This window comes from Lolium rigidum, chromosome 3 (genome assembly GCF_022539505.1).
Source record: "Lolium rigidum isolate FL_2022 chromosome 3, APGP_CSIRO_Lrig_0.1, whole genome shotgun sequence".
Taxonomy (NCBI): Eukaryota; Viridiplantae; Streptophyta; class Magnoliopsida; order Poales; family Poaceae; genus Lolium; species Lolium rigidum.
The window spans coordinates 381965619-382037478 of record NC_061510.1 but is presented as its reverse complement, the minus strand read 5'-3'; the positions used below and the strand labels follow the sequence as shown (position 1 = coordinate 382037478).

General features: G+C 44.8%; 5 protein-coding genes and 1 non-coding gene across 6 annotated transcripts; 3 read left to right on the top strand and 3 right to left on the bottom strand.

Moving 5' to 3' along the window:
• Positions 1-20459: 20459 nt before the first annotated feature.
• On the bottom strand, positions 20460-20912 carry LOC124697536. Its single transcript, XM_047230116.1, has one exon. It carries the CDS (start codon positions 20910-20912, stop codon positions 20460-20462), a length of 453 nt encoding a protein of 150 aa, XP_047086072.1.
• Positions 20913-23972: 3060 nt separating this feature from the next.
• On the bottom strand, positions 23973-29415 carry LOC124697535. Its single transcript, XM_047230115.1, has 2 exons — positions 29395-29415; positions 23973-24389 (listed from the first exon to the last, which is right to left on the bottom strand). The coding sequence occupies exons 1-2, from the start codon at positions 29413-29415 to the stop codon at positions 23973-23975; spliced, it is 438 nt and encodes a 145-aa protein (XP_047086071.1).
• Positions 29416-44101: 14686 nt separating this feature from the next.
• Positions 44102-46897, top strand: LOC124704417 (cytochrome c biogenesis protein CCS1, chloroplastic-like). Its single transcript, XM_047236673.1, has 8 exons — positions 44102-44550; positions 44674-44893; positions 44984-45095; positions 45190-45462; positions 45555-45826; positions 45918-46074; positions 46168-46251; positions 46342-46897. Exons 1-8 carry the CDS (start codon positions 44166-44168, stop codon positions 46498-46500), a joined length of 1662 nt encoding a protein of 553 aa, XP_047092629.1. The 5' UTR covers positions 44102-44165; the 3' UTR covers positions 46501-46897.
• Positions 46898-47931: 1034 nt separating this feature from the next.
• LOC124700686 (probable calcium-binding protein CML41) lies at positions 47932-48486 on the top strand. Its single transcript, XM_047232773.1, has one exon. The coding sequence runs from the start codon at positions 47932-47934 to the stop codon at positions 48484-48486; it is 555 nt and encodes a 184-aa protein (XP_047088729.1).
• Positions 48487-48971: 485 nt separating this feature from the next.
• Positions 48972-52169, bottom strand: LOC124704416 (BTB/POZ domain-containing protein At3g50780-like). The gene is made up of 2 exons (XM_047236672.1): positions 51502-52169; positions 48972-50468 (listed from the first exon to the last, which is right to left on the bottom strand). Exons 1-2 carry the CDS (start codon positions 52126-52128, stop codon positions 49524-49526), a joined length of 1572 nt encoding a protein of 523 aa, XP_047092628.1. The 5' UTR covers positions 52129-52169; the 3' UTR covers positions 48972-49523.
• A 15585-nt stretch (positions 52170-67754) lies between these two features.
• Positions 67755-67828, top strand: TRNAE-UUC. The gene has a single exon. It is a non-coding gene; the product is annotated as a tRNA-Glu (tRNA).
• The last annotated feature ends 4032 nt before the right edge of the window (positions 67829-71860 follow it).

Genomic DNA, 71860 nt, shown 5'->3' with positions numbered 1-71860 from the left:
AGTGTGCAGGTATCTCTATGGATGAAGTTAGGAAGAAACTATTCTCTATATCGCTGTCTGGTAAAGCGGCGCATTGGTATAAATTGCTGAAGAATGGGGATTCTCTAGATTGGAAGGATATTGTGCCTCTATTTTACTCTAAGTTCTATCCTCCAAGTGAAATTCACAAAGACCGGAACCGCATATATAATTTCTGGCCTCATGATGGAGAGAGTATTGCCCAAGCATGGGGGAGATTGAAGTCTTTAATGCTCAAATGCCCCATTCATGAGCTTCCTGGTAATATCATCATTGATAATTTCTATGCAAGACTTTCTTTTCAAGATAAAACCTTGCTGGATACTACTTGTTCTGGATCATTTACACGTAATGAAGAAGAATTTAAAAGGACCTTCTTGATCGGATTCAGGAGAATACTGAAGGATGGGAGAACAACAAAGGTAAAGAGTCAGGTATAAATTATGATTATGAATGCATTGAAACTTTTATGGATACTGATAAAATTCGAAATATGAGTGCTACTTATGGTCTTGACTCTCAAGTTGTTGCAAATCTTTATAAAGCTTTTGCCTCTCATTTTGAATTGCCTAAGAAGAATTTTGATAAGTATCATGAACCTTTTAAAGACGCTTGCATGAAGGATGAAATTGTTATTAATGATTGCAATAAACATGCCTAAACTTCTGAAAATACTATTTCTTATAAGCATGTTAATTTTTGTGGAATGCATAGACCTTGTGGAATTAATCAAATCGAAGATGAATATTGTATCCTTCATGGGAATGAAAAAACTAGAAAGTGGTCTAGGGCTCTAGATGATCTTGGTAAAAAAGTTTGTGCCCTCTATCCTTTTATTTGTGAACTTTGCCATAGAGTGGGTCATTTTAATTTTCAATGCTCCTCCAATAATAATTCGAACCCCATGAGTGCTGCAAATTTGTATTGTGATGATGAAATCCTTCCTAATCAGCACGACGAACTTACTTTATTTTTGTGGTGTGAAGAGTTATCAAGAAAAATCTCTTTGTTACATATGAGTGATCTTGATATTGATGATGTCCTGCATGGGTGTCTTTCTTATTGCATTGATAATTGCCATACAAATACTTACATACAAAATATTTTAGAAGATGACACTTTGCCAAAATATGATAGGACCGTCGTGTGTTTTGAACTTATTAATGAAAAGGAGGAATCCTCCAAGTTTCTTCTATTGTTTCGGAAATAAATCAGGTTATGTGGAGGAGCCCTCATCAAGCCTCTCCCCGCTAAAGAAGGGAACGAGGAGAAGGAAAAGAAGAAGAAGAAGGGAACGAAGAAGAAGAAGAGGGGAAATAAAAAGAAAGAGGTAACGGCATATCCCCGCGTGTATGAGATAACGATAGGTAACCGTAAGTATGTTGCTTCTAATGATTATTATGATAATGAATCTGAGTACAATGATCTTCCTATGCCCCTTTACCTATATTAGTGATTATGATTTAGAAGAGCACACTACTTTTGATATTGAAAATCTCTGGGAAACTAATTCTGAAAATGATGATGTTAATAATTGCCATAGTATTAGTATTATTCATGCTTCTTCCCATAATGATATAGAAAGCTCTAAGCTTGGGGATGAGGTGTTTTAAAATCCTTTCGCTACTGATGATTATATGTTTGATACATCTCCTTCTAGTAACAATGATGGTAAGGTTACAGATGAACATACTGTGGAAGATAACTATTCTATTTCTTATGATGACACTATGCCTCCAGTCTTTGACAATTATTATAAAGAATGCTATGACACATGTTATAATTATCCTTATGAAACTTGTCATAGTTATGGTGGGATCGCTAAAAATCATTCCCTTAGTATGCAACTTGTTTACCATGTTCAAATTCTTGATAATGATCCCGCTCCAATTACTATTAATGAGAAGAGTTTTTCTTATGCCAAAATTAATGATACCTTTATGCATATGAACCATGATAAGAATGTTTTAAGTGATGGTTATATTGTGGATTTCATCAATGATGCTACTGAAAGTTATCACGAGAGAGGGAAACATGCATGGTTATATGTGTCTTAATAATATTAAGTTTCCCCTCTCTATGTTGAGAATCTTGAAGTTACTCGTGTTTTATCTTCCTATGCTTGTCACTTTGCTCCTCATGAATTTATTTGTGTACAAGATTCCTTCCCATAGGAAGTGGGTTAGGCTTAAATTTTTTTCATACTTGCTTTTGATGCTCTCTTTTGCTTCAACTCTTGTTTCTTGCGAGTGCATCATTAAAATTACCGAGCCCATCTTCATGGCTATAAAGAAAGCACTTCTTGGGAGATAACCCATGTGTTTACTTTGCTACTGTTTTGTTGTGTCTTGGAAGTTGTTACTACTGTATCAACCTCTCCTTATCTTTATTTTATTGCATTGTTGTGCCAAGTAAAGTCTTTGATAGTAAGGTTGATACTAGATTTGGATTACTGCGCAGAAACAGATTTCTTACTGTCACGAAATTGAGCAGCCCCTTCTCTAGGTAATTTAGAAAAATCTGCCAATTTACGTGAGTGATCCTCAGATATGTATGCAACTTTCATTCAATTTGAGCTTTTTCATCTGAGCAAGTTAAGTGCCCCTGAAAAATTTGTCTTTACGGACTGTTCTGTTTTGACAGATTCTGCCTTTTATTTCGCATTGCCTGTTTTGCCATGGTTGATGGATTTCTTTGTTCCATTAACTTTCAGTAGCTTTGTGCAATGTCCAGAAGTGTTAAGAATGATTATGTCACCTCTGAATATGTGAATTTTCAATTATGCACTAACCCTCTAATGAGTTTGTTTTGAGTTTGGTGTGGAGGAAGTTTTCAAGGGTCAAGAGAGGAGGATGATACAATATGATCAAGAAGAGTGAAAGGTCTAAGCTTGGGGATGCCCCCGTGGTTCATCCCTGCATATTTTAAGAAGACTCAAGCATCTAAGCTTTGGGATGCCCAAGGCATCCCTTCTTCATCAACAACTTATCAGGTCACCTCTAGTGAAACTATATTTTTATTCCGTCACATCTTATGTGTTGTACTTGGAGCGTCTGTTTGTTTTTGTTTTTGTTTTTGTTTGAATAAAATCGGATCCTAGCATTCTTTGTTTGGGAGAGAGACACGCTCCGCTGTTTCGTATGAACACATATGTTCTTACCTTTACTTTTAATGTTCATGGCGAAGGGTGAAACTGCTTCGTTCATTGTTATATGGTTGGAAACATAAAATGCTGCATGTGGTAAATGGTATAATGTCTTGAATAATTTGATACTTGGCAATTGTTGTGCTCATATAGATCATGTTTAAGCTCTTGCATCATGTACTTTGTACCCATTAATGAAGAACTACATAGAGCTTGTTAAAATTTGGTTTGCATGATTGGTCTCTAGAGTCTAGATATTTTCTGGTTAAGGTGTTTGAACAACAAGGAGACGATGTAAAGTCTTATAATACTTACAATATGTTCATATGTGAGTTTTGCTGTACCGTTTTATACTTGAGTTTGCTTCAAACAACCTTGCTAGCCTAGCCTTGTATTGAGAGGGATTACTTCTCGTGCATCCAAATCCTTGAGCCAAAAACTATGCCATTTGTGTCCACCATACCTACCTACTACATGGTATTTCTCTGCCATTCCAAAGTAAATTACTTGAGTGCTACCTTTAAAAATTCTATCCTTTGTCTTTGCAATATATAGCTCATGGGAAAATAGCTTAAAAAACTATTGTGGTATTGAATATGTCGCTTACGTATCTTATTTCTTATAAGTTGCTTGTTGAGTGGTAACCATGTTTCTGGGGACGCCATCAACTATTACACCTTTGTTGAATATCATGTGAGTTGCTATGCATGTTCGTCTTGTCTGAAGTAAGGGTGATTTATCATGATCAAATGGTTTGAGTATGCATATTGTTAGAGAAGAACATTGGGCCGCTAACTAAAGCCATGAATCATGGTGGAAGTTTCAGTTTGGACAATTAATCCTCAATCTCTTATGAGAATATTATCTGTTGTTGAGTGCTTATGCATTAAAGAGGAGTCCATTATCTGTTATCTATGTTGTCTCGGTATGGATGTCTAAGTTGAGAATAATAAAAAACGAGAAATCGAATGCGATCTTTCTCCTTAGACCTTTGTACAGGCGGCATAGAGGTACCCCTTTGTGACACTTGGTTGAAACATATGTTATGCAATGATAATCCGTGTTAATCCAAGCTAATTAGGACAAGGTGCGGGCACTATTGGTAATCTATGCATGAGGCTTGCAACTTATAAGATGTCTTATACATAACACATATGATTTATTACTACCGTTGACAAAATTGTTTCTATGTTTTCAAAATGAAAAGCTCTAGCACAAAAATAGTAATCCATGCTTCCCTTTGTGAAGGGCCTTTCTTCTACTTTATTGTTGAGTCAGTTTACCTACTTCTTTCTATCTTAGAAGCAAACACTTGTATCAACTGTGTGCATTGATTCTTACATGTTTACCTATTGGCACTTGTTATATTACTTTGTGTTGACAATTATACATGAGATAAATATGTTGAAGTTGAAAGCAACTGCTGAAACTCATAACTTCCTTTGTGTTGCTTCAAAGCTCTTTACTAAGAATCTATTGCTTTATGAGTAACTCTTATGCAAGTCTTATTGATGCTTGTCTTGAAAGTATTATTCATGAAAAGTCTCTGCTATATGATTCATTTGTTTACTCATTGTCTTCACCATTGCTTCGAATCGCTGCATTCATCTCATATGCTTTACAATAGTATGATCAAGATTATGTAAGTAGCATGTCACTTAAGAAATTATCCTTGTTATCGTTTACCTACTCGAGGGCGAGTAGGAACTAAGCTTGGGGATGCTTGATACGTCTCCAACGTATCTATAATTTCTGATGTTCCATGCTAGTTTTATGACAATACCTACATGTTTTATTCATACTTTATATTGTTTTGATGCATTTTCCGGAACTAACCTATTAACGAGATGCCGAAGTGCCAGCTCCGTTTTGTGCTGTTTTTGGTTTCGGAAATCCTACAAAGGAAATATTCTCGAATTGGACGAAATCAACGCCCAGTATCTTATTTTTCCCGGAAGCTTCCAGAGCACCGAAGAGGGGCCAGAGGGGAGACAGGGGGGCCCCACCCCACAAGGCGGCGCGGCCAAGGGGGCGCCCCCCTATGGTGTGGTTCCACCAGGACTCTCCCGAGGCTGCCCTTCCGCCTATATAAAGCCTCCGTCGCGAAAACCCTAAAGGAATAAGCCACGATACGAGAAAAGTTCCAGAGCCGCCGCCATCGCGAAGCCAAGATTCGGGGGACAGAAGTCTCTGTTCCGGCACCCTGCCGGGACGGGGAAGTGCCCCCGGAAGGCATCTCCATCGACACCACCGCCATCTTCATCGCCGCTGCTGTCTCCTATGATGAGGAGGGAGTAGTTCTTCCTCGAGGCTAAGGGCTGTACCGTAGCTATGTGGTTCATCTCTCTCTTTGTGATCTAGTTGAATATCATCTATGTGCTACTCTAGTGATGTTATTAAAGTAGTCTATTCCTCCTCCATGATGTAATGTTGACAGTGTGTGCATCATGTAGTACTTAGTATAAGCTATGATTGTGATCTCTTGTAGATTATGAAGTTAACTATTACTATGATAGTATTGATGCGATCTATTCCCCTTTCATAGCCTCGACGGTGACAAGTGTGCATGCTATGTTAGTACTCGGTATAATTGCAATGGTCTATTATGCACTCTAAGGTTACATAAATATGAACACCGAATGTTGTGGAGCTTGTTAACTCCGGCTTGAGGGAGCTCTTGTAGCCCTACACAATGAATGGTGTTTGTCATCCAACAAGAGAGTGTAGAGAAAGTAGTATTTGTTTATTCAATTATGTGATCAATGTTGAGAGTGTCCACTAGTGAAAGTATGATCCCTAGGCCTTGTTTCTAAGCATTGAAACACCATTTCCAACAAGTTCTATTACATGTTTACTTGCTGCCATATTTTATTCAGATTGTTATTACCATTCATATTCATCCATATCACTTGCATCTCACTATCTCTTCGCCGAACTAGTGCACCTATACATCTGACAAGTGTATTAGGTGTGTTGGGGACACAAGAGACTTCTTGTATCGTAATTGCGGGGTTGCTTGAGAGGGATATCTTTGTCCTCTACCTCCCTGAGTTCTATAAACCTTGGGTGATTCACTTAAGGGAAACTTGCTGCTGTTCTACAAACCTCTGCTCTTGGAGGCCCAACACTGTCTACAGGAATAGAAGCGTGCGTAGACATCACCGTGTCAGCCTACAGGATTCCATCAACCCTAAGCCCCAATCGGAGGGCATTGCCGAGGAGTACCCTCGACAGCGGCACAATGATCGTAATAAGAGCAAGTAACAGTAAGGATTACCTCAGCCGGAAGATGTTTGAGATCGTATGGGGGGCGAGCCGAGGTCAGAACAATGTTGTCCTTCATGCTGAGGCACGTCAGACGCCGCACCTCGTCGCGAAGCTCATCAGCCGACAGGTCGGCAGAGCTGACTCTCGACTTGTCATCCTTGCCAAAATACAGCCACAACTGGTGGGGCCGGGACATCAGCGGTTGCACCCGATGTTGTAAGAACACTGAGAGTACCTCACTGCCGCACATCGTTAAGCCTCCTGTGTTCTTCAGATCTACGACTTGGTCGAACAGCTTGTCGGCTATCACCCTCTCTTCAGGAGAAAGGGCGTTTCGCCAGGACTTCTTCGGCTGAGCTACCAGGACGTCCTCGAACGGAGGGAGATTGGAGCGCCGCCCAGACACCGGGGTATCTCGCAGATAGAACCATTTGTTGCGCCAGCCCTGGACAGACTCTTCATCGGGTAATCGAAGTAATCAACTTCCTTTCTAACAACAAAGCCGACGCCACCGACGACGGGGGGGGGGGGCATTGCTGTCGTTATGACGCTTGACATAGAAGATTTTCCTCCAAAGACCCCAGTGGGGATCAATGCCGAGGAAAGCTTCGCAGACCGTGATGAAGATGGAAAGATGGAGAATTGAATTTGGGGTCAGCTGCCAGAGCTGGATCCCATAGAAGAAAAGAAGGGAACGGAGAAATTCGTGGGCAGGAAGAGAGAGCCCGCGAAATAGAAAGGCGACGAACATACCAGTAAAGCCCTTCGGGGGCTTTGGGCGAGAAACTGGACCTGGAAGATGAATATCGTCATCAGACGGGGAGATGAGACCGAGAGTGCGCAGCTTGTTCACCTCGCGGTTGGAAATGGCGGAGGCGCTCCAATCGCGGCTAACTTTGGTCGCGCCTGAGGCGCTGGCGCTCTTCTTCTTGCCCATGGCGCCTGGAGTTCTTGAGAGAAGGAACAGAGGTGAAAGGAAAAGTTGGGGGAGAAGATGAGCAGTGTGGAAACGTAAAAAGTGAAAACAACAGGAAGGCTCTCTATTTATGCCAATGGGATTGATGGGAAATCGTGGCCATAACTCCATAGACATCGTGGGAGGTGGACGAGATCTAGTCGTACACGTGTCGCTCCAAGAGGAGAACAAAACCGGCAGCCGATTATTCCCACGATGTGTGAAAATCGAGGAGGCGCCTCGGTCAGTACGCATGCACTGGTCATTTCCTAAAAACTGCCTACGCAGAACTAGGGTGGACCCATGAGGTCAAGTCTTGTCAATCAAACCACAACAGTGGTTGCGTCATCAGTGACGTCGTAAAGCCCGCTGGAAGCATCCGAAGAAAAACGAAAAGCATCGGATGGTTGGCTCGAGTCTGCACCCGGTCACAATCGCCCATGCCCAGACTCGGGGGCTACTCCCATCGGGAGCGCTGGACACGCACCCGATAAAACGTGAACTCGAAGATATTCCTGTGACAAAATATTTGAAGAAAAAGATGGGAATGCTCAGCTCGAGTCTGCACCCGGTCACAAGCGCCCATGCCCAGACTCGGGGGCTACTCCCATCAGGAGCGCTGGACGCGCACCCGATAAAACTTTTTTGCACTCCAGGATCATGCCCGTGGACTTGATTCTGTGTAGGATAACATTGTTTTGCCATCGGCAGTTAACCAGCAAAGCTGGGCACGTTACTCAATATCCTTTACGCGTTAAAACCTTACTGAAAAATACAAGCCCCAATACAAATGTATCGGGTGACCTATGAAGATCTGCAGAAAACTTCGGCAGAAGAAGACGTTTGAGTAGCACAACTTGAGTCTACATACGGATCGCAAGCATCCGCACATAGACTCGGGGGCTACTCCCGTCGGGAGCGCTGGACGCGCACCCGATAGAAAGAGATGATGCTATTACAAGATGGACAAGAACAATCAAGGGAGAAGAACATTCGATGGAAGAATGCTTTAGTCTCTACCCAAAATATCTTCGGCTAGACACTCGAGGACTAATGACGTGGGCATTACCCTTCGGGTATATGACATTGCCCTATCCTATACAGCCCAACTGGAGGCCCATGAAGACACCCGATGGCAAGGCGGGCCACTAGGACGGTGCTGGAGAAGATTCCTTGAAGAACAAGACAGAGAGGAGCCGAACGAGGAAAGTTTAGAGGCAGGTCTTTTGTAAACCTAGTCGTACCCGGACAGATCTCTTGAGACCTGGCATCTTATATAAAGGCCAGGAGAGGGGCTGCCGAGGGACGATCAATCAATCTTAGCATCTTTAGCCACCATAAGTCTAGAGCTAGGTAGCCGTAGCATTTAGCCTCTCGGCGAGATCACAGCAGAAACCTTCGGCACCCCATTGTAACCCCATATACTCATAATCAAGATCAGACAGGCAGGACGTAAGGGTTTTACCTCATCGAGGGCCCCGAACCTGGGTAAATCGCTCTCCCCGCTTGTCTGTTAACCGATGTCTCGTGTCAGCCTACAGGATTCCATCAACCCTAAGCCCCAATCGGAGGGCAATGCCGAGGAGTACCCTCGACACCTGCCCTCCCCTGCTGCGCTGCCTGGAGGGAGAGCTCTACGGCGCGACGAATCTGCGCGTCTTCGCAGGCACGTGCGTCGTCCTGGAGCTTCTTCTCCGACTCGAAGGACTCGATGAGCGCTCGTTGTTGATCCACCGCCTCGTCCGGGTGCGGCCCGTCATCATCGGATCACTCGAAATCATCGTCGTCATCCTCCTCCTCCGCTCCCGCCTCCTCCTCCTCCTCCATTTCGGCCTCCAGTTGCACCGCCAACGCGTCGGTCTCCCCCGCCAACGCATCCGCCCTCGCCCCCAGGCCGCCTCTGGTGCCGCCAGCGCCGCCTCCCGCTACTGACGCTTCTCTGCCGCCAGCCGTTGCTGTCGCTCCACCGCCTCCCGCCGCCGCTGCTCAATCGCCTCCCGCTGTTCACGGTACTGGAGCTCCCGCTCAATGCGCTAGCACTGCCGCTCTGCACACCACAGCTCGGCCATATCCTCTGTTCGGTGCCGCCGCACATCTTCCACCATGGCGGCGTCGAACGCCGCAATGATGTCCTCCAGCGCCGCCTCCTCCCACTTTGCATTCTCGTCAGCTTCGGGGTCTCCCACTGCTGACGCTCCCGCTGCCGCCTCCCGCTTCTGACGCTCCCGCTACTCCATTACAGCCAGCTGATGCCACTGCTCTGTACGAACCCGCTCCGACCGGCGCCGCCGCGACTCTTCCACCGCGGTGGCGTCGATGTCGAACTACGGTGCTTCCGGTGGTGGAGGTGGTGGTGGAGACGGTGGTGGAGCGAACTGGCCGGCGCCAGGGCAGTTCATCATTGGGCAGTGGTGTTCGAGCGACGAGGGTTGTGCTTGTTGGGGAGAAAGGGGTGACGGCGGCAGTGGTGGCTGCCATTGAGCCCGGGGGGGCTTTTGTAAACGCCGGCGGCAAGATAGCGCTGGAAGAGGCCAGAAGCGGCGGGAAGAAAGCGCGGGAACGCGTGGTGGCGTGCGAACACCGGCTACGCGTGGAGGCTGCGCAGCACCAACGAGACGTCTCGCCTGCCGCTCCATCGCCATTAAGGTAAACCTGTGACGCTTCGTTCGTGTGTCACTGCGCGCCAATAACTTCCGTCGCGAGGTAGGCGACGGTTAGGTTAAAAACTTGAATGTGTCGTTGACGTGTCGGTCCCGCCACGCCTCGCCTCGCTTTTCGCTGTGTCCGGCGTGCCCGAGCGTCCTCTATGTACTAGGGACGGGCTCGGGGCGCCGGACACCGTATTGGGCCGCGCCGGACTAAAAGAGGCTTTGGAGCACGCGGCGGGGAACATTTTTTTGTCCGGCGTGCCCCAAAATTCCTTTGGAGGATGCTTTGGGGGACGCGGCTGTAGATGCTCTAAGGGCATGTACAATGGTATAGATAGATGGTGTTTGTAATAGCACTTCATACCATATATCTCTACTATATATTAACTAGTTGAATGCTCGTGCGTTGCCACGGATGCAAAAAAGAATTACTTATAATAATATAAAATAATTTGTATGTACAGAAAAAATATATAGCATTCTTTCTGTTAGATAATATTGTGTACCTTCTTCTCTATCCTCATCATGCAGCACGAAATAACATATATTCCTCGTTTCTTCCATATACTTTTGGGCTCTTCTCCCTATAAAATTTACCTTTCATATGAAAGCATTATCACTCCTAACTTGCTGAATTTAGAATCCATTCATATCTTTTGTAATGCCATGAAGCAAGTACCAAAAAAAATCAAGGCAATATTAATTGTGCAAATAATCATATGATGGAGGCTATCAAAACACCTCAATTTGGACAGGTAATTTTAAAAGATTGTAAATGAAGTCTACAAGAAATATTTGCAGGATCATTATGTGTTAGTTATCAAATAGAAAAGTTGCAATAATTAATATAGGAAATGAAGCATAATATTAAAATATGTGATGTTATTGATTTTTTTGTCAAATACACCCAATGTTGGTTTCTAAGTCTGTTCTTAATTTTTCAAAAGAAATTACCATGCATAACGATACCGTACGCATAAGAAAATTTTACATATACACTACAACATGATCTGCCAAACAGCAAGCAGCATATCAAAATGCAGGTATAAGTGCCATGTGTTTTTCTGGCACTGCAAGGATATAATGCAGCGCATATTCATTCGTTTGTAACCAAGTAATAGAGTGTTGCAAATTAACAACAGTTCAGGCAACATGTGTAGGCGTCGGTAAAATCTGAGATAAATATTTGCAAGTTACTATATGGTTTGAGAGGCTATAAACTTGCATGTATTTTTTCTCTACAACAAAATATACTCTACAAAAGACGTACATGCATAATATCTAAAGAGTACACGTCATAATCTTGCTTGAAAATATGATGTTCTAGTGATCCTATTTATAATCCTAATATTCTCCCCTTATACACGCTCGGAAATGATATCCAAATAGAGTCATTGTTGATCTTTTGGTGACTATTTATTCTCTGGCCTACAAAAACGATCTTCAATTTCAGCATTGAAGTGAAAAAAGACACATAGAGCAAACACTTAATCTGAAGGGCACAAATAAAGATACACACATGGCTGGAGTGGCGTAATAGGAAAGCTCCATGTGAAGAACAATATAAAAACCATAGTAAACTGCTTGACCATACACCTTGCATCAAAAGAAATATATGCATATAGTAAGATATCCAGAAACAGAGTACTCAGCCAATTGATTCGATTGAGTCAAAGTACTTACTGGGTCCTTGAATTCAGTAAACCTTCTTATGAGAAACATCTCAACATAGATGATGCAAGTTAAGAGAAAAAAAATACTCAGTATGTAAATGATGGACATTGGTGTATCCATATGATTTTGTTCAAGCAACCTGATACTCTAAACATATGATTTCTTCCCTCCTTTCAGTTGCAGTGCTTGAACAAAACATATATGATGCCAAGTTAATAGAAAAAATATGTAAATGGTGGACATTGGTGTGTCCATATGAATTTTTCAAGGACCTGATACTCTAAACATATGTTTTGTTCCGCCTAGTGTCAAAATTGTCAGTGCAGTTTTAGACTGATACTCTAAACTAAGTATATGAGAGAAAATCATGAATATGCTGGTTTTGCACATGGTTCTGCCTTCTTTGTCAGGCATAATACAAATCGATATATTGTGACAGTAAGAGATACTTTACCAAAATTTCATGTACTTCCTCCATCCCACAAAAGATGTCTCACCTTTATCTAAATTTGGATGTATCTAGACAAATCTGAAACATCTTTTTGCGAGACAGAGGGAGTACTATGTCACATGTGTGGTTTGCCTGGTAGTTAGGGTGTTTACCTCCAAGTAACTTCATATTTTTCTCAATTGCAGTTTTCTCATGTATAGTTCACACACTGAAAGGGAATCAGATCATGGGTACATCATTTTCCCTTTTCTATTTTCCATAGGAACTTCACGAAAGAACTATCTCTACATGTTTATATAATGCTTTGTTGACCGTGTGACTATTATCAAAACATGGGAAGTGCTTTAACCAATTCAATGATATGGGGCACCTCAACAAATTAAAATGCCTACTGGCTATCTAGGGCCATTTTCTTGACGGCGGGAAATTGATATAAGAAATATTGATTGACATCCACCTCGAACAAGAAAAGATCAAAAGATATTTACGTGGCTAAGCTCATTATCTAGCTCCATTGATAATCTGACGGGTTTGTCACGCCTCTGAAGATATGTTGTAGTAATGATTCTGAACCTATGAAAAATCTTTGCTCATTTATGTATGGGAATACAAAATGTAAAATGGTATAGATTGACAGAAATTAGACAAGTCAGCAACCAACTATTATGAAGTGGAATCATACACAATCTAAAACCAGAACTATCTATTTTGCAGTAATTCTGGATTTAATGTTAAGAAGACACCAAAGTTCAACCAGATCATTCCATCAACACAAAATATAACCTGAAAGTTAACCTTCTTTTAACTCAAATAAATCTCGGAACAAGCAGCGAGTGTATACGCCAGTGGACTACGAGTTTACCACAGCTAATTAGCAGCCATGTCAGGCGATGCAGGGTACATATTTCATATGGGGAGGAAACAGGGTGTTCTTTATGAGGTGTTACAAAAGAAATATAGCCATTTGGATCAGGGATCACCTACCTGGATGTAGTACTTATGTACAGTAATAATAAACACCATCTTTTCCACGATGATGGTAGAATCAATATGTTCCCTATGCAGAAACAAATGACTAATGTGCAGAGTGATTTGGAGATAACTTTCAAGGACCATATAATGGGAAGTTGTACATAAATCTTCACTAAGGTTAATCATACTATTCCATAATGTCTTTTTCACTAAAGATCTGCACATAAACCTGAAAATAAAAAGGAGAAGTGAAAAAATGCAACTGTGCCTACCATGCTCGCAGGTGCTAGAAAACTTCCCAACTTAACAGCAAGCAAGGAAACCTCAGAAAATGAACAATGCCTCTTCTTGTGCAAGTAGTTGAGTTTCTTTGCTGTGTAACAGGATGCTTGCTTCGCCTTCACAATCAGCACTTAGCTTCCACTTTTATTCCAGGAGAAAATATACATCAGCAAACTCAAATCATGCTCAACCTTTTGGACAGTCCTCACTAAAAATTTCCTACCGATCATGCACGGACTGTCCAAAAGGTTGAGCATGATTTGAGTTTGCTGATGTATATTTTCTCCTGGAATGCAAGTGGAAGTGCTGATTGTGAAGGCGAAGCAAGCATCCTGTTACACAGCAAAGAAACTCAACTACTTGCACAAGAAGAGGCATTGTTCATTTTCTGAGGTTTCCTTGCTTGCTGTTAAGTTGGGAAGTTTTCTAGCACCTGCGAGCATGGTAGGCACAGTTGCATTTTTCACTTCTCCTTTTTCTTTTCAGGTTTATGTGCAGATCTTTAGTGAAAAGACATTATGGAATAGTATGATTAACCTTAGTGAAGATTTATGTACAACTTCCCATTATATGGTCCTTGAAAGTTATCTCCAAATCACTCTGCACATTAGTCATTTGTTTCTGCATAGGGAACATATTGATTCTACCATCATCGTGGAAAAGATGGTGTTTATTATTACTGTACATAAGTACTACATCCAGGTAGGTGATCCCTGATCCAAATGACTACATATATTTTTTGTAACATCATATAAACAACACCCTGTTTCCTCCCCATATGAAAATATGTACCCTGCATGGCCTCACATGGCCGCTCATTAACTGTGGTAAACTCGTAGTCCACTGACGTATACACTCGCTGCTTGTTCCGGGATTTATTTGAGTTAAAAGAAGGTTAACTTTCAGGTTATATTTTGTGTTGATGGAATGATCTGGTTGAACTTTGGTGTCTTCTTAACATTAAATCCAGAATTACTGCAAAATAGATAGTTCTGGTTTTAGATTGTGTATGATTCCACTTCATAATAGTTGGTTGCTGACTTGTCTAATTTCTGTCAATCTATACCATTTTACATTTTGTATTCCCATACATAAATGAGCAAAGATTTTTCATAGGTTCAGAATCATTACTACAACATATCTTCAGAGGCGTGACAAACCCGTCAGATTATCAATGGAGCTAGATAATGAGCTTAGCCACGTAAATATCTTTTGATCTTTTCTTGTTCGGGGTGGATGTCAATCAATATTTCTTATATCAATTTCCCGCCGTCAAGAAAATGGCCCTAGATAGCCAGTAGGCATTTTAATTTGTTGAGGTGCCCCATATCATTGAATTGGTTAAAGCACTTCCCATGTTTTGATAATAGTCACACGGTCAACAAAGCATTATATAAACATGTAGAGATAGTTCTTTCGTGAAGTTCCTATGGAAAATAGAAAAAGGGAAAATGATGTACCCATGATCTGATTCCCTTTCAGTGTGTGAACTATACATGAGAAAACTGCAATTGAGAAAAATATGAAGTTACTTGGAGGTAAACACCCTAACTACCAGGCAAACCACACATGTGACATAGTACTCCCTCTGTCTCGCAAAAAGATGTTTCAGATTTGTCTAGATACATCCAAATTTAGATAAAGGTGAGACATCTTTTGTGGGATGGAGGGAGTACATGAAATTTTGGTAAAGTATCTCTTACTGTCACAATATATCGATTTGTATTATGCCTGACAAAGAAGGCAGAACCATGTGCAAAACCAGCATATTCATGATTTTCTCTCATATACTTAGTTTAGAGTATCAGTCTAAAACTGCACTGACAATTTTGACACTAGGCGGAACAAAACATATGTTTAGAGTATCAGGTCCTTGAAAAATTCATATGGACACACCAATGTCCACCATTTACATATTTTTTCTATTAACTTGGCATCATATATGTTTTGTTCAAGCACTGCAACTGAAAGGAGGGAAGAAATCATATGTTTAGAGTATCAGGTTGCTTGAACAAAATCATATGGATACACCAATGTCCATCATTTACATACTGAGTATTTTTTTCTCTTAACTTGCATCATCTATGTTGAGATGTTTCTCATAAGAAGGTTTACTGAATTCAAGGACCCAGTAAGTACTTTGACTCAATCGAATCAATTGGCTGAGTACTCTGTTTCTGGATATCTTACTATATGCATATATTTCTTTTGATGCAAGGTGTATGGTCAAGCAGTTTACTATGGTTTTTATATTGTTCTTCACATGGAGCTTTCCTATTACGCCACTCCAGCCATGTGTGTATCTTTATTTGTGCCCTTCAGATTAAGTGTTTGCTCTATGTGTCTTTTTTCACTTCAATGCTGAAATTGAAGATCGTTTTTGTAGGCCAGAGAATAAATAGTCACCAAAAGATCAACAATGACTCTATTTGGATATCATTTCCGAGCGTGTATAAGGGGAGAATATATATTAGGATTATAAATAGGATCAGTAGAACATCATATTTTCAAGCAAGATTATGACGTGTACTCTTTAGATATTATGCATGTACGTCTTTTGTAGAGTATATTTTGTTGTAGAGAAAAAATACATGCAAGTTTATAGCCTCTCAAACCATATAGTAACTTGCAAATATTTATCTCAGATTTTACCGACGCCTACACATGTTGCCTGAACTGTTGTTAATTTGCAACACTCTATTACTTGGTTACAAACGAATGAATATGCGCTGCATTATACCCTTGCAGTGCCAGAAAAACACATGCCACTTATACCTGCATTTTGATATGCTGCTTGCTGTTTGGCAGATCATGTTGTAGTGTATATGTAAAATTTTCTTATGCGTACGGTATCGTTATGCATGGTAATTTCTTTTGAAAAATTAAGAACAGACTTAGAAACCAATATTGGGTGTATTTGACAAAAAAATCAATAACATCACATATTTTAATATTATGCTTCATTTCCTATATTAATTATTGCAACTTTTCTATTTGATAACTAACACATAATGATCCTGCAAATATTTCTTGTAGACTTCATTTACAATCTTTTAAAATTACCTGTCCAAATTGAGGTGTTTTGATAGCCTCCATCATATGATTATTTGCACAATTAATATTGCCTTGATTTTTTTTGGTACTTGCTTCTTGGCATTACAAAAGATATGAATGGATTCTAAATTCAGCTAGTTAGGAGTGATAATGCTTTCATATGAAAGGTAAATTGTATAGGGAGAAGAGCCCAAAAGTATATGGAAGAAACGAGGAATATATGTTATTTCGTGCTGCATGATGAGGATAAAGAAGAAGGTACACAATATTATCTAACAGAAAGAATGCTATATATTTTTTCTGTACATACAAATTATTTTGTATTATTATAAGTAATTCTTTTTTGCATCCGTGGCAACGCACGAGCATTCAACTAGTAGACAATAGTATAGACAGTGTCTATAGTGGTATATCTGTAAGCTATCTATTTTTAGCCATGTGTGAGTATAAGTTATAGACACTCTTTATACAGTAACAAAAAAATATTATTTATAAGCCGTCTGTAAGAAGCCTATAGACTATCTATAACTTTGCAGACAACCTCCCTTTCTATTTTCATTATTTTTTCCTCCACATCACCAAAATCACATATAATTACCTTTTATAGACAGCTAAATCATCACCATTATACGCCCTAACAACCCAATGTCTTATTTGGGTGGCCGCGTTAAGGAGGCCACATCTAGCCTAGTGTGTGCGGCTTAGCCGTTAATGTTTGACCCCAAGAAATAAAATAGATAAGGTCAAGGCAAGGAGATGTTCGCACATGGTCCACGATTCAGCGTGCGCAGTTTACAAAACGGTGCCGGCGGTGTTGCAAGCGCGCACCATACACTAGTGGAAAACGGACCTTTAACACCGATTGGTAAGGGGCTTATTTACCGGTTGCTCAACCGGTACTAAGCATCCAGTGCTAAAGGCCCCCCTTTAGCACTGAACCGGTGCTAAAGGGGTAGCATGTGGCGGCTGTCATAATACGAACCGGTGCTAAAGGGTCTGCCGTGGCAGGAAAACTCACCAAAACGCTGCCGCGACAGAACCCCGCTACCGGTGCCTTTTTTATATCCAATTTTTTCGAATTATTTTTCACTCCCTCTTTTTTCTATTTTTTCAGAATTTCTAATATTTTAGTTATTTGACAAGTTTAGTCTCTAACTACACTTATCTCTAGTCAAATTACTAACTCGTGGTCAAACTTCTCGCTCGGTCACCCATCCTCGCACTACTCCGACACTAGCATGCTTAGGGCATCTCCAATAGGGCGATGCGGATGCTGTGCGACCGTTTGCGTCCGCGCGGACCGGAAATGTGTCTACACCCTGCTCCAGCGGGGCGACGCATCGTGTCCGGGGGGACCGCCGCGACGCAAACGCGGCGCAAATATGCGGCACGTTTGCGTCTCCGCGGACGCTGCGCGGTCGCGCGGAGCGTCCGCTCGCTTCCCCCACGGGCCTGCCAAGCAGCGACCCTGGTTCGATCGGCCTCGAACTAAAGCACATCAAGCGCGCCAATGTCAACCGCCGGAGTGGCAACCGCGCGGATCAACCCGCCAATCGCCGGAATGGAGCGCCGAACCGCCGCGGAAGAGCAACGGCGGATCTCTTCGTTATACGTGCCGCCGTTAATCCCCGCAGAATATAACCCCTGCGTGTACTGTATTTCACGTCGAACCGCATGCTTCTTCTTCTTCTTCTTCTTCTTCTTCTTCTTCTTCTCCAACACCGGCTAGCCAGACACCATGAGCGACTACACCCTGCCGTCGGACTCGGAGAGCGAGGGAAAGTCGCCGGGATGGCTGCATTGGTGGGAAATCCCTACGACGCCAAGCGATCCGAGCTCCACGCCCAGCGACCCTTCCTCCACGCCGAGTGAGGAGGAGGAGGACGGAGGCACTGATGCCAGCGACGGCCAGGAGGAAGACGGAGGCACCGCTGGCAGCGACGGCGAGGACGAGGACGAGGAGGACTCCGACGCCAGGTTCGCCCCGCTGGAGGCGCAGGAGGCGGCGGATGACAAGGTGGCGGCAAGGAAGGAGGCCAGGGCCCGGGCAAGGGCGCAGGCGCGGGCGGCGTGTCATCGTACGTTCACCAACGACGACGACGAAGACGTCCCTTCGTCTGACTCGAAGTCCTCCACGGACGCGTCGTCCGACAGTTCCTCTTCCGACGAGGAGGTGACAAGGAAGAGGTGCAGGAGTGAGGACGACGAAGCAGGGCCTTCTAACAAGAAGGCCAAGAATTAGCTTATAGTTTCTTTGTTTTAAAATTTGTTCTATAGTTTGTATGTTAAATATGTTTGAACTTATTCAATTCGAGTAATCAGTACTAGTTGTTTTCGCGCTAGTTGTTTTCGAGTAATCATTCATACAAATTGGGTAGTTCTTCAACAAAAAGGAAAAGAATGCAAGGAAACATCACACTAGGATGTTCAAAATGCGTCGGACCGGCGGGGAGGCCCCGATGCAAACGGACAATTCGCACCTCGCGGTCATTTTCGCGTCCGCCAGGCGACGCAAACGGACGCTCGTGGACACCGATTTACGTCGGGCCGCTCGAGATGCCCTTAACTTCCAAGTTCCTTCCGGTCCCGCTTTCAAGTGCTTCGCGCGCATGTATCTGATAGTAGTGTCATATCAATCCTATTAACATGTTGGTCGATGTCATATTTCTAGAATATCATATCAATCCTATTAATTTTTGTAATAAATAAAAGTAATGATGTAGTACTAATCTAGAATTCATAAATAAACATTAACTTTTTAATTTGTATTATTTTTATTTTTTTTATTTTTCAATATTTATTTTTGCCAAACCTAAAACATGAAAATTTGAAAATCTTAAAATTTGCTAAAAGTAATAGTAATCCTTATGCAGGATGCAATTATTAATTTTAATTTTTTAAAAAATAAAAAATATAAAATCCTGAATTTCTAGCAAAAACTTAAATCTTCCTCCTTTCATATTTTCATTTGAAATTTTGAGAATCTAAAAATTGGCTAACCGGGTATCCCAGTTGAATTTAGATGTAACTTTTTCCCACGATCATTTTGATATATTATATGTTTTTTCCGACGTCGTACGCAAAAGTTAATGCCGTTTTAGCTTTTTATAACTTTTTATGCAAAAAAAAAGTCAAAATTCGAATTTGTTACTTTTCCCTAATAGTAGGTTGCGAATAGAGTTCCCGTTAGGGCGAGACGAGCGCAATCAAAAGTAAAAAAAAAAAACACGCCTTAAACAAAGATTCTATTACGTATCCGAAAGCGTTCAACCTTGAATTGCACACAGAAGGATCCTTTGCCCTCATTTAGTACAGCTACCCATAAACCTTTGACGCTTCGTCTCTGTCAATCGCGACTGATTAAATAGATCGGTCGAACAAACTGAAACTTCATTAGCAGAGCCCTTTTCACCCTTTAACATACAAGAATCTCAAAAGATTTTATTTTTTGAATTTTTATCACTTTTCTTTTGTATTTTACAGAGGTAAGAAAAGACGATCCAGGGGGTGGAGGTGGGTGGGGAGCAGAAAAACCTTTAACACCGGTTCGTGTTACTAATCGGTAACGGGTTCACGAATGAATCAGTGCTATAACTTTAGCCTTTCAAACCGATGCTAATATACCCTTTTAGTCTGGGTTCGTACCTGATTTGGTGCTAAAGTTTTAGATAGCTCTAAACCAAAGCCTCTTTTTCAACGCGGCCGGTAGTTGAAGCAACTTGCGGAAATTCATCCATATTGTAATCGAGCTTATCATTCCGAAATTCTATGTACGCAAGAACTGGACAACGACCAAGGAGCCGACAACAGTAGCAACATCGACTCATCGAGACTAAAACGAAACCAGAAATGCAGTCATGTATTTCTCTCTACAATACATCGCACTATTCACAAGCGCAAAGAAAATCCCAATTTTGAAGGGATCGGAGGAGCAAAGAAGAATGGTAACATGATCGCACAGTCTCTAGGAGGAGGACCCGACCGGCAGCTAGCTCAGCCCAAGACGGCTTCCTTCTTGTGGAACCGAGGCCTCCCGGCTGCGCCGCCGGCTGCGCCGCCGGCGTAGCTCTGGCTCCTGTAGTAGAGCTCGCCCACGCCGCCGCCACCGAACTCGCACGGCGCGTCCTCGTCGATCGGAGCCATGGACCGCCCCACCGCCGTGCTCTGGCTCCTGGCCACGGCCTGGACGACCTGCCGCCGCTGGTCGTCGCGTTCGCGTCGCCGCGAGGACGCGCGGATGAGGTCCCGGAGGTCGTCCTCGCCGGCGCCGCAGCTGCGGCTCCTGGGCAGCGCCACGGGCACGTGCACCGGGTAGGCGCCGAAGGCGGCGTCGGCCGGCACGTAGCGCGAGCAGCCCGTGATGCTCCGCACGTAGTAGTCCCGTGCGCGGCCCAGCGCCCGCACCGGCGCCCTCCACAGCCACCTTAACTTGTTCCCGCGGCTCATATTGCCACCCACCGGATCGAGCTAACAGCGAGAGCTTACACAGTGTCACGGACGCTGTAATGGCAGACAGCACTGGAGGATCAGGTGCGGAGTTGATTGGTTTATGAAGATGTCGATGGGTTTGGTTGGAGTTTAGCCTGCTTCTGGTAGGGGTGGGGTGGCCTCCTTGTATATCGGCGAGGACTGGGGAGTAGGAACCAGGGCTCACGCGCGGGTGATGGTTGGTGACTGGGAAGACGTCCGCGCCACCGCGTACGGTGCCCTGTATATTCATACGGCGACGTTGTCAAATCGGCAGTTCAGGCTGGTGGCGTCTCGGTCTCATGTTTTCTCTTGTTTTCAAACAGCTAAAGACATTAAATTTGGGGTTTAACAAAAAGAATTCTAAGTGTCTCTAGCGATTATACAAAATAAAGTCTAAAAAATTGCGATTCTCCAAAGTTGTTCAAACTATTTCTTCTTCCATGATTACAGTCTTGTAATAAGACAGTCGAATGTAGAAACAAACCGCATACCTGTAAATATCAATAAAAGTTTACGCATAATTGCAATTTGAGCCGCAATGCCAAGGCAACGAGCACGTGTGCAACTATTGAAGTAGTTAATCTACATCGTGAAGAGTACCAACACAATATGTCAAGGAAAAGCAATGGAAAAACCGGCTGACGTCGATGGGAGGCGAGAGTACAAATCACCATTGTCAAGGACGTAGCAACCGGGACAAATATTGTGAGAGCAAACCTCTTTGCGACAACCATGAGAAAAGATAGAAAAAAGATCTAACGAATCAAGATCTAAAATCCAATACCTATATAAATTGAATCTTTCAATACAAGCATTGACGTCGGAAAGGAGATCTCCTCGCCGAACAAAGAGCCGAAGATCACTTATTGTGAACGATGCCATATCCATTGATCGCGTAGACAAACAAGAAGACGACTACCAAAAAACCTTAACCTACTTAGTCTATTGAAAACACTACTTTTATTAAAAACGCTTCACATAGATCGGGTTTCCCACTCCTCCCGACGCCGACGAGGCTTGCCGGAGGAGGGGAAACCGATCTATGGAGGAGGCCGAGGTGGAGGCGGCTAGGGTTTTCTAGAGGCAGTGGTTTGTTATAAGGAAAAGAAAAGAATTGCTGCCTTTTTGTATTCCTTTTGAGGAAACTATGATTCTGTTTGGCGTTTGGTGGACATCGATCATTGTCGTTGCTGCTTGCGGATAGTGCTAATGCGTTGACTAATATACTAAGAGCATCTCCACCGGCGCATCTTAAATACACGCCGGCAATGCGCTACTGGAGGCGCCGTCACTCGTTACCTGCAATAGTCTGGCCCTAATAAACCTTTGGACCAAAAAAAACATTAATTCAAAGTCACAATAAGAATTCAAAGTCTATGGTAATAAAATTTGAAGTCTCCCACATCAAGGTCCGTCCCACACATCGAGCCACCAAATCGCCATTATAGTTCGGCTCCCGAAAAACATAGACTTCTGATCGCCAACATTGATCAAATGAATGGTGTCGGCTCCTCCATCACGCCTGACTCCTCCGTCACCGGTGGTGTTGCCAAGGCTACCGATGCTTGGGCAACCAACACCTTCTTGTTGATGCGATCACGATACATCTCATGCCATACCCTAGCCAATCGATCAATGATCGACAAGTCTGCCATCAAGATTTCTTCCTCATTCATATTTGCCAATGCAACGTAAGGTTCTTCATTCATGGACTTGATCATGCCGTCTTGGGCTTCGAACTTGGTGGCTTCCACCTTATTTCTCTCCCGAGCCATAACTTCACATCTTGCTTCCCGAACATGGCCTTCCACATAGCACTCCTTTAGTCCTTTCGTCCCTCTCTTTGTTGTTTAGAGAGGAAAAAGGGTATGTCATCTTTTCAATGGATCCATGAATCCTGGCCAATGAAGACACCCCATTTCTCCCGGGCTTTGCCTTCTTGTTGTCAATTGGACGACTAGTCGAGATCGCCGAGGAAGGGAGCGGTCCATCTCCATCAACGCCGGATTTACCGTTGTTGAGAGTGAGCCAAACGACATTCCATTTCTTGCAACCCTCGTGTTTATATTGAAATAATGCATGAAGGCAAAGTACTTGTCCTCGTTGTCGATCTTGTACATCCTGAGTGCATCGTACAACTAGGGAAGAAGGAGGCATACATCAATGCACAACATGAAGTGCATCAAGAAGGAAACCGGCGGCGTTCCAAAGTGTCGACCATAGTACTTGGTCTATTTGGTTGTGTCTGGCAATGATCTTGTTGGAGGCATTGTTTTAAGAGCGGGGACTATCTTCAGGGTGAAAACCTAAGATCTTTGATCGGGCGACGACAGTGTTAGAGCATTGTTCCCTTTTTGAAGGCGTCGTTTTTGGAGAGTCTGTATTTCTGGTGTTGTCTTGGCGGTGGATGTATTGATGTTGTTAGGCCCGAGATACTGTAGCGGAACTTTTGCTTCTTAGTTTTCTTTTCTTATTTTGGCTGTGTGCATCCATAGTGCCATTAGGGTTGTACGTTGTTGCAAAGGCTAGGTGTAATTGGTATCTTTTGATATTAATATATTCCCTTTATCGAAAAAAAATTGATACCCAATAATGCTACTTCTACTGAAAGACTTCTAGGGAAATTTTCTTATGGGCTAATGTGGAAACTACAGATTCGCTTTGGGTGATTTTGCTGAAACTGTCGCCCCCTTCCTCTCCAATCAGACAAGTCCCTAGGATAAATTCCGTAAATGTAGCGGTTGTTGAGGCAACTTGTGGAATATCCATCCATATTGTTGAGCTGGTCATTCCGACAATCCAATTCGGGCAAGTACTAGAGAACGACCAAGTAGCCCACGATATTGGCAACATGGAGTCATGGACACACCGAGACTAAAACGAAACAACAAATGCACTCAAGAATTCCACTATATTAACAAAGAGCACGAAAGAAAAACCCCAATTTTGAAGGGATCTGAGCAGCACAGAGAATGGCAACACGATCGCACGGTCTCGACCGAGGAGCAGCCGGCGTGTAGCTCAGCCCTAGACGGCCTACTTCCTGTGGAACCGAGGCCTCCCGGCGACGCCGCCGGCATAGCTCTGGCTCCTGGAGTAGAGCCCGCCCACGCCGCCGCCACCGAACTCGCACGGCGCGTCCTCGTTGATCGGCGCCATGGAGCGCCCCACCGCCGTGCTCTGGCTCCTGGCCACGGCCTGGACGACCTGCCGCTGCTGGTCGTCGCGCCGCTGTGACGACGCGCGGATGAGCTCCCGGAGGTCCTCCTCGCCGGCGCCAGCCCAGTCGCCGCTGCTGTAGCTCCTGGGCAGCGGCGCGATGGGCACGAGCACCGGGTAGGCGCCGAAGGCGGCGTCGGCCGGGACGTAGCGCGCGCAGCCCGTGATGCTCCGCACGTAGTAGTCCCGCGCGCGGCCGAGAGCCCGCACCGGCGCCTTCCACAGCCACCTCAGCTTGCTGACCATGCCGCCCGACCGATCGATCACGCGATCAGCCTCCCTGCCTGGAACTGGAAGAAACTCTTGCGGCAGCTTTGCTCCCCCGAGCTACTGAGAGCGAAAGATCGCGCTTTCACGGACGCTGTAATGGCAGACAGCACTAGAGTGCAAGATCAGGTTTTTTGGTTAAGATATATAATGACGATGATGGATTTGGTTGGAGTTTGGAGTGATTTCTAGTGGGGTGGGAATGGGATGGGATCAGGTGGCCTTTTTGTACCGGTGGGAATCGGCGGGGGCCTATCGCGGGCGGGTACGGTAGGTGACGGGAAAGAAGACGTCCGCGCCAGTCCGGAGTGGGCGAAACCGCGCGCGCCGGCGACGGCCACCACGTACGTACCGTGTCCTGTATTCCGGCGGCGACGTTGCCTGTTCTAGACGGAGCGAGTCAAAACCGGCCGATCGGAACGTGGCTCCACGGCGTCAGCCATCAGGGTGTGACCGCGTGAGCGACTGAGCTTTTTCTTGGATTTGTTATTGCAAAGGATTAGAAATGAAAGACTTCCTTTTCTGGTGGAATTTGACATGACCAGTTTGCTTGTTTTGTTCCCGCGTGTTTCTTCTTACGACTGTTTTCCTTCTCAGGAAACCGTCTTCTTACGACTGAGTTTGGCGTGTCGTGGACATCGATGAGTCATCGTCGTCGGCGCTAGGAGAATGCGAGCTTGCATGTGACTGCATTGGAGGCAATGCATAATTATACTACATCTATCCATAAAAGGATGTTACAAGTTTATCTAAATTTAAATGTATCACTTTTCAGTTTATAGATACGCCTAAATATCGACAAATCTCCGGCATTTTTTTATGGACAGGGGAGTATAATACATTGAGGGCGTGTTTGTTTCATGTTTTGTAGACCGGTATCGGATTGCACCGTGATCTTATGCCGTTAGTCGTGTTTGGTTTCGGCCTATTATATGGAGTGGGAATCACAATTTGAAAACAATCCGATAGAGCTTTGAAAAGCAAACTACCTATTATATAGACGGATCCAGAAACACTAATCAAAACCTAGTATGGGAGGAGCTTTGAAAAGCAAACTACCATCAAAATTTTAAAAATTGGTTGCAAAATGCTTACAAGGAATACTTCTCTGCTTGGGTCATTTGGAAAATAGGCACAATAAAGTGAACAACTCGTTCCCAATTTATTCAAGTGTGTATGAGGATATCAAGCATACTTTGTTTTCTTGTGAAGGAGAAAAAGAAATTCGGAAGATGGGATTATGGAACCTAGTCGAGGAAGAATGTGATATACATAGATAGGGCAATGCCATCTTGGACTACTTGATCATGTGCAAGTTTACTAATCCCCATGAGCAATCCTATGCTGATCTAAGGGAGGGATTCATTACAACGGCATGGTATATTTGGTGGGTTCGATGACATGTATTTATTTATATTTGAAGGCACTGAAAAGGAATAATTGTTTGGTATCACATTGTGGACGAATTTTATACCCTTATGACAAATATTCATCATAGTAGAAGGCACAAAAAGGTCAAAATAATTTAAGATGACCGGAGTGGATGGATTTAAATCTTCATCACTAAAATGGCTGTACATCGGACGAGGCGTGCTTGTGCATTTCTAGTTTTATTTTATTTCCTTATAATTCAGTAACTAGTAGTAACAACGGCATCTACGTCTTTTGTCGTGGGAGAATTATTTATACTAAACTTTTTTATTTTAAACATATATATTGTTGGAGCTACAAGCTCAATTACTTAGCATAGTTAACCATAACAATGTCTGTTAATATCAATAATGATGTATTTACTATATAGTTCTAACATGTAATGAGTGAGCCATACGCTTCTTATGGACAAAGTTTATACCATTAATTTAACAAAAAAAATTGAACATCTTATTTAGACCACACCATCTCTAGAAAAGGATCACTAAACAGAATCATGTAGTTCATGACACTTGCATAAATTATTACCAGCATGTATTAGAGCCAAGGTGTGTGTTCCTATATATTTGAATACCAACAAATGTCATGGCACATATATGATATATCCAAACAGTATGGTCTAACAAATATCTTGCAAGCAGTATCACGTGTTTCATTATTCTGTCATGTGGTTCCTTTTTCTGTGGAATTTATTTTTTAGAACACACTATAACGCAGACGCTCACAAACACGCACGTACAAACACCCCTATGAACGCACGCACGCACACCCTACCCCTATGAGCACCTCCGAGGGACTGAGCCAGCATATCTTGAGGTTGACGAAGTCACCACTGGCGTCTCGCTGTTGACGGGCACGTCACCTACCACTGAAAGCATAGCGCCGGTTAAATCCTGAAATAAATCTAGGTAAATGCAAACACACATGCCAAGTCTAGGACTTGAACCTAGGTGGACTGGTTCCACCACAAGGGACCTAACCACCAGAGCCAAGCTCTGTTTGCTTTATTTATTTCAGAATATTTATTTACAGTTTCAAACAGATCTAAGTACTCGAAAGCAACGACCGCCACCTTGAGGTAGGGAATATTTTCTTGGTGGAGATGTGTTTGTTTACCTCCTTCCAAACATTTCAATACACATACAACAATCTGCCATTTTAAACCTCTCACCTTTGAAGTTGACGCGTACGAGAAATAAGCCTAACTCACTTGGTTACGAAAAGTGGATGTAGAATCTATCCACCTAGGTCAAGTTCCCGTAGACATAGATTTATGATTTTATTTTGATTTTAAAAATAAAATTGCATTCCTTTCAAAGAAAACGTTGAGGGGCACAAATTTTTTTTTTGGCTACTATGTAATACTAACTTGTCTACTTTTTTTTATTGACTTGATGAAGCTAAATATCTTGAATATGCATGCAATCGAGTAGTTTCGTTTAATTCACTCCAATTAACATTTTCTATTCAATCGGGAGCGGTGTTTTGGCTCCCGGGAGCATTTGCTCCCGATTTTTTCAAAAAATTAAAAGAAATTGAAAACTTGTCAAAAAATTCCGGAAAAAATCATGCATGTACCTGACCATGGCATGCACCACCGTGTAAAATTTCGTTGCAAAATGTCATTGTATGCGCCCTGAACAAAAATGACAAATGTCTGACATGAAATGAGATCCAAAAATATGAATCTCAGATCTGGAAATTTGTCATTTTTGCCCAGGACGCATACGATGACATTTCGCAGCGACATTTCACAAGGTGGTGCGTGCCATGGTCAGGTACGTGCATGATTTTTTTCAGAATTTTTTGAAAAGTTTTGAAAAACAAAATTTGCTCCCCAAAAATCCGGGAGCAAATGCTCCCGGGAGCAAAGATGAATTTCCGTATTCAATCATGCATGTGTATCACGATGCAACAGGGATGGTCCACCAACTTCATTTGAAACAAAACCAACTAAACGTAGAAACCCAGTCCGTCGGTTTGGTAGGACTGATTCTCGTAGAAAAAAGGCGCCATTCTCTCTCATAAGTTCACAAGGCACCAACTCACCCAATCATGACGCGAGACCAAGCTCGAATAGAGAACAATTCAATCCATTTCAGTCTCCAGAGCACGGCCCGGAACTGCGAGCATCGATCCATGAGACCATGACTGATCGCTGCCGCTTCTCCGTCAGTTCGGGAAAGACTGTAGCCGAGGAAGGAGAAGAGAAACTGACGTGGAAGTGTGTCAAGCTTTGGCGTGATCTGTGATCCTGCACGCGCGCATGGGTTTGGTGCAAACTGCGTGTGCTGTTTGTTTACCGTGCTGATTTAGAGCATTCCCGCTCGTTGGCGCTCCCCACGCCCAAATCCGGCGAAATTTTCGTCCGGATTGGATGAAGATTTGGCGTGGGGAGCGCCGAAGTTCCAGCCGTCCCCCGGCAGGAAACCCCCAACCTCGACCATTTGACATATTTCAAACAAATTCAACATAAAATTTAACAAGTTCGGCAAACAAGAGTACGAAAATTGCTGAAACAAATTCGGCGATAATCGGTACAATGTTTAACAAGTGCTTGAAACAAATGAAGCACACAATTTTTCAAACAAATTAAGACAGACTAGTTGGCGTCGGCGTTGGCGTTGCCTCGGAGCCTCCATATGTGCTCCACCGGATCATCTTGCAGCGAGCTGATGCATTGTAGAGTCTCGAATCTCCTGGCGCATAGCAATGAAGGCGGCCCATGATGGAGGCACCTGGTGATTAGGCTGTGCAAGAGGACCCTCTCTCTCATATGGTGCTTCTTGCTCAGCCGGAGGAACCGGATGCTTTCGCTCATCTTCAATAATCATGTTGTGTAGGCACACACAGCAGTTCATCACCTCCCACATCTGATCTTTGGACCAAGTCATAGCGGGGAACCGGACGACGACAAATCTCTGCTGGAGGACACCAAATGCTCGCTCGACGTCTTTTCGGCAAGCTTCTTGTTTCTTGACAAACTCGCAAAGTTTGGGGGTGCCGGGGTTGGAGATAGTCTTCACAAATGTTGCCCACTTTGGATAGATACCGTCCGTGATACGTCTCCGACGTATCGATAATTTCTTATGTTCTATGCCATATTATTGATGATACCTACATGTTTTATGCACACTTTATGTCATATTCGTGCATTTTCCGGAACTAACCTATTAACAAGATGCCGAAGTGCCGGTTCCTGTTTTTCGCTGTTTTTGGTTTCGAAATCCTAGTAACGAAATATTCTCGGAATTGGACGAAACGAAGACCCAGCGCCCTATTTTTCCACGGAGCTTCCAGAAGACCGAAGAACACACGAAGTGGGGCCACGAGGTGGCCAGACTATAGGGCGGCGCGGCCCAAGCCCTGGCCGCGCCGACCTATAGCGTGGGCCCCTCGTTAGCCCCCCGACTCTGCCCTTCCGCCTACTTAAATCCTCCGTCGCGAAACCCCTGATGCGAAAAACCACGATACGGAAAACCTTAGCGAGACGCCGTCGCCGCCGATCCCATCTCGGGGATTCGGAGATCTCCTTCGGCACCCTGCCGGAGAGGGGATTCATCTCCCGGAGGACTCTACACCGCCATGGTCGCCTCCGGAGTGATGAGTGAGTAGTTCACCCCTGGACTATGGGTCCATAGCGGTAGCTAGATGGTTGTCTTCTCCTCATTGTGCTTCATTGTTGGATCTTGTGAGCTGCCTAACATGATCAAGATCATCTATCCGTAATTCTATATGTTGTGTTTGTCGGGATCCGATGGATAGAGAATACCATGTCATGTTAATTATCAAGTTATTATACATGTGTTGTTTATGATCTTGCATGCTCTCCGTTTCTAGTAGAGGCTCTGGCCAAGTTTTTACTTTTAACTCCAAGAGGGAGTACTTATGCTCGATAGTGGGTTCATGCCCGCATTGACACCTGGGGAGTGACAGAAACCCCTAAGGTTGTGTTGTGCTTGTTGCCACTAGGGATAAAACATTGGCGCTATGTCCGAGGATGTAGTTGTTGATTACATTACGCACCATACTTAATGCAATTGTCTGTTGTTTAGCAACTTAATACTGGAGGGGGTTCGGATGATAACCTGAAGGTGGACTTTTTAGGCATAAATGCAGTTGGATGGCGGTCTATGTACTTTGTCGTAATGCCTAATTAAATCTCACTATACTTATCATGTCATGTATGTGCATTGTTATGCCCTCTCTATTTGTCAATTGCCCGACTGTAATTTGTTCACCCAACATGCTTTTATCTTATGGGAGAGACCTCTAGTGAACTGTGGACCCCGGTCCATTCTTTAATACTGAAATACAAATCTGCTGCAATACTTGTTTTACTATTTTCTCTGCAAACAATCATCTTCCACACAATACGGTTAATCCTTTGTTACAGCAAGCCGGTGAGATTGACAACCTCACTGTTTCGTTGGGGCAAAGTACTTTGGTTGTGTTGTGCGGGTTCCACGTTGGCGCCGGAATCTCCGGTGTTGCGCCGCACTACATCCCGCCGCCATCAACCTTCAACGTGCTTCTTGGCTCCTCCTGGTTCGATAAACCTTGGTTTCTTTTCGAGGGAAAACTTGCTGCTGTGCGCATCATACCTTCCTCTTGGGGTTGCCCAACGAACGTGTGAAATACACGCCATCAAGCTCTTTTTACGGCGCCGTTGCCGGGGAGATCAAGACACGCTGCAAGGGGAGTCTCCACTTCTCAATCTCTTTACTTTGTTTTTGTCTTGCTTTATTTTATTTACTACTTTGTTTGCTGCACTTATATCAAAACACAAAAAAATTAGTTGCTAGTTTTACTTTATTTACTGTCTTGTTTGCTATATCAAAAACACAAAAAAATTAGTTTACTTGCATTTACTTTATCTAGTTTGCTTTATTGTCTTGTACTCAATATTAAAAATACAAAAAAAAATTTAGTTACTTTTGTTACCATGTCTAGCTCTGAACCTGTTACTTCTTCGCCTGAAGAATTAGTTTTCACTTTTAAACAAGGGGATGAGGAGAGTTTTAAGGATGCTTGGTCTAGAATTTTTACTTCTTATCGTGAAACTGAACCTCAAATGACTCTAAGTTTGCTCCTTAGTAATTTTTATTTTGGTCTTATGGTTCGCTAAAGATATGCTTTGGATACTTTAGTGGGAGGAGATTTCCTCCATTGCAATGGGGATCAAGCTTTTAATGCCATAAAGAAGTTGGTTGCATCACATGATTCAGACTAATAATTTTGATTCAGCCCTTATCGGCATTCATAATAGATTAAATACTCTTGAGACAAGTGCATCTCGCTTAAATGAAAATTATGGATACATTCGTAACCGTCTTGATCAAGTTTTAGTGAACTCTGAACTTTCATTATGGGATCCTGCTGTTAAAATTGTTATCGGTGATCGAACTCTTCATGCCTACTCGTGATATTATGTATGAATTTTGCCTTATGCCCGAAAGCATTTATAAATCTTTGAAACTTTGGGGAGTCGATGAAGGAGGAGAAGAGATAACTCTCATTGATAACTCTATTATAATTCCTAAGGGAGTAGCTGCAGGTGTGCATACAACCATTCTTGGAAGAACAATATCCATTGATTATCTTGTTATTGAAACAGGAAAAATCATACTTGGGAGATCCCTGTTGAAACTATTGGGAGCAGTCATTGATGTGGGAAAAGGCACTCTGAAATTCACCTCTATGTCAGGGGGAAATCATATATTCCCTAAACCAAAGGGAAGGAAAAACAATAAGAAAGGTAAGGGTAAAGCCCAAGGTAAGGTTGACGCACCATCCTTCGATAATACTTGAGATACACTTTCTGCGCCTTGCTGAAAGGCGTTAAAGAAAAGCGCTTATGGGAGACAACCCATGTTTTTACTACAGTACTTTGTTTTATATTTGTGTCTTGGAAGTTGTTTACTACTGTAGCAACCTCTCCTTATCTTAGTTTTATGTTTTGTTGTGCCAAGTAAAGTCTTTGATAGAAAAGTAAGTACTAGATTTGGATTACTGCGCAGTTTCAGAATTCTTTGCTGTTACGAATCTGGGTCTATCTCCCTGTAGGTAGCTCAGAAAATTACGCCAATTTACGAGCATGATCCTCAGATATGTACGCAACTTTCATTCAATTTGAGCATTTTCGTTTGAGCAAGTCTGGTGGCCTAATAAAATCCATCTTTACGGACTGTTCTGTTTTGACAGATTCTGTCTTTTATTTCGCATTGCCTCTTTTGCTATATTGGATGAATTTCTTTGATCCACTAATGTCCAGTAGCTTTATGCAATGTCCAGAAGTGTTAAGAATGATTGTGTCACCTCTGAACATGTGAATTTTTATTATGCACTAACCCTCTAATGAGTTGTTTCGAGTTTGGTGTGGAGGAAGTTTTCAAGGGTCAAGAGAGGAGTATGATGCAATATGATCAAGGAGAGTGAAAGCTCTAAGCTTGGGGATGCCCCGGTGGTTCACCCCTGCATATATTAAGAAGACTCAAGCGTCTAAGCTTGGGGATGCCCAAGGCATCCCCTTCTTCATCAACAACATTATCGAGTTCCTCCCCTGAAACTATATTTTTATTCGGCCACATCTTATGTACTTTGCTTGGAGCGTCGGTTTGTTTTTGTTTTTTGTTTTGTTTGAATAAAATGGATCCTAGCATTCACTTTATGGGAGAGAGACACGCTCCGCTGTTGCATATGGACAAATATGTCCTTAGGCTCTACTCATAGTATTCATGGCGAAGTTCTTCTTCGTTAAATTGTTATATGGTTGGAATTGGAAAATGATACATGTAGTAACTCTAAAATGTCTTGGATAATTTGATACTTGGCAATTGTTGTGCTCATGTTTAAGCTCTTGCATCATATACTTTGCACCCATTAATGAAGAAATACTTAGAGCTTGCTAATTTGGTTTGCATATTTGGTTTCTCTAGAGTCTAGATAACATCTAGTATTGAGTTTTGAACAACAAGGAAGACGGTATGGAGTCTTATAATGTTTACCATATGTCTTTTATGTGAGTTTTGCTGTACCGTTCATCCTTGTGTTTGTTTCAAATAACCTTGCTAGCCTAAACCTTGTATCGAGAGGGAATACTTCTCATGCATCCCAAATACTTGAGCCAACCACTATGCTATTTGTGTCCACCATACCTACCTACTACATGGTATTTATCCGCCATTCCAAAGTAAATTGCTTGAGTGCTACCTTTAAAATTCCATCATTCACCTTTGCAATATATAGCTCATGGGACAAATAGCTTAAAAACTATTGTGGTATTGAATATGTACTTATGCACTTTATCTCTTATTAAGTTGCTTGTTGAGCGATAACCATGTTTCGGGGACGCCATCAACTATTCTTTGTTGAATATCATGTGAGTTGCTATGCATGTCCGTCTTGTCTGAAGCAAGAGAGATCTACCACCTTCATGGTTGGAGCATGCATATTGTTAGAGAAGAACTTTGGGCCGCTAACTAAAGCCATTATTCATGGTGGAAGTTTCAGTTTGGACACATATCCTCAATCTCATATGAGAATAATAATTGTTGCCACATGCTTATGCATTAAAGAGGAGTCCATTATCTGTTGTCCATGTTGTCCCGGTATGGATGTCTAAGTTGAGAATAATCAAAAGCGAGAAATCCAAAATGCGAGCTTTCTCCTTAGACCTTTGTACGGGCGACATGGAGGTACCCCATTGTGACACTTGGTCAAAACATGTGCATTGCAAAGATCCGGTAGTCCAAGTTAATTAGGACAAGGTGCGGGCACTATTAGTATACTATGCATGAGACTTGCAACTTGTAAGATATAATGTACATAACTCATATGCTTTATTACTACCGTTGACAAAATTGTTTCATGTTTTCAAAATAAAAGCTCTAGCACAAATATAGCAATCGATGCTTTCCTCTTTGAAGGACCATTCTCTTTACTTTTATGTTGAGTCAGTTCACCTATTTTCTCTCCGCCTCAAGAAGCAAACACTTGTGTGAACTGTGCATTGATTCCTACATACTTGCATATTGTACTTGTTATATTACTCTATGTTGACAATTATCCATGAGATATACATGTTACAAGTTGAAAGCAACCGCTGAAACTTAATCTTCCTTTGTGTTGCTTCAATACCTTTACTTTGATTTATTGCTTTATGAGTTAACTCTTATGCAAGACTTATTAATACTTGTTTTGAAGTACTATTCATGAAAAGTCTTTGCTATATGATTCACCTCGTTTACTCATGTCATCACCATTGTTATGATCGCTGCATTCACTACATATGTTTACAAATAGTATGATCAAAGTTATGATGGCATATCACTTCAGAAATTATCTTTGTTATCGTTTTACACTGCTCGGGACGAGCGTAACTAAGCTTAGGGATGCTTGATACGTCTCCGACGTATCGATAATTTCTTATGTTCTATGCCATATTATTGATGATACCTACATGTTTTATGCACACTTTATGTCATATTCGTGCATTTTCCGGAACTAACCTATTAACAAGATGCCGAAGTGCCAGTTCCTGTTTTCTGCTGTTTTTGGTTTCAGAAATCCTAGTAACGAAATATTCTCGGAATTGGACGAAACGAAGACCCAGCGCCCTATTTTTCCACGGAGCTTCCAGAAGACCGAAGAACACACGAAGTGGGGCCACGAGGTGGCCAGACTATAGGGCGGCGCGGCCCAAGCCCTGGCCGCGCCGACCTATAGCGTGGGCCCCTCGTTAGCCCCCGACTCTGCCCTTCCGCCTACTTAAAGCCTCCGTCGCGAAACCCCCGATGCGAAAAACCACGATACGGAAAACCTTACCGAGACGCCGTCGCCGCCGATCCCATCTCGGGGGATTCGGAGATCTCCTCCGGCACCTCCGCCGGAGAGGGGATTCATCTCCCGGAGGACTCTACACCTCCATGGTCGCCTCCGGAGTGATGAGTGAGTAGTTCACCCCTGGACTATGGGTCCATAGCAGTAGCTAGATGGTTGTCTTCTCCTCATTGTGCTTCATTGTTGGATCTTGTGAGCTGCCTAACATGATCAAGATCATCTATCCGTAATTCTATATGTTGTGTTTGTCGGGATCCGATGGATAGAGAATACCATGTCATGTTAATTATCAAGTTATTATACATGTGTTGTTTATGATCTTGCATGCTCTCCGTTTCTAGTAGAGGCTCGGCCAAGTTTTTGCTCTTAACTCCAAGAGGGAGTACTTATGCTCGATAGTGGGTTCATGCCGCATTGACACCTGGGGAGTGACGAAACCCCTAAGGTTGTGTTGTCGTTGTTGCCACTAGGGATAAAACATTGGCGCTATGTCCGAGGATGTAGTTGTTGATTACATTACGCACCATACTTAATGCAATTGTACGTTGTTTAGCAACTTAATACTCGGAGGGGTTCGGATGATAACCTGAAGGTGGACTTTTTAGGCATAGATGCGGTTGGATGGCGGTCTATGTACTTTGTCGTAATGCCCAATTAAATCTCACTATACTTATCATGTCATGTATGTGCATTGTTATGCCCTCTCTATTTGTCAATTGCCCGACTGTAATTTGTTCACCCAACATGCTTTTATCTTATGGGAGAGACACCTCTAGTGAACTGTGGACCCCGGTCCATTCTTTAATACTGAAATACAAATCTGCTGCAATACTTGTTTTACTATTTTCTCTCGCAAATAATCATCTTCCACACAATACGGTTAATCCTTTGTTACAGCAAGCCGGTGAGATTGACAACCTCACTGTTTCGTTGGGGCAAAGTACTTTGGTTGTGTTGTGCAGGTTCCACGTTGGCGCCGGAATCTCCGGTGTTGCGCCGCACTACATCCCGCCGCCATCAACCTTCAACGTGCTTCTTGGCTCCTCCCGGTTCGATAAACCTTGGTTTCTTTTCGAGGGAAAACTTGCTGCTGTGCGCATCATACCTTCCTCTTGGGGTTGCCCAACGAACGTGTGAAATACACGCCATCGATCCGCAAGGTAGTATCCTTTGTTGTAGTGCCGACCATTGATCACATAGTCCACCGGGGAGCATGACCCTCAACAAGCTTGGAAAAGACCGGGGAGCAGTTTAGGACGTTGATGTCATTGTTGGATCCAGGCATACCAAAGAAAGAGTGCCAAATCCGAGAGATCATGGGTAGCCACTCGCTTCAAGTATCACAGTGCAGCCTTTTTTGTGACCCTTGTACATTCCCCGCCACGCAAACGGACAGTTCTTCCATTGCCAATGCATGCGATCAATGCTTCCAAGCATCCCTGGAAAACCTCTAGCTTCATTTGTTGCAAGGATCCTCCGAGTGTCTTCGACGGTGGGTGATCTCAAGTAATAGTCCCCGAACACTGCTATGACGGCCCTGCAGAACCGGTAGAAACAATCAAGGGCGGTGGACTCCGCCATCCGAAGATAGTCATCTGCAGTATCACCGGGAGCTACATACGCCAGCATCCTCATAGCCACTGTGCACTTCTGCAGTGACGAAAATCCAACCAAACCGAGTGCAATCCGCCTTGCATCCGAAGTAGGGATCAAGCCGGCGGATGGCATACACAATTTGCGGAAATAGCTTTCGCTCATCTCGAAACGACGCCGGAAAACACTCTCACCGTGCAATGGATTGTCGGCGAAGTAGTCGGCGTACAACATGCAGTAGCCCTCCATTCGCTGTCTCGGCTTGCACTTCCGGCGACCTCGTGCCGACCCACCACGCCGACGAGTTGCCGGTCCGGCGTACATGCTTGCCAAGCAACCAAGGATCATCATGTGCTCGTCGTCTTGGGCGGCTGCTGCCATCTCTTCTTGCATAAGCTCGACGAACATCTGCTCCTCCTCTTCGTCCGAGTCCATGGCCGGCGAGGCAAATGGACGAACACCTGACGGGCGTGGTCGAGGCAACCCGAGCCGCGAGCGACGACGAGCAAGCAGACCGGAAAACAGGCCGGCGGAAGAGCAGCCAGATAGGCCGTCGTCCAAACACGGCGGAATATAGGCAGGTGGGGAAGGAGGGGCGGCGGAATCTGGGCAACAAGCCGGCGGGGTGGTGCCGGCGGCGAGAGAGATATGAGGGGTGGGGGAGATTTTGAGCGACGTGGCGGTGGGGTTCGTGCGTCGAGTCACCGACAGATCGGGCCCTTCCCCGCTTTTCACTCGTCCGGAGTCCCCGAGAGCTCCCCGGGGGGCCGGGGGTGGCGTGGGATCGCCGGATGAATTTAGGCCCAAATCCGGACGAAAACGAGGAACCGGGGGCGCGACTGGGCCGAATTACGCCGTCCGGATGGAAAAAACGCTCGCCGGGGGCCTCGTCGGGGGGACGAGTGGAGATGCTCTTACACAGTCAGGTTTATCCGGCAGCGTCCGCACTCCGCAGCAGATTCGCTGCCAACAGGAGCTCTGACTTTAGTTGAAAGCTTCGTGGAGCTTTGCTGCGGGGAGAGGATTACCGTGCGGCTTTCTGAAGTCTTTCTGAAAAAAAAAAGGTTCGTCCGCTCCGTCCCCCGCGGGCGGAGACGGACGAACGCCCAACCCTAGCGCCGCCAGGTCCCGTCCCCTCCTCTCCTCCCCTTCGCCGCCCGTCGGCGCAGGCCGCCGGGCAAAGTCCCGTGCGGTGCCGGCGGCGGCGGACACGCTCTTACCCGCGTGCGAGGCGGGCGACGCGGGGTCCCCCGGTTCTGGCGGCGCTGCATCTCGGTGGACAAGTGTTCCGGCGGCGGCTGCGCTCCTCCCGGGTGGCGGCGACGCCGGGTGACGTGGTGGCGACGGCGCGGCCTCTTGGCGGCGGGGCGGCCCTGACCAAGATCAGGGCCTGGCTGGGCCCCATCTGGGCTTGGGCAGGCCAGGTCTGGCATCCCGAGGTCTGCTCCCGGTGGCTGGTGGAGCTTCTCCTGCTGAGGGGAGCTAGGACGGCGGCGCGTGGACTGCAGCGCGGCCACGGGAGCTTCACGAGCCCGGCGGGCTCGGCCGGGCCAGAGGGGTGATGGCGTGTATTTCACACGTTCGTTGGGCAACCCCAAGAGGAAGGTATGATGCGCACAGCAGCAAGTTTTCCCTCAGAAAGAAACCAAGGTTTATCGAACCAGGAGGAGCCAAGAAGCACGTTGAAGGTTGATGGCGGCGGGATGTAGTGCGGCGCAACACCGGAGATTCCGGCGCCAACGTGGAACCTGCACAACACAACCAAAGTACTTTGCCCCAACGAAACAGTGAGGTTGTCAATCTCACCGGCTTGCTGTAACAAAGGATTAACCGTATTGTGTGGAAGATGATTGTTTGCAGAGAAAACAGTAAAACAAGTATTGCAATAGATTGTATTTCAAGTAAAGAGAATTGGACCGGGGTCCACAGTTCACTAGAGGTGTCTCTCCCATAAGACGAACAGCATGTTGGGTGAACAAATTACGAGTTGGGCAATTGACAAATAAAGAGAGCATGACAATGCACATACATATCATGATGAGTATAGTGAGATTTAATTGGGCATTACGACAAAGTACATAGACCGCCATCCAACTGCATCTATGCCTAAAAAGTCCACCTTCAGGTTATCATCCGAACCCCTCCAGTATTAAGTTGCAAAGCAACAGACAATTGCATTAAGTATGGTGCGTAATGTAATCAACAACTACATCCTTAGACATAGCATCAATGTTTTATCCCTAGTGGCAACAACACAACACAACCTTAGGGGTTTCTGTCACTCCCCCAGGTGTCAATGCAGGCATGAACCCACTATCGAGCATAAGTACTCCCTCTTGGAGTTAAAAGCATCTACTTGGCCGAGCATCTACTAGTAACGGAGAGCATGCAAGATCATAAACAACACATAAGCATAACTTTGATAATCAACATAACAAGTATTCTCTATTCATCGGATCCCAACAAACGCAACATATAGAATTACGGATAGATGATCTTGATCATGATAGGCAGCTCACAAGATCCGACAATGATAGCACAATGGGGAGAAGACAACCATCTAGCTACTGCTATGGACCCATAGTCCAGGGGTAGACTACTCACTCATCACTCCGGAGGCGACCATGGAGGTGTAGAGTCCTCCGGGAGATGATTCCCCTCTCCGGCAGGGTGCCGGAGGCGATCTCCAGGATCCCCCGAGATGGGATCGGCGGCGACGGCGTCTCAGTAAGGTTTTCCGTATCGTGGCTCTCGGTGCCGGAAGATTCGTCACGGAGGCTTTAAGTAGGCGGAAGGGCAAGTCGAGAGGGGGCACAGGGGCCCCGGATGACGGGCGGCGCGGCCAAGGGGGCCGCGCCGCCCTAGGGTTTGGCTCCCCTGTGGCCCCACTTCCTTTCGTCTTCGGACTTCCGGAAGCTTCGTGAGAAAATAGGCCTCTCGGGCTTTTATTTCGTCCAATTCCGAGAATATTTCTTTACTAGGATTTCCGAAACCAAAAACAGCGAGAACAACGAATCGGCACTTCGGCATCTTGTTAATAGGTTAGTTCCAGAAAATGCACGAATATGACATAAAGTGTGCATAAAACATGTAGATAACATCAATAATGTGGCATGGAACACAAGAAATTATCGATACGTTGGAGACGTATCAAGGGGCCTGGTTTGCTCCTGTAGCTGCGTCCGGTCTGTCACCGCAGCTGGCGGTGGAGGTTGCACCCTCCCGCGTGGCTGCTGTCCAGGCTCTCCTCGGCTCGGGGTGTTTCCTATCGGTTTCGTCGGTCTTCGTCAGTGGGTCACGGTGAGACGGCGATGGTGGTTGCATGACCGTGGTGGTGCGAGTTGGTTGGCGGCGAGGTTGCCGGAGCATGACGGAGTGTCCGGGGCCGTGGGACTTTGGGGGACGGGGGAAATCCTTGTCGATGGCCGACACCGACGCGGTGACGCTCGCGGGCGCCACCATTCCTTCTTGAGGGGCATCGGGGTTCCTCTTCCCACTTCCCTTCCGCATACCGGGGGAAACCCTAGGCTTGTCCGGGCAGCAGCGTCGTCATCGTCGCATCCCTTCTTGAAGGTGCTGCCTTGGTATGCGGCGCTTCGGAGGGCTAAGCTCGTGGTGGGCATCTTCCGGAGGGCGCAGCGGTTGCGGATCATCAGAGTTTTCGTCGACCCGACTTTGCCATCCTTTCTTTCTTTTTTCTTCTTCTTTTGTTTTCTTTTGGGCTTTGCTGTGTTGTTTGCCCCAGCGGTGGTCTCAACCTTGTATCAGTTCGTTGCTATATTAATATAGCGGGGCGAAAGCCTATTTCGAGGAGGAAGTCTTTTTCGACAAAGTTAATATTGTAAATATACCAATTACATGTTTGCAACAATGCAGTGTCTAAATGAAATTGCATATACACGCAGGTAAAGAAAGAAAGAAGAACTATAGAAAATAAAAGTTTCGCCGCACTGATCTGCTTCTTGAAATAGCGGATTAACACCACCAAGACAACACAAGAAATCCATCTTTTTCAAAAGCGATGCTTTCAAAAAAAAAAGTGAACACGCGTTCTCATCGTCCTGATCATAGGTTATAGGTTTTCACCCAAGAAAAAGTACACACTCAAGACCATTGACAACACATCCTAAAACTGAAATATTGACATCGAAACAGGGCAGTTTCATCACCAACCATATTAGCTCTGAATTTTGTAGCAATTTACATCACTCATCACCCCGGCTGATGTTAATCTCTCCCTTGACGTGAGGTTTCTTTTTTATTACATCTAAGCATGTTTTTTCTTCATCATATTGTGATGGAGATAAATTTAGAAATAACACGTTATTAAGGCGAGGGCATCACGTGTACCTTTTTATGTATGCCTCATTAGTTCCCCATTTCAATTATCCGTGAGTTAGTTTATCCATATTTAATTTTATCGATATATAATTCTGCAAAATTCTTATTATTATATCACATTTTGTATATGGACGGACGCAGCAACCTCGCGTGCCATCGTGGTCTGGTCTAGCATATATGGGAGCAATGCACCATACTACCATAGGGCTCGTCCCTTCTATCCCTTTCCTGCTGCGAGATCAACAAGTGAATGTGAGAACAGCCCTGGACCTGTTGGTGCTGGACGTTCGGGAAAAAAAAATCTCATATGTTTTCTCATGTCTCACAACAGAGGGGAGGGAAAAGGTATGTTTGCTAAGTGAGATTTCTTTATAATATTTCCATGGAAAAAAGCAACCACAAACGAGAATAATATAACACTTGAAACCTCTTGCAAGATATTCTTAGACCATACTTTTAGATATATCATATATGTATCATGACATTTGGAGACATTTAAATATACAAGAACACACATACTATAATATATGTACAGAAAAATCTATTCATGTATCGTGAATTACATGGTTTTTGTTAGTCATCCTTTTTCGGTGATAGTGCGGTTCAAATAAAAAAAATACTTTTTTCTTAAAATTACGGTACGACTTTGCACACAAGGAGTAAATTGCTCACCCGTACATGTCAAAACTATACTAAATAAATCATAGTAAAAATTAATTGACATAATAGTGGTTAACTATGCTAAATAACTAAGCTTGTTGTTCTAATAATATGTATGTGGAAAATATAAAATTTCAGTATAAACACAATTTACCTCTCAGAAAAATGTACGTAACACAAATACGTACTTATTCCATATTACAAAACGCTTTGCCTCTGAGTAAGGAGTTTGACAAGAAATTCTCTCTCGGCATCAATTTCCACTAAACAATTTGCATGTATGATAACCCACAAACGGGCTTCTTTCTAATCTTATTTAGAAATACAAAAAATGGCGCATGATTATTATGAAAGATCATTACGTTACGCTTGTTCCAAATCTCCAAGAGGTTAGAAAAGTGAGGGAGATCAAAGCTTTATGGTTCGGGATAGAACCAACCGTCGTCATGATTGAGCAACTTCAGATTGAGTGATCAGCTCCTCCCCTTTGTTGTGGTTGAACATCTTCAATGCCCGAACGATCCTTTATAGAGCTCAAAAGTAAAATGTTGTATCCACAATTAACGAGTAAGTCAGTGATCAACTCCGTATTTTGCTTGCATAATGAGAAAAACCCACGAAATTTGTCCACCCTCTCTTTTATGTGTTGCAAAGCAAACAACTTGACGTTCGGAGGTGTCTAAGCCTTCCAAACCATCCCGTTGATGTTCGATAAGATAAAGCCCAAGAATTGCACCTCATAGGCCCACTTAAGTGGATATTGCCCATTTGTTGTTATCCTCCAAACTATGGCATCATATATATTTTCCTAAAGTTGCACTTGGCTTAGAAGTCCCCAAAGCTCAAGAAATTGTGCAATATGATTGAAGGTGAAGTTTTCCCCAACTCAATCTTCCAAATCCAAGTGTCGCCAACTAAGGGTTTGGATACCATACAATTCTTTCTTTTGGATGATGACTGGATGAGCGGCACAATTTCAATTGGTTTTCTCATGTCTAACCATGGGGCTTGACAATAGAGAGTCTTGCAGCCATTGTCATCCGTGATGGAAGTGGCGATGTAAAAAATACCACAATAATTGCTTGGAAGATATTTTTTTTTGGACCATATTGTTTACATATATGTGTTTTGATATTTGGAGATATTTAAATATATGCAAACTTGCATACTCTAATATATGTACACCATAACTTATGAAAGTGTCACGAATTACATGATCTGGTTAATTGATCTTTTTATAGGAGAGACAATGTCGTCTAAATATAAAATCTAAAATCGTTTTTTTAAGTTATGGTATCAATTTTGCACATAAGCATTATATTTGTCACCCTTATATGTCACAATTATATTGAAAATGAAATCATAATTGAGCTACATTGTAGTAGTTAGCTATGCTAAGTAAGTAACTGAATTTTTTTGTCCTAGCGAAAACTACATGCAAAAATATGAAATTTTACTATAAAACTATAAATACAATTTCCCCATGGGAAAAATGTATATACCACTGTTAGTACGAGTTTTTATATGGAAATGAAAGTAAATTAGTAATATGAAAACATAGAATAACAAGTGTGACCGACTTAAACATATTTTCCGCATCCTATTTGAGAGAATCCCATGTTGATCATCTTGTCCATTCCACCACCCATTAGGACCACATTTTTGCTAGTAATGGAGACATGTTCATCGTAGATGCATTCCTTGATGTAAATCAAGAAATAGTTTCTTTCTTTTCATGTCCCACCGAAACTCTTTACAAATTCAACAATGGTGGTGAAGTCGCATCGCGCTCTCACGGCTTTATGAAAACCATGGCTGGCTTTGTTGCCGCCTCTAACGAGCACGCATGGAAACAATCAAATCATCTGAGGTATCAATGACGCTCAAGTGGTGGAGCAAATTTGTTTGCCGGCACCTCGCTTGCTTCTCTAAGCCCTGAAAGCTTGTTGTGAAAACAGTCAAGGATCGATTTTGTTGCCCCATACTTACTTTATGTAGTGTGGGATACTCGTGGTAAACAAAAAGGAGACACATGGATGGGTGTTGGACTAGGACATGGGGTCATGGCACGCATCATTTTTCATGAGAAGGGTTTAATTATATTCTACTCCGGTCATATTTAATCATGTTTCCCTTTTTGCGCCTTTCATTCCGATGAAAAATCATTATAAGACTTCAAATTCATCCACTTGGGTCATATTTAAAAATCATTATAAGATTTTGCACCATGCACCTCTGAAACCACTCGCATCGCTCCCCACACTTCCGCCTCATGTTAGTCCTTGTTCCTCTTGGGACCGTGCCAGGTACAAGGTGGTCGCCCCAAACTTGCTTTGGGCTCCTTGTTCTCTAGTTTTTCGCATGTACTTCCTCTGTTCGATGAAACATGTCGGAGATTTATCTAATTTCGGATGCATCTAGACATGATTTAGTGTCTAGATACATCTAAATTTATATAAATCTCCGACATGCTTCAGAGTATGTTAAAAGGAATTAATTTTGGATCCATGTAGCTGTTGATTATAAATATGTTTTCTCAAGAGAAAAAAATAGAAATTTGATGAGGCCAAAATCGTGCTTCATTTTTCCAGCAAATGGCCAAGCCCTGCAGCCCACAAGCAGCTCACCCGGCCTCAAGCCGAGACCAGGAGTTTCAGCCCATATAATTCAGCCCCTGCAAATATCTGAAGAAAAACAGCCCACGCGCGAGATATTTTGCGTTCACCTGTGCGCAGCGCGCGCGTGCACGACGACACCTTATCCGCAGCATCACCTTCCTCCCCCTCTTTTTTGGCGCGAGACGAAGCCAGCCAGCGACGATGCATCGCCACTCCTCGCCTCTCCCGCTCCCTCTTGCTCCTCCTCTCCACGGCGGCGATGCCTTCCCCGACGTGCTACCTCATCCTAAACCCTTCCAGAACCTGCCACCGCCCCCTCCTGCCGTCTCCCCGCCTCCCCGCGCGGCTCCGTGTCTCCTGCGACGTGCCGCGGCAGGGGAGTGATGGCGGCGGCGGGCCGAAGCGCGGGGTCATACCCACCGGAGCAGGCAAGGCTAAGAAGCAGGTCGTGTTCTTCGACGCCGCGCCGCCGGTCGCGCAGCGGGGCGGCGAGGAGGAGGAGGGCAAGGTAGAGGCGCAGACGAAGGTGGACGGCGCGGCGGTGCGGTTTCTGAGGCGGGCGACCAAGCGGACGCTCTCGGTCTTGTCCAACCTCCCGCTCGCCATCGCCGAGATGTCCGCCATTGCCGGCCTCATGGCCCTGGGTAAGGGTGCTCCTTCTCAGTCGCGACAGTTTTCAGTTTTGAAATTGCTTTGAATGGATTACTGAGAGGTAGTGAATTATGTAATCCTATGCTTATGTTGTAAATTTACAATTGCAATTGCAGGCACGGTGATTGACCAAGGAGAGGTGCCGAGCCACTACTTCGAGCAGTTCCCCGAGGACAACCCGGTGTTCGGCTTCATCACGTGGAGGTGGATCCTCACCCCAGGCTTCGACCACATGTTCTCCTCGCCGGTATTCCTCGGCTTGCTCGCGCTCCTCGCCGCGTCGTTAATGGCCTGCACCTTCACCACCCAATTGCCAATGGTGAAGGTGGCGAAAAGGTAGTATGTCCTCTTGGTGTGCTGACCAGTGACCAGTCAGATACTTAATCAGTGCATGATTTCATTTGCCCATGGCTCCTCTTCTTGCAGATGGTCCTTTATGAGTTCAGGAGGAAGCATCAAGAAACAATCCTTTTCCGAATCTCTTCCCCGCGCATCTATTCAGGATTTGGGGGTCATTTTGATGGGGGCTGGATATGAGGTGTTTATCACTTTCAGTGCACTGCATTTGCCCCCAAATTGCTATCCTTGCCTTCTTGACATGTAACATTATATATGTGCTTGATATGTTACAGGTCTTCACCAAGGGCCCGTCTTTGTACGCTTTCAAGGGCCTGGCCGGTCGCTATGCGCCTATCGGAGTGCACGTGGCGATGATTTTTGTGATGGCAGGTGCCACCCTTTCTGCGACCGGGAGCTTCAAAGGCTCGGTGGATGTCCCGCAGGGACTAAATTTCGTAATTGGAGATATCATGAAACCCAAAGGCATTTTCTCCGTCGCGCCGGATGCTTTCAATACGGAAGTCCATGTCAATCGGTTCTACATGGAGTACTATGACAGTGGAGAGGTATCAACTTTTCTAAGTACTTTTAGACACTTCTGTTTTGTGCTTACATGACGCCATATTTACCATGTAGGTATATGTTTTGAATTTGCCAGGTTTCACAATTTTACAGTGATCTTTCACTTTTCGACCTTGATGGCAAGGAAGTAATGAGGAAGACGATCAAGGTGAATGATCCCCTGAGGTATGGTGCGATCACGATATACCAAACGGACTGGGGATTTTCAGCACTACAAGTGAAGAAAAATGGTGAAGGCCCTTTCAACTTGGCCATGGCCTCCTTGAAACAGAGTGGCAATAAAAAGCTATATGGAACATTCTTGCCACTTGAAGATCCTGATCCGACTAAGTCTAGCGTCAAGGGAATGTATGTTCAACCTTTTCACCATCCTGAGTTAATAATGTGATTGAGGCACTAGCCATGAGTTATTATAACTTATTTTCTTGGTGACTTCTAGATCTATGCTTGCTCGAGATCTGCAGTCTATTGTGTTGTATGATCAAGATGGTAAGTTTGTAGGGGTTCGTCGGCCAAGCTCAAAGCTCCCCATTGAAATCAATGGTAATGAAATATTAATTGAAGACGCTATTGGCAGTACGGGTCTGGATCTTAAGGTCAGGGCTACAGATTTAGTGTTTCTCTTTCGAAGACATTTTTTGCATGTTGCATAAACTACTAAATGTGTCTTGTATGTTCCTTTCCATCAGACCGATCCAGGAATTCCTGTCGTGTATGCTGGATTTGGCGCGCTCATGTTGACGACCTGCATTAGCTATCTTTCTCATGCTCAGGTATATACAGATACACTTCTTATTTTTCCTGGTTGTTTGAGGCAAGCACTGTGTTAACTGCTAAAATTTTATGGTTTAATTTCTGCTTAGTTATGGGCGCTGCAAGATGGAACTACAGTAGTAGTCGGTGGGAAGTCAAATCGAGCCAAGATTGAATTTTCTGACGAGATGAACCGGTTACTAAATAAAGTACCAGAGTTGATCAGTGTTAATGAGAAAACAGTAGATAATAAATCAAGTACTGCATGAGGGATTCTTTTTGCTTAGTTGAGATCATTGAAGACGCAGATGTCGTTTTGCATGGATTGAGGTAGGAACTCCAAACAAGTCCCATTTTGAGAAAAGAAAATCATACCATCTATTTGACGAATGCAAGGCATGTTGCAGTTGGACTCTGTATTCAAAATTGAGGCAGCATTTGGTTACAAGGAAAATATCATACATTCTAATGGATCTATGGTATTACTGCATTGAAATGAAAATGATGTCGTAGGTGTATTACTACTGAACATAGTGATAAAACAATACAGACTATACCCCGAAGATGAACCATCGCTCTTGTTACTGGATTTTTCTGTAAGATGTTGTAAACTGAGTCATACAAACTCATTTGAAAATTACAGTCTATGCTTGATTATTACCAGCACCTCCCCTTCCTATCATTACTTCCGTGGTCGGTGCGTTCAACTTCTCTTTTGTATGTCAAGTTGGTACCTGACATTTTTTCGTTCTGGTCAAACTAACGGTGCACATAAACTAACAAGAAGATTCTTCCACTAGTAGCTTCGATGCTCGAACCCAATGATGAGTTTCAGGTATCTGTAACCGGTAACCAGCAGCATCTATTGCCATGTGGTGATACCACACAAACATGTGCGGTGCACAATTCGTAACTCCTAGGAGTTTATGTCTTCCATGAGAGGCACATGGAAGTTCGGCAGTTGCATTGTTTGGCTCATTCTTGAATCATCAGATTAGAACTTCAGATTTTCTTGCTCCCTGGACCGTATTAAGGAGATCTCTCTTGAAATCTGAGTATCCATCTACTTTCTTCCAAACATGACAATGGAAGAAAACGGAATCCAGATCAAAACACAGCGATGGGTACAACTTTGGATTGAATTCTCTAGCTTCAGCCTTCTGCTCTCTGTGGACATGTAAGGACATGTCACATAACCCAAAAGTTCTGAATGTTCAGAATCCTAAGCCCTGCCGACAGTTAAATTTCACTAGTACTATCTCACTTGTTAGTCATCAGGTCAAGGGCCTCACTGAACTCAGAATTTGAATAACGGCAAGTGGAGTCCTACACTAAAAAGATATAGGGAGTGGGCTCGATCCGAGATATCGTTGTTGGTTGGACGGCGGCGCTGGGATCATGAGCCATGTGATCACGTTGTTCGACGGGGAGCAACTGACAGTATCTGAGGCAAGCGAGGTTAGTTGCTAACTAACTTCTGATCACGACCGGTCAAACGCCACACACAAAGATGCATCGCAGCTTCTGCAAATCTGCTTCGATTTTGGCATCCCATGCTCCAGGCTGAGGACCTATAAAAGGGTGCACACAGCATAGCTATTCCTCCACAACTACGTTGGCATTGCACAAGTAGTAGAGCAACAGAGGCCTTCAGTTCTTGACTTATCGTAGTGTTTGTGACGCCAAAGAGCCAAACATCAATGGCGAACGTGAGCATCTCGAAGCCGGCTAAGGGCCTGACGCGCAAGAGGAGTTTCAAGCTCGGCCTGCCGCTGTTCTGCGGCCAGTCCGACGTGGCGAGCCCCGTCGCCCGGTCATCGTCGTCGTCTTCCAGCAGGAGGTCGTCCGGCACGGGTAGCAGTGGCAGGAAGTCCGAGCTGCGCAGGATTTTCCAGCACTTCGACAGGGACAACGACGGGAAGATCTCGGGCGCCGAGCTGAGCGCCTTCTTCGCGTCCATGGGCGACGACCTGCAGGTGCCGTCGTCGTCCGGCGGGTACCTGCTGGACTTCGCCGGGTTCGTGGCGCTGATGGAGAGAGGGGAGGGCAGCCAGGAGGAGGACCTCAAGAGGGCGTTCGAGGTGTTCAACGCCGTGGAGCCCGCCGGGAGGATCACGGCCAGGGGGCTGCGCAGGGTGCTCGCCCAGCTCGGCGACGAGCGTTCCGTCACCGACTGCGAGGCCATGATACGGGCCTACGACGTCGACGGCGATGGCGGCCTCGACTTCCACGAGTTCCAGAGGATGATGAGCTAGTTAACTAGCTGAGGCTGGCCACGAGTCCCAGTGGTGGTTGTTCATAACTCTGCATCCAGATGAGACCATGCAGATTGCTGTCTCATCTTGTGTTGTTTGCTAGTGACACCGGTGTATCACTACATTACACTTGATTTTTTCTCTCTTCTTCTTCAGCATGTTGCCATGTTGGCTTTACAGAATGGACAAGTTTTTCCGAGATTTTTCCTCTTCTTCAGTGTTTTCCAGAGCTTCGTCTCTGCAAGATGACTGAAGACGTAGTGGAATGGACAAGTTTCATGAAGAAAGTTGAAACATCTCAGTGTCATGTACCGTTAGAATTTGAAATGGAAAGAAAAATCTGGTCTTATGATCTGCAAGGTTGACTTAATAACACTGACTTAGCAGGAAGCTGCAAGGTAGTTCCACCTTTGCAGAATCCCAGGCACACATACTATTGAAGCAAGAATTAAATACTCTCAACCCCAAATTTCAGACAATACATCTCAGCAAAAAATATCTGCAATTGCATCACGAGCATCCAGTTTCTGATCTGGGAGGCTGAATTACTAAATTAGCAGGAAGCTGCAAGGTAGCTCACCATTTGCAAAAATCCCGGACGTACATTATTACTACTGAAGCAAGATTCAATCTCTCCCAAATTTCAGACATTACATTCTAGCAAAATATTTACAACTGCATCAACGAGGACTCAGTTTCTACATGTCACCGGTAATATAGTGGTACTACAATTGCACAATGGTGTGATAAACACGGTGCAACAAACTGATGCCTTAGATAAGTACCACATCAGACAAGATATTCTGTACCCAGAATTCTGCGAGCTTCACAAATCTATGAAGCTGAAGCATCACAAGCACAACGCACAAATTATATATTTCAACCCTCACACAAGTGAAAAGCACTACTCTGCACCCTCCCCCCCCCCTATTGTTTCCACTTCCTGGGGAATAACTTAGCATTCAGGATAGTTTTTCAGCGCGCTATTCCACGCGTGAAGACACCGCATCAGTTTTCTTGTGTGACCACCAGAGATCTCAGCTCTGACCTGACTGCAACTGGTTCCCTTGCTGTTCGACATAAGGCCGTACAAATGTCCTCCTCCACCAAACCTCAAAGGCCTTCTGCAGATTGGGGCAGCTGTTCCCAACCTTCAAGAAGCTGCCAAGCCATGAGAGCAGTATCGTCTGCTGATCCTCTAGTGGGAGCGTCAAGATAGTCGACCCGATCCCTTCCTCGACGAGTGTCCGGTCGAATGACCTGCAACCATGCTGCAGCCAGTTGTAGTCATCCATGAGAGGCTGCAACCAGACATCCAAGAGGAGTTGCCTTGTGTCCTTAGATGGGAGCATCTCGCCTTTCCCAACTGCCACAAAGAGCCTTGCTGTGATGCAGCTGACAAGGTGGCGCGACTTGGTTGGTAACTTGGAGTGAAGTCCAGCTAGCTCACGCTGGTTAGACCACATCACTGCAAATTCTTCTGCAGCATTCCTGCCTGTTAAAATCTCAGTTAACCATAGGAGATTATCCGCTTCAAGAGTAATCTGTCGAAATACTGCTTCTTTAAGGTCCAAAGATTGCTCAGAAAAATCACTGTCAGATGCTTGTTTAAACAAGGTCAGCAAGGACTCCAGGCTATTCTGGCAATATCCATAGAGAGTGTCAACACATAAGTCAGCAGAATTACTGGTACAGCTGCTATTCTCCTTGAGAAGCTTGAGCACCAAGGACTTCATCTCCCGCCTCCCTCTATCATCACTGCTTTTCAACACTAGTTCTATGATACGCACAAATGTGTCATTTGGTGGACTTGTTAGGTCAGAGCATACCCTCTTCAGTACTGGTGTCACACCATAATCTTCAGTCTGAAGATGCCGAACTGATGAGACCACATTCTCCTCTTCTTCCCCGGCCCAAGGGACCGCTTCCAAGTAATTCAAGCATGACAGGACACATGCTCGGAAGCCTAATAATTCTGCAACCTGTGCAGTATTAAAAAACCATCAATTACACAGCAAACAACAAAACATAAGTAGAACAACAGGTGCACTTCTTCTAAAGTGTCCAAGTTTTTCGTCCGTCCTAACTGAAGCACCACGTTGCTAAGGAATGGCCAAGGTCCATGGAAGTCATGGGCCTGATTGGTATGATTGTCTCAATCCACACTAACTGGTGCATGTAAGATGCATTATCAGTTATGGGCTATGCCATCTTCGATGACTTATTATTCATTAAGAGACACATTGTAGTATTAAATGTAAGAGGATATCCCTCTGATGTAACAGCATGAAACAGACATGGATATAGTTCATTTAATAGCTGAAAATAAATCTACGTGAAAATAAAGCTGCGTGCATTGGTTGATGCTTGGGGAGATCATCTCCTCCTTTTCTAAACAGTTTCTTAACCGAAAACAGAAGAATTGCCAGTTTGTTAATTGTAACTAGTTGGGGTTCATGATTATGCTGCTGTAAGGCAAATATGTTCCTTAAGCAGACATATCAAGTTAACTTTAAATTTGATTTAAGTAGATTGTACTACAAAAGACACATGGAAGATTTTCTATTGTGTTACTACTGCAGGTTCATAATTATGCTGCTTTAAGGCTAACATTTTCCTTACGTAGATATACCAAACTAAATTTAACTTTGGTATAAGTAGTCTTAGATTTGTTTAAATTCAGATGTATCTAGACACTAAATACTGTCTAGATACATCCGAATTTAGAGGAATCTTGGACATCTTTTTCAGGACGGAGGGAATACTACACAAGGCAAGCCTCTAGGTCTTAAAACATCTGCAGGAAAGGAAAAAAAGGTATTCATACTAAGGCAAATATTGCACTAAGTTAAATCACAGGTATAATTGATTTCTAACAAACAGCAAGGGAACACTAGCTTTTGTTTTACCTTTTCTATATACCTACTAGCTTAGTGAGCTCGGAAAGTCTAATCGACAAACTATACATGATTTATTCAGCTGGGAAAAGACAATCTAAATTTAGTTTGAGCGAACCTTCAAGATTCGAAGAACACGCGGAACACTTTGTTTGATCAACCTCTGCTTGACATCATTGCAGTACATCAACCCAACGGTCTCAACATAAATCTCCACATCCTCGCAATCAGGCACCTCTATATTAGACACCGGAGACTGCCTTGAAAGCTTATCAGCAAAGAGGGTGCTATTTTCAGCAAGGACGTTCTTGTGAACACTCATCTTGACAGCAACCCCATCCTTGCCATACAACACGACCCTCAAGTCACTCATCTCAATCTGCCCAAACCCAACAGATATCTTATGCTGCTTCTGCGGCCTCTCGCTCACAACCTTCGGTGGATTGGGGGCGGCATTCTCCGCCGGCAAGCATCGTTGCTCCTCTGAGTTAGCTCTGGACCTTGTTGGGGTTGAATGCGTTCTCTTCTCCGATGAAATGGTCGGCGCCCTCTGGACCGAGGAGGCCTTTGATGCAGGAGGGGATGCTCCAGCTTTAGGCTTTGGCTGCTGGTTCTGGTTCTTCGCCGTCTTCTGCAGCACGGTCTGCGACGGGCAGCACCAGAACCCTTCCGGGGTTACAGCAATCGGGACATTTCTGAATTTCGTCGCTCGGGGATCGAGGCCTCCAACCTTGAATTCTGCCATTTTACCGGTGGAAGCTTGTGAGCAATGGCTTCAAAGCCAAGAGCAGCTCATATACCTGAGAAACAGCAACACACAAAGTTATACTGATGCATGAACTGAAGTTACAGCTGATATTATGAATAATTTGCTTTCAAGTGAGCAAGAGAAGATGGCAGTTCAGAGTATCTTCTCCATGAGCATTGAGCAGACACATCCAACTATACTAGAATATTCATGATTTTCCCCTAGCTACTTTCTAGTATCCATTCCAGAAGTGATACAAACTTCAGACCTACTCTGAAGTTCAGACACTTGCTAGAATATTCATAGCTAGTTTGTAGTATTTCATTCCAAAAAGTAGTAGAGTACAAACTGCAGAGACCCACTCTGAAGCTCAGACATTCCAGCTACCAGGAAATATCAGCAAAATTCACAATCAAACCTATTTTGGAACATGGCAAAGCCAAATCAACATTTCTAGAGCCTGGAACATGGGATGCCCAATCTTCAGCAAGCTTGAATATCCAGGATAAATCATCCCCACACAAAATTCCCACCAAAACAAAAAGGAGACGCTACCAAATCCACCCAGAACTTTCCTGGGTAGCAGCTCCATGAGACAAATTTCAGCTCAAACACAAGAAGGAAAATAATAGAGAGCGTAGCACGTACCTCTCCACTTCCGGCACCAGAATCCTCCGTTCCGGCCAGGCGCAAACAAATGCGACCAGTCTTCCACCAAATTCACCAGATCAGCGACGCCCGCCGAGCAAAACCAGAGCAGAATCGCCTCAAAACCTCCGGAGACGGGAAGCTCGGCGCAAATCACCAGCGGAGGAACACGCGTACCCTACCCACCCACCACAGCTCAAACCGCAGCCGGCAGCACTAAAGACGAGCATCTAGCTAGGCAGGCAGGCATGAGCGGAACCTCGCATCATTTCTTTCTCCCCGAAAGTCAGATAGAGCGCAAAGCGGCAGGGGAAAAGCAGGGAGTGGAGGGGAAGGGAAAGCAGCAGCTAGCGGCAGCTTCTTTCGGCTTTACCGGACGAGCGGTGTCCTCCCTTTAACCGCCTACCATACGATGCCAGCCATCATGGCGGATTGGGCACCCGTCTCTACTCTCTCTGAATCTCTCTCAGCTTTTCCTTCTTTGTTCTTCTCCCCTTGTTCCCTTGCTTCCAGTCCCAACCCCACTCCAGTGTGAGTGTGTTCTCTCCTCTGTTCTCTCTTCCCGACACTGTGTGGCTGCTGGCTAGTGCTTGCTCCGCTGATTTCTTCTTCTCTTTTCAACACAGTGCCCTTACTTGGCATGAGATTCTACCCTCTTTCACCCCTCTGTCCAGTCCCCGTCGGTTCCTGCGCTGCGAGGAGCCCCCATCGTCAGAGGAACAGTCTGGGTCTTCTGTGCCTCTGGTCACGGGAATCGGCTCCTCTAACGTTGAGGAGGCACGTCAGGGAAAATGAGGAAGCAAAGTCAGGAAATTATAGCCTAATATGTACTGTAGATAATTACTGTAGACAATTACTGTAGAAATAAAAGTTTAAACTAAGTTTTTTTACACCATAATTTTGCCTGTATGTAATTACTCTAAATTCATAACATAAATTTGTATTATGTAAAATAATTTAAATCGTTTTTGGTATTAATCATATGATTTGAAAGAAGAAAAGTCAGGATACTGTAGCTTACCTGACTTTGGAACTCAACGTTAGAGGATCCCGTCCGCTGGTCACGTCCGCTCCGGCGTCTCGTCCGATTTACTCCTCCGTTTGACGTTTAGTCGACCTACTGTTCTTGGATACTGTAGTCTGTACTGCTGTTTGTTTTGTTTTGCTTCCACCGCTGCTAGCCTCGACGCCTCTGGGACGGTAATCTATCTTGGCGTTTGGTTCGCCCCACAAACCTTTCGATCACATGCACGTTTGGGTCCGCTCATGCTACCGCATTTTAAATTTTTGAGAAACAAGATCTTGCAGCTAGCGTGCCATCTTCGGTTTCACTGAACCTTGTTAGCAGTACATCTGTCAGACACTCGGGTTTTTTTACTGTAAACATGCGTGTGTCCTGGATGGATTAGGTACTCATCAGAGATTCTTGCCATGAAACTCTCAAGCATGTCGGCATGTTGCTTCTCAAGCTAGCGGTATAATTTATCATCGCCATAGCCCATAGGGGGTTAGGGCTTGGGACCTGATTGAGTGATTGTACCTAGCGCAATCTTCAACGTAGGTTATGAACATCTGTAGAGTAAAGACCACTCTTTCTGGCTAAGCATTGCACTTAAGTAAGGCTTTGATAACAACTGGGCAGGCAGGGTTTGAATCTGCCTTGAGAACCGTGGAAACGCAATCTCACTTCGTGCAAAGACAGTGGCAAGGAGAAACTGTATGAGACACCGAGAAATCCAGAAGAGGCCGTCAAAAGTTAGTGTGTACCGTTATTATACTCGCAAGGTGTGCACTTTTTTTTTTTTGAGAAATACAGTACAAACGCAGACGCTCACACACACGCGCATACACTCACCCCTATGAACGCACACACGCACACCCCTACCCCTATGAGCACCTCCGGAAGACTGAGCCAGCGGATTTGATCTTGAAATTGACGAAGTCACCACAGGTGCCTCGCTGTCGACGGGAACGTCGCCTCCCACTGAATGAATATTCCGCCTTTATGAGACTCTGGTGGGCTGGGAATACAACCACCCTCCTAACCACCCAACCTCAGGTTGATTCTCGGTGTGCACTTTTTTTAGACTGATGCTTTTGAAGTTTCGATCACTTTCATGATATCTACGGCCAGGCAGGGGAGAATGGCAGGTGCTGCTTTTCTCTTCTTTCTTCCCATGGTGTTGGCTTTGGACCTTTGATTTAGAAACTAGAACCAGCTAAGGAAGTGGGTAATTGGCTTTCCCATTGATCAGTCAATTACCATGAAAACCAGGGACCCGCGCATCCCAACTTTCACTTTTGACCTGCTTTAGAGTGCATGTAGTTAAGCTTAAGCACTAGATCGTGGACAGCAATGTGAGAGAGCAGACTGCTCCTTGCTTAGTTCTCAGTTATCTCCAGTTGCCCGATGTAAATGTACTCACGCTGTTCGTTTTTTTTTTTTCACATGCACACAGCCACACAGGAGGACAGAAAACCTAATTTAGTGGCCCGACACACAACTACTGGAGATAGTTGTGTCCGCGGCCACCCATTTGCGGCCCAAGCCATGGACTGCGGATCGCGCACGTGTTCTCCTGCTGCTGGCTTGGGCCTGCCTGGAATGAGCTATATACACCCAGGGTACACAAACTCGTCTTCTATATGCAAATTCATACACAAAGTTGCAAAGTGTGGTACAGTGGTACAAGAACTTGTTCGTCCGAAACGTTTTGGTCCATTCAGTCCGTTTGAGGCCACGGTGAACTTGTCCTGGTATGACGATTTTGCAGAAACACCTGTTCATAACCAGGAATCACATGAGCAAGTTGTTGTTTAATTTTATGTGGTCTATTCTGGCTTGTACATAGTTGCACCAATATACTGCACCTCAACTTTTTTTTATTCATTCAATGAAATATTGTTTATGAAACACGTAATCATTTATACATGTTAGATCATCTCCACCGGCGAGTCCAATAGCGCCCTCAGAGCATCTCCAGTTGCGTCCCTCAAAGGATTTTGGGGCATGCCGGACATATTTTCGGCCCTAGTCGCGCCAAATGTTCCTTTTGTCCGGCGCGGCCCCATACGGTGCCCGACGCCCCGAGCCCGTCCCCGCTCCACAGGGGACGCTACGGGTGCACCGGACAGAACGAGAAGCGAGGTGGGGAGTGGCGGGCCTGACGCGTCATTGACACATTGAAATTTAACCAGTCCCGCCACATCTCGCCCTCTGCCGCACATTTCTACCCTGCCGAAAGATTTCGCCCCCTCCCGCCGATTCATTTCCCCTCCCGTCGTGGCTACTCTCCCCTCCCGCTGCCACTACTCTCTCCTAGCCATGGCGCCGACAGGCCCCAAAAAAGTGGCGAAGAAAGCGGCCACCAAGCCACCGGGCAAGGAGGCAGTGACGAAGGGGCCAAAGGCGCCCTTCGCGAAGCCGCGGAAGGCGCCGACGACGAGGACGAAGCAGAAGGCCGCGCTGACCGCGTGTCTCGCTGCTTCCTCTGCGAGCCCATGGAGTACATCGGCCATGGCGTACATTCCGGTAGTGTCGTCCCTGTCGACACCCGGTTTCTTCGGCGAGGCCGCATCAGCGACGCCCGGGTGCCTGACACTGAACTTGTCACCGCGGTACGAGAATGTGCGGCCGCATGGAGGCTTCAACCCAAACGCCTTGTTCTCTCAGTGAAGGAGATATGCCCAAGAGGCAATAATAAAAGTGGTTATTATATATCTTTATGTTTATGATAAATGTTTATATACCATGCTATAATTGTATTAACCGAAACATTGATACATGTGTGATATGTAAACAACAAAGAGTCCCTAGTATGCCTCTTATCTAGCTTGTTGATTAATGGATGATTGGTTTCATAATCATGAACATTGGATGTTATTAATAACAAGGTTATATCATTGTATGAATGATGTAATGGACACACCCAATTAAGCGTAGCATAAGATCACGGCATTAAGTTATTTGCTATAAGCTTTCGATACATAGTTACCTAGTCCTTACGACCATGAGATCATGTAAATCATTTATACCGGAAAGGTACTTTGATTACATCAAACGCCACTGCGTAAATGGGTGGTTATAAAGGTGGGATTAAGTATCCGGAAAGTATGAGTTGAGGCATATGGATCAACAGTGGGATTTGTCCATCCCGATGACGGATAGATATACTCTGGGCCCTCTCGGTGGAATGTCGTCTAATGTCTTGCAAGCATATGAATAAGTTCATAAGAGACCACATACCACGGTACGAGTAAAGAGTACTTGTCAGGAGACGAGGTTCAACAAGGTATGAAGATACCGATGATCAAACCTCGGACAAGTAAAATATCGCGTGACAAAGGGAATTGGTATCGTATGTGAATGGTTCATTCGATCACTAAAGTCATCGTTGAATATGTGGGAGCCATTATGGATCTCCAGATCCCGCTATTGGTTATTGGTCGGAGTGAGTACTCAACCATGCTCGCATAGTTCGCGAACCGTAGGGTGACACACTTAAAGTTGGATGTTGAAATGGTAGAACTTGAATATGGAATGGAGTTCGAATATTTTTTCGGAGTCCCGGATGAGATCCCGAACATCACGAGGAGTCCCGGAATGGTCCGGAGAATAAGATTCATATATGGGAAGTCATTTTATAAGATTTAAAATGATCCGGAAGGTTCTATGGAAGGTTCTAGAAGGTTCTAGAAAAGTCCGGAAGAAACCACTAAGGAAGGCGGAGTCCCGGAGGGACTCCACCTCCCATGGCCGGCCAACCCTAAGGGGAGGAGCCCCAAGTGGACTCCCCAAAGGGGGCCGGCCACCCCCCACATGGAAGGGGGAATCCCACCCCAAGTGGGATTCCCACCTTGGGTAGGTTTCCCTATCACATGGAAGGTTTTGGGTTCGGGTCTTATTCGGAGACTTGTAGTCCAACACTTGGGGCTTCCACCTATATAATGAGGGGCCAAGGGGAGGGGCCGGCCACCCCAAGACCACAAGGTGGCCGCACCCCCTAGTGGCCGGCGCCCCCTCTCCCAAACCCTAGCGGCCCTCTCTCCTCCACCACATCCCGCACGCTTAGCGAAGCTCCGCCGGGTTTCTCCACCACCACCGACACCACGCCGTCGTGCCGTCGGATTCAAGAGGAGCTACTACTTCCGCTGCCCGCCGGAACGGGGAGGTGGACGTCGTCTTCATCAACAACCGAACGTGTGACCGAGTACGGAGGTGCTGCCCGTTCGTGGCGCCGTGATCAAGATCTTCTACGCGCTTTTGCAAGCGGCAAGTGAACGTCTACCGCAGCAACAAGAGCCTCATCTTGTAGGCTTTGGAATCTCTTCAAGGGTGAGACTCGATAATCCCCTCGTTGCTACCGTCTTTTAGATTGCATCTTGGCTTGGATTGCGTGTTCGCGGTAGAATTTTTTTTGTTTTCTATGCAACGAATCCCTACAGTGGTATTAGAGCCGTGTCTATGCATAGATGGTTGCACGAGTAGAACACAATGGTTTTATGGGCGTTGATGCTCTTGTTATCTTTAGTTGAGTACTTTGCATCTTTGTGGCATAGTGGGATGAACTAACTTTACATGACCGCGTTCATGAGACTTGTTCCTCGTTCGACATGCAACTTGTATTGCATAAGAGGCTTTGCGGGTGTCTGTCTCTCCTACTATAGTGAAGATTCAATTTACTCTTCTATTGACAACATTAGTATCAACGTTGTGGTTCATGTTCGTAGGTAGATTAGATCTCTCTCGAAAACCCTAAACCACGTAAAATATGCAAACCAAATTAGAGACGTCTAACTTGTTTTTGCGGGGTTTGGTGATGTGATATGGCCATAATGTGATGATGAATATGTATGAGATGATCATTATTGTATTGTGGCAACCAGCAGGAGCCTTATGGTTGTCTTTAAATTTCATGTTGAGTAGTATTTCAAAGAAGTTGCAATAGTTTCTACATGGAGAACAATCATGAAGACGGCGCCATTGACCTTGACGCTACGCCGACGATGATGGAGATCATGCCCGTTGATGATGGAGATCATGTCCGTGCTTTGGAGATGAAGATCAAAGGCGCAAAGACAAAAGGGTCATATCATATCACATATGAACTGCATGTGATGTTAATCCTTTTATGCATCTTATTTTGCTTAGATCGCGACGGTAGCATTATAAGATGATCCCTCACTAAAATCTCAAGATAATAAAGTGTTCATCCTTAGTAGCACCGTTGCCAAGACTTGTCGTTTCGAAGCATCTCGTGATGATCGGGTGTGATAGAATCAACAAGTGCATACAACGGGTGCAAGCCGCTTTTGCACATGCGGATACTAAGGTGGCCTTGACGAGCCTAGCATGTACAGACATGGTCTCGGAACACGTGATACCGAAAGGTAGAGCATGAATCATATGATCGATATGATGAACACTTTGAGTGTTCGCCATTGAAATTACACCTTGTCTCGTGATGATCGGACTTAGGTGTGGTGGATTTGGTTCGTGTGATCACTAAGACAATGCGAGGGATATTGTTTTGAGTGGGAGTTCACCTGTTTTTTTTTAATTATGTTGAATTAAAATTTGAACTCAATTTATCATAAACTTAGTCTAAACTATTGCAAATATATGTTGTAGAGATGGCGTCCCCAATCAATTTTAACCAGTTCCTAGAGAAAGAAAAGCTTAAGAGCAACGGTAGCAACTTCACCGATCGGTTCCGTCATGTGAGGATCTTCCTCTCGGCGGAAATCCGCAATATGTGCTTGATGCACCGCTAGGTGACCCTCCTGCGAAACCGAAACCGATGAAGTAAAAGCTGTTTACGAGACTCGGAAAACTCGGTACTCTCAAGTTCGGTGTGCCATCCCGTGCGAGTCCGGAATCCGATCTTCAAAAACGTTTTGAGCACCACGATCCTCATGAGTTGATGAATGAGCTGAAAGCTATTTTTGAGACTCATGCGGCCGTGGAATGCTATGAAGCATCGAAACATTTCTTCGGCTGTATGATGGAAGAAGGCAGCTCCATTAGTGAGCACATGCTCGCCATGACCGGGCATGCGAAGAAACTCGGTGACTTGGGAATAGTGATTCCTAACAGATCGGGGATTAATCGTGTCCTTCAATCACTTCCACCAAGCTACAAGAACTTTGTGATGAACTACAATATGCGGAACATGAACAAGGAGTTACTCGAACTCTTTGGCATGCTAAAAGCTGCTGAGATTGAGATCAAGAAAGAGCACCAAGTGTTGATGGTCAACAAGACCACCGAGTTTCAAGAAACAGGGGCAAGTCTAAGGCAAAATTCAAGAAGGGTGGCAAGAAAGCTGCCACGCCTCCTATGAAACCTAAGAACGGCCCTAAGCGCGATGCTGAGTGCTATTACTGCAAGGAGAAGGGACACTGGAAGCGTAATTGCTCCAAGTATCTGGCTGATCTGAAGAGCGGCCTTGTCAAGAAGAAGAAAGAAGGTATATCTGATATACATGTTATAGATGTTTATCTCACTTGTTCTTGCTCTAGTACCTGGGTATTTGATACTGGTTCGGTTGCTCATATTTGTAACTCGAAACAGGAACTAAAGAATAAACGAAGACTACTGAAAGATGAAGTGACGATGCGCGTTGGAAACGGATCCAAAGTCGATGTGATCGCTGTCGGCACACTTCCTCTACATCTACCTTCGGGATTAGTTTTAAGCCTAAATAATTGTTATTTTGTACCCGCGTTGAGCATGAACATTATATCCGGATCTTGTTTAATGCAAGACGGTTATTCATTCAAGTCCGAGAATAATGGTTGTTCTATTTTTATGAATAATATCTTTTATGGTCGAGCACACTGAAAAGAATGGCTTATTTCGTTAGATCTCGATAGTAGTGATACGCATATACATAACATTGATGCTAAGCGAATTAAATTGAATGATAATTCTACTTATATGTGGCACTCGTCGTCTTGGTCATATTGGAGTGAAACGCATGAAGAAACTCCATACCGATGGATTACTTGAATCACTTGACTTTGAGTCACTTGATAGATGCGAAGCATGTCTAATGGGAAAAATGACTAAGACTCCATTTTACGGTATGATGGGGCGAGCTACTGACTTATTGGAAATCATACATACCGATGTGTGCGGACCAATGAGTGTAGCATCGCGCGGTGGTTATCGTTATGTTCTAACCTTCACGGATGATCTGAGTAGATATGGGTATATCTATTTCATGAAACATAAATCCGAAACTTTCGAGAAGTTTAAGGAATTCCAAAGTGAAGTAGAAAATCAACGTAACAAGAAGATTAAATTTCTACGATCTGATCATGGAGGAGAATATCTGAGTTATGAGTTTGGCATGCATTTAAAGAAATGCGGAATACTTTCACAATTGACACCGCCGGGAACACCTCAACGAAACGGTGTGTCTGAACATCGTAATCGAACTCTCTTAGATATGGTTCGTTCTATGATGACTGGTTTACCTTTATCATTTTGGAGTTATGCATTAGAGACAGCCGCATTCACTTTAAATAGAGCACCATCAAAATCCGTAGAAATGACACCGTATGAGTTATGGTTTAATAAGAAACCTAAGCTGTCGTTCCTTAAAGTTTGGGGTTGCGAAGCCTATGTAAAGAAGTTACTACCGGACAAGCTAGAACCCAAAGCGGAGAAATGCGTCTTCATAGGATACCCTAAGGAAACTATAGGGTATACTTTCTATCACAGATCCGAAGGCAAAATCTTTGTTGCTAAGAACGGAACCTTTCTTGAGAAAAAAATTCTCACTAAAGAAGTGACTGGAAGAAAAGTAGAACTCGATGAGATTGATGAATCTATACTCGTTGATCGAGTAGCGCGATACCGGAAGTTGTACTGTACCGCCTACACCGGCAACGAGAGGAAGCTAATGATAATGATCATGAAACTTCGAACGAGGAAACTACTGAACCTCGCAGATCGACAAGGGAACGTGCCACTCCTGATTGGTATGATCCTTGTCTAAATGTCATGATTGTGGACAACAATGATGAGGACCCTGCGACGTATGAAGAAGCGATGATGAGCCTAGATTCCAACAAATGGCAAGCAGCCATGAAATCCGAAATGGGATCCATGTATGATAACAAAGTATGGACTTTGGTAGACTTACCTGATAGCCGCAAGGTCATCGAAAATAAATGGATCTTCAAGAGAAAAACAGATCGTCGATGGTAATATTACCGTCTATAAAGCTCGACTTGTCGCAAAGGGTTTCCGACAAATTCAAGGTGTTGACTACGATGAGACTTTCTCACCTGTAGCGAAGCTAAAATCTGTGAGGATTTTGTTAGCAATAGCTGCATTTTTCGATTATGAGATTTGGCGGATGGATGTCAAAACGGCGTTCCTTAATGGAGACATTGAGGAAGAGTTGTATATGGTACAATCCAAAGGTTTTGTCGATCCTAAAAATGTCGACAAAGTATGCAAACTTCAGCGTTCAATTTATGGACTGAAGCAAGCATCGAGAAGTTGGAACCGACGCTTTGATAAGGTGATCAAAGACTTCGGGTTTATACGAGTGCCATGGAGAGGCCTGTATTTACAAGAAAGTGAGTGGGAGCTCCGTAGCATTCCCGATATTATATGTAGATGACATATTATTGATTGGGAATGATATAGAACTATTAAGCAGTGTAAAAGGTTATTTGAATAACGAGTTTTTCAATGAAAGACCTTGGTGAAGCATCGTATATATTAGGCATCAAGATTTATAGAGATAGATCAAGACGCCTAATAGGGCTATCACAGAGTACATACCTGGACAAGATTCTAAAGAAGTTTAGAATGGACGAAATTAAGAAAGGGTTTTTACCTATGTTACCACGCAAGGTCTTGAGTAAGACTCAAGGACCGGCTACGGCAGAAGAAAGAGAAAGGATGAGTCAGATCCCTATGCTTCGGCGAGTAGGCTCTATTATGTATGCCATGCTATGTACAAGACCGGATATAGCACATGCTTGTTAGTTTAACCAGCGAGATATCAAAGTGATCCAGGAATAGAACACTTGGACAGCGGTCAAGAATATCCTAAAGTACTTGAAAAGAACTAAGGATATGTTTCTTTGTTATGGAGGTGACCAAGAGCTCGTTGTAACAAGTTACACCGATGCAAGTTGGAACAACGATCCTGATGACTCTAAGTCACAATGCGGGTACGTGTTTATATTGAATGGTGCTGCAGATAGGCTGGGCAAGCTCGAAGCAGGTGCACGGTGGTGAAGTCTTCAACGGAATCGGAGTACATAGCGGCTTCGGAGGCTTCATCGGAAGCGGTATGGATGAAGAGGTTCATTGTAGAGCTCGGTGTGGTTCCTAGTGCATTGGACCCACTAGTCATATACTTGTGACAACATGGGTGCCATCGCCAATGCACAAGAACCAAGGTCACACAAGAGGCTGAAGCATATCAAGCTGCGTTATCACTCGATTCGCGAGTACATCGAAGATGGAGAAGTAAAGATTTGCAAAGTACACACTGATCTGAATGTAGCAGATCCGTTGACTAAAGCTCTCCCTAGGGCAAAGCATGACCAACACCAGAATGCCATGGGTGTTAGGTTTCTTACAATGTAATCTAGATTATTGACTCTAGTGCAAGTGGGAGACTGAAGGAGATATGCCCAAGAGGCAATAATAAAAGTGGTTATTATATATCTTTATGTTTATGATAAATGTTTATATACCATGCTATAATTGTATTAACTGAAACATTGATAAATGTGTGATATGTAAACAACAAAGAGTCCCTAGTATGCCTCTTATCTAGCTTGTTGATTAATGGATGATTAGTTTCATAATCATGAACATTGGATGTTATTAATAACAAGGTTATATCATTGTATGAATGATGTAATGGACACACCCAATTAAGCGTAGCATAAGATCACGTCATTAAGTTATTTGCTATAAGATTTCGATACATAGTTACCTAGTCCTTATGACCATGAGATCATGTAAATCATTTATACCGGAAAGGTACTTTGATTACATCAAACGCCACTGCGTAAATGGGTGGTTATAAAGGTGGGATTAAGTATCCGGAAAGTATGAGTTGAGGCATATGAATCAACGAGTGGGATTTGTCCATCCCGATGACGGATAGATATACTCTGGGCCCTCTCGGTGGAATGTCGTCTAATGTCTTGCAAGCATATGAATAAGTTCATAAGAGACCACATACCACGGTACGAGTAAAGAGTACTTGTCAGGAGACGAGGTTGAACAAGGTATGAAGTGATACCGATGATCAAACCTCGGACAAGTAAAATATCGCGTGACAAAGGGAATTGGTATCGTATGTGAATGGTTGATTCGATCACTAAAGTCATCGTTGAATATGTGGGAGCCATTATAGATCTCCAGATCCCGCTATTGGTTATTGGTCGGAGTGAGTACTCAACCATGCCCGCATAGTTCGCGAACCGTAGGGTGACACACTTAAAGTTGGATGTTGAAATGGTAGAACTTGAATATGGAATGGAGTTCGAATATTTGTTCGGAGTCCCGGATGAGATCCCGGACATCACGAGGAGTCCCGGAATGGTCCGGAGAATAAGATTCATATATAGGAAGTCATTTTATAAGATTTAAAATGATCCGGAAGGTTCTATGGAAGGTTCTAGAAAAGTCCGGAAGAAACCACTAAGGAAGGCGGAGTCCCGGAGGGACTCCACCTCCCATGGCCGGCCAACCCTAAGGGGGAGGAGTCCCAAGTGGACTCCCCAAAGGGGTCCGGCCACCCCCCGACATGGAAGGGGGGAATCCCACCCCAAGTGGGATTCCCACCTTGGGTAGGTTTCCCTATCACATGGAAGGTTTTGGGTTCGGATCTTATTCGGAGACTTGTAGTCCAACACTTGGGGCTTCCACCTATATAATGAGGGGCCAAGGGGAGGGGGCCGGCCACCCCAAGACCACAAGGTGGCCGCACCCCCTACTGTCCGGCGCCCCCCTCTCCCAAACCCTAGCGGCCTTCTCTCCTCCACCACATCCTGCACGCTTAGCGAAGCTCCGCCGGGTTTCTCCACCACCACCGACACCACGCCGTCGTGCTGTCGAATTCAAGAGGAGCTACTACTTCCGCTGCCCGCTGGAACGGGGAGGTGGACGTCGTCTTCATCAACAACCGAACGTGTGACCGAGTACGGAGGTGCTGCCCGTTCGTGGCGCCGTGATCAAGATCTTCTACGCGCTTTTGCAAGCGGCAAGTGAACGTCTACCGCAGCAACAAGAGCCTCATCTTGTAGGCTTTGGAATCTCTTCAAGGGTGAGACTCGATAATCCCCTCGTTGCTACCGTCTTTTAGATTGCATCTTGGCTTGGATTGCGTGTTCGCGGTAGGAAATTTTTTGTTTTCTATGCAACGAATCCCTACACTCAGATGTAGGACGCGTCGCAGCGTCAGCAAGGCCACGGTGCGGACGATGTTGCCTTCACTGGCCGCAGGGGTCGGCTCGAATTCGAGGGCGCCGGTGCTTCGTTCGGGGAGGAGGAGGCGGCGCGCGAGGAGGAGGAGGAGGGGAGGACAAGGAGGAGGAGGAGGATGACGAGGATGACGAAGAAGACGACGAGGAGGAGGATGACACGGAGGATGCAGAAGATCTCATGGAGGTTTACGCGACCGACGTGAGGAAAAAGAAGAAGGCCTCGGGCTCATGAGGCCCCAAGTGGATGGTTCTGGAAGATCAGGGCCTTTGCGAGTCATGGTCGACGGTGAGCGACGACTCGATCATTGGTGGCAACTTCGGCGGGAACGATCTCTTTTGAATTGGACTATTTGAATTTATGTTTGGGTGTGGTTTTGAGGGACGCGACTGGGCAACGACATCCCCCAAACGCGACACGACGAAAAAGCGTCAATCCGGCGCCGTTTGGGGGACGATTTGGGGGACGCAACTGAAGATGCTCTCAATAGCAATTTGGGGGCCTGCGGCAAAATTGGGATCGCACCGACACATCCAATAAAGTGCTGGAGCAGTTTTGAGCCTAATAAAACCGCCGGCAACCGCTTGCCGCACCTTAAGTGATATTAGTATGTAAAATAGTGATCAAAGTTTCGCCATATATTAGTATATAAAAATAGTAGTCAAAGTTTCACCATATTAACCCAATTAAACCTACTCGTATCGCACGTATTGGCTGCGCAGGCTAAATGGACCAAAACCAATCCGCATGTCAAGTTGATGTACCGCTGCACCACACTTTGCAACTTTGTGTATGAATTTGTTTTGTGTACCCCGGATGTATATAGCTCGCCTGGAATCATCTGCGCATTAGTGCTGGCCGGCGGCACTGCGCTAGGCTTTGATGACGAGACACGGGCTCGGGCTTTTTAAGGCATGTGGTCGCACTCATTTTCGCCCGCACCATTGCTACAGTTCATTACCTTCCTGCGCTCACAGAACGTCGCGAGCCATGCGCTAATTAAGCCCTGGCCGTTCAACAAGTGGCGGAATGACCATGAGGCGGGGTCCTCGCGCGAAGGCGGCACCGCAAGGAGAGGGACAAGAGCTATGTCCCCATCAACTACGCTTGTTGGCTCTACGAGGCGGAGCGTCCCGTGCAGTGGCCAGACATCAACCGGCCCGCAGGTTGGCTGCTGAACTCACGCCACAGGAGGGGCATGCGCGGTGCCACAGGAGGGGCATGCTCGGCGCAACGAGGTTCATCGCCAGCGGTTCATCCTACCGCTCGATTTCCGGGACGACCCAGCGTTCGCGTTGGACTCGTTTGACCGAGACACCTTTGTTGGTTCCAAGGAGTTTGACCCATGCTGCCGCGTGGATTACTTGTGTGACATCGGCTACTTCGGTCGCGAATACGGTGGTGGCCAAGGAGGCGATGACGACAAGGACGACAACGACAACGAGGGTGGGCCGCCCAATTTGCTGGTCATCAAGACACATGAGCTACATCCACTCGGGCTGAGCGAGGAGGAGGCCGTGGAGATGACCATTGCCTAGAGCGAGCTCAAAAAGCTCGCCATGTGGCACGAGCACGACCTTGTTCCATTTTAGGTTTTTATCGTTTAATTCACACTATGTGAGTTGTTTCTATTTATTTATTTATCAAATAGTTGCATGGGTGCCGCTAGATTTCTGCTCCGACCCAAACGGATAAGGGTGACTGGACAGCCGTTTATTTGTATCCGCGACACGATTCAAACGATCAATCCGGAATCTTTTCGGTGTTCCATTTGCATTAGGTCACTGAAAATACCCTTGGAAGCACCGCGCTTTTTTTAACGAGTGACCAATCGCCTAATCCGAACTATGTTCATGTCTCCCAGGGAGACACGGAGTCCCGTTCAGTGAACCAAATCCAAAGCTAGACAAGCCATTGGCGGCCAACATACACCTTGGAAGTGATGGGGAGAGGCGGCGGACGACGGGACGTCGCGCCGCGCTGACGACGGGACGAGCGAGCGGCCGGCGCTCGCGGGTCCGTGTCGCACTCTGCCGGCGTGCGCGCATGCGCGGTGATTTCCCTCTGCGCCATCGTGCGGTCTGCCTCTCCATCGGATCCCTCGCACGCGCCACGCCGCTCTGCTTGTCCTTGGCTGCTTGCCACCAGCACGCCTACACAGACTTTTCGGACCATGCGTTCACGGCTTGCGGCCATGCGTTTCATGGACGAGGACACGACGTCAAAGTAGAATCCGTTTGGTCCTACACATATACGGAGTACTCCGTAAAAAAAAAGTAGTTGTAGCACGTAAACTGAACTCGAAAAGTAGCTAGATCCTCACCTCACGTGTTTTTCAGATTTCCTGGAACGTTAGAGTATACGGGAAAACCGGAAAAGCATCACAATCCATCATACACACAGTACTAAAAATAATCTGCTGACTGAATCAGACATTCGGAGTATTGCTAAGCCTTAAACGTCGTACTGCTTGTACATATAGTTTGTACGCGAAACCTAATCACAATCCATTATCGTCCAGCCCGGTTAGGATACCTGGCTTTCACCCAGGCGACCCGGGTTCAAATCCCGGTAATGGAGGGCTCTTTTTGTTCTTTTTTTTTTTGGCTGTGGTTCTGCTTTCACAGGCGCGCTTCAGTGTCAGTCAAAATTTCTGTCGCATGATCGGATGTTGCGATTCGTAAATATGATAGTACTCCCTCCGTTTGGTAACCTAAAACGTTTAAGTGAGTTAAGGTAGCTAGCTAAAACGTTTTACATTCATAAACAGAGGGAGTATATCATAACATGGCATGTTGTATTCTATTGAATCAGACGAAAATAAAAACGAAATTGTAGTTCTTTGATTGAATCACGTATAAAGGTAAAGATGAAAGACACTTTGTGCATATAGTAGCATCCGAAAAAAAGATATTCTCCCTGAGTATAATAACCTTTTGATAGGAATCCTACATGCAGTGTAAGAATTCAATCCATGATCCACAACAATCTAAAAGTTTCATCCTTATTGTCGGTATTTTTTATCCTTCCTACTATAATAGAAATAGAGCGTGGGGTTTCTCCCACATTTCATGGTACAAAAGAAAACACTTAGTACAAGGCGTGTACTGGTGCTTCATGTAAAAGTCGTCGTGCGTTGACACTATTGCCACGTCAATTGGAGTACGTTCGGTCATCTCGTTGGAACATGAATTAGTTCCATGTGAGGAGAAGCGTTGGGGTTGGATGAGTTAGCGTTGGGTCCATATGGTACGTGAAGATAACTGGATTCTAAATTTGGATAGCTTTGCCCCTGTCGAGAAGAGGCCAAAATAGTAATTGGGTTCTTTGAAACTATTAAAGCCACCTCAAAGCTTCCTCCTCATCAACGCCAATAGGAGTCATTTGACACACCCTGACTCAACTCTAGGATCCCTAAATTAATCTTGAACCTCTAGTCTTCTCATGCTGAGTTTGTTTTCCAATGTAAGAGAGTGAACTACAAACACATGAGCTATACTATAGGATATGGGTTTTTGACACATGACTAAGGCTACACTTGATGTGGGCATTACCCTTCGAATACTCGACATTAGTCTACCTACCTTGGCTCAACTAGGGGCCCATGAAAATTATCCAAGACCAAGGTTGATATGGATCAACGTGATCCAAAGGGTTTTGGCCCAATCTTTCACGGCGATCAGTAGCAACAGTGATAAGTAGCGCGGCTTACGATCTAGACGATGCAAACTCACGCGAACAACAAGCAAACCCTTCTCAGGGAGAGGAATTACTTGGACGGTTCTAGCGAACCACGCAACAATTAGAAGCACGACGCCTCTAATCCAACGCAGGGGAACAACCTCGATGGGTCTGAACGGATACACACAGGGACTTTCACCCACGGCGCGATGGCCGAAACACAAACCTATTTTAACTCATAAAATTCAACCTAATTTTAGATCTTACCGATCTGGCTTTATATATTAGCCGACCTCCTAACATCACGCATTCATCAAAAAGGAAATAAAAACAGAAGACACAATATATCTGGACTCTCCTAATTTAAATGCAATACGCCATCTTTTGCAATAATCTTCTGTAGGTGGACCCCATCCAATTGACTTCAACGAGAGCTGGTCACGTACACACATTCCTTTCCATAGTCGTTCCTTCGTTGGTAGGAATAAAAACAGAAAATCAATCTTGATTCGTTGCTTTTTAACCCAGCGATCTCGTGACTCCAAGGAACACATGCAGTAGTAGTATTTCAGGCAATCCCTTTGCAGCTTTCTAGCCTCACGTATATGCATATTTCTTTGTCCATCTCCACGTCTAGTGTAGCCAGCAGATAAACAAGGAGACAAATCAATTGATCTCTTCTCATCCAACAAATACGTGTGCATGCTTGCCTTGTAATTTCGCATTGCTAAACCATCTGTACAATCAGCACACACGTACGTGATGTCAATCAAGGGTTCAATATTAACTAATGTGGTACGCTCCATATCATCCTCCCGTTCTTCAAAGGAAACCGTCCTCGGTTTCGAGTGACTATCTTCAGCAACAACAACATCTATTGATTCATTAAGAGGCACTAAATTTTCATCAATAAGATCTTTACCTACAGGTTCAACGGACGATGCAAAAATGTTAGCTAAGATCTTCTTTTTCTTCAGCAGACGCTCCTTTCTCCACGATCTGAAAAGCTTGTTTTCCACGGGATGGAGAAGATACGTATTATCTTTCTTGATCATATATGTGTTAGCAAGACAGTTGTATGTAGCTCTATTCTCCTCGTACCATGGACCTCCCAGTAGCAAGTAACACGAAACCATCGGTACCGGTATAACATCACACAAAATCTCACAAGAAAATTTACCAACTGAAAACTGTACCGTAGTTTGGTGTGTGATGTTGAGCTTGTCGTGGAACCTCCGCAAGATATACGGTCGTGGATGTGGTGTTGTCAATAGCTCCAACTTCTCCACCATATCGATACCAACCGCATTGATCGAACTATCATGATCGATCGTTGTGGCGCAACCTCTCTCTCCCACTTTACAATAGGTATGAAAAAGATCAGAACCATAACCTTCCTCCTCCAATAAAAAGCCATCGGACAGCCGCCTACAGTAGCTCCTCCTTGGAGCAGATTCGCCCGTCATCTCCGCCATATCAGGAGACCGAGTTCAGAAGACTTCAGAAAGTACAGATTGACTAGCAGTATAAGTAGCAGTCGAACCCGCCTAGAAAAGAAATTCCAACTCACGGTCAATGCCAACCAAAACTGATACCACGTGCAGCCCAAATCAACTTGTACCAAAGTTTCCTTTGGCTACGTGAAGTAGTACTCTTCAGACTAGCTCTTCCAAAGTTTCAAGCAAAACAATCAACTTGCTAGATCCAGCAGAGCTTCCACAGCCAATAAAACAGCAGAACTGAGCGGTTGAATTGTTATTTTCCACCGAAGCCAGGCGCACAGCAGCAGTAAACTCAGATCGGAATCCAGCAGATTGGAAACAGATGGCGATCGAATCCACAACTCGGACAGACCAGAAACTACGGACGGAAACAAAACCCTTGGCGGCGAAAGTGCAGCTTCTCCACGATCCAGCAAAAATCTATCCCCTCCAATAGAACGTAAACAATAGATCGACAGAACCAGTGTGTTGGCGTGATGCCTCCGGCAGCAAATACTTCAGAAGATCCTCAACAAAAGAAACCAGTAGATCAAACTCAGCAGAACCAACAGATCAATCTCGGTAGGAAAATCACCATGAGCAACCCGACAAATCTGATACCAAGATGATATGGATCAACGTGATCCAAAGGGTTTTGGCCCAATCTTTCACGGCGATCAGTAGCAACAGTGATAAGTGGCGCGGCTTACGATCTAGACGATGCAAACTCACGCGAACAACAAGCAAACCCTTCTCGGCGAGAGGAATTACTTGGACGGTTCTAGCGAACCACGCAACAATTAGAAGCACGACGCCTCTAATCCAACGCAGGGGAACAACCTCGATGGGTCTGAACGGATACACACAGGGACTTTCACCCACGGCGCGATGGCCGAAACACAAACGTATTTTAACTCATAAAATTCAACCTAATTTTAGATCTTACCGATCTGGCTTTATATATTAGCCGACCTCCTAACATCACGCATTCATCAAAAAGGAAATAAAAACGAGAAGACACAATATATCCGGACTCTCCTAATTTAAATGCAATACGCCATCTTTTGCAATAATCTTTCGTAGGTGGACCCCATCCAATTGACTTCAACGAGAGCTGGTCACGTACACACATTCCTTTCCATAGTCGTTCCTTCGTTGGTAGGAATAAAAACAGAAAATCAATCTTGATTCGTTGCTTTTTAACCCAGCGATCTCGTGACTCCAAGGAACACATGCAGTAGTAGTATTTCAGGCAATCCCTTTGCAGCTTTCTAGCCTCACGTATATGCATATTTCTTTGTCCATCTCCACGTCTAGTGTAGCCAGCGAGATAAACAAGGAGACAAATCAATTGATCTCTTCTCATCCAACAAATACGTGTGCATGCTTGCCTTGTAATTTCGCATTGCTAAACCATCTGTACAATCAGCACACACGTACGTGATGTCAA

Bases quoted from the DNA above. Each gene is read 5' to 3' on its own strand.
- LOC124704416 (XM_047236672.1), bottom strand. From the start codon at position 52,128: ATGGCAGAATTCAAGGTTGGAGGCCTCGATCCCCGAGCGACGAAATTC. The intron at 50,469-51,501 runs GTTCGCTCAAAC...AATACTGCACAG, and splicing joins GTGTTCTTCGAATCTTGAAG to GTTGCAGAATTATTAGGCTT.
- LOC124697535 (XM_047230115.1), bottom strand. From the start codon at position 29,415: ATGAATCCCCTCTCCGGCAGG. The intron at 24,390-29,394 runs GTGCCGAAGGAG...ATGGTCAGCAAG, and splicing joins TGAATCCCCTCTCCGGCAGG to CTGAGGTGGCTGTGGAAGGC.
- LOC124700686 (XM_047232773.1), top strand. From the start codon at position 47,932: ATGGCGAACGTGAGCATCTCGAAGCCGGCTAAGGGCCTGACGCGCAAG.
- LOC124704417 (XM_047236673.1), top strand. From the start codon at position 44,166: ATGCCTTCCCCGACGTGCTACCTCATCCTAAACCCTTCCAGAACCTGC. The intron at 44,894-44,983 runs GTAGTATGTCCT...CTCTTCTTGCAG, and splicing joins ATGGTGAAGGTGGCGAAAAG to ATGGTCCTTTATGAGTTCAG. The intron at 45,096-45,189 runs GTGTTTATCACT...GATATGTTACAG, and splicing joins TGATGGGGGCTGGATATGAG to GTCTTCACCAAGGGCCCGTC.
- LOC124697536 (XM_047230116.1), bottom strand. From the start codon at position 20,912: ATGAGCCGCGGGAACAAGTTAAGGTGGCTGTGGAGGGCGCCGGTGCGG.